Source organism: Carettochelys insculpta, chromosome 2 (assembly GCF_033958435.1).
Source record: "Carettochelys insculpta isolate YL-2023 chromosome 2, ASM3395843v1, whole genome shotgun sequence".
Lineage (NCBI taxonomy): Eukaryota > Metazoa > Chordata > Testudines > Carettochelyidae > Carettochelys > Carettochelys insculpta.
This window is the reverse complement of record NC_134138.1, coordinates 105,881,643-105,953,731: the sequence shown is the minus strand read 5'-3', so window position 1 is coordinate 105,953,731 and position 72,089 is coordinate 105,881,643. Positions and strand designations below refer to the sequence as shown.

At 42.4% G+C, this 72,089-nt stretch overlaps 1 protein-coding gene across 3 annotated transcripts; it reads right to left on the bottom strand.

Annotated features, from left to right (window-relative positions):
* Positions 1-28,440: 28,440 nt before the first annotated feature.
* SOCS6 (suppressor of cytokine signaling 6) lies at positions 28,441-65,177 on the bottom strand. 3 transcript variants are annotated; one of them, XM_074987522.1, is made up of 3 exons: positions 64,399-65,177; positions 63,783-63,944; positions 28,441-34,884 (listed from the first exon to the last, which is right to left on the bottom strand). In XM_074987522.1, the coding sequence occupies exon 3, from the start codon at positions 34,757-34,759 to the stop codon at positions 33,155-33,157; it is 1,605 nt and encodes a 534-aa protein (XP_074843623.1). In that variant the 5' UTR covers positions 34,760-34,884; positions 63,783-63,944; positions 64,399-65,177; the 3' UTR covers positions 28,441-33,154. The 3 variants fall into 3 exon arrangements, with proteins under 3 accessions (XP_074843623.1, XP_074843624.1, XP_074843622.1); XM_074987523.1 differs by having other exon boundaries at positions 64,801-65,177; XM_074987521.1 differs by lacking the exon at positions 63,783-63,944.
* Positions 65,178-72,089: the final 6,912 nt, after the last annotated feature.

Sequence of the window (72,089 nt, the reverse complement as noted above, 5' to 3'; positions counted from 1 at the left end):
CAGATGATACCAAGCTGGTAGGGGTTGCAAGTGCTTTGGAGAATAGGGTCATAATTCAAAATGATCTAGATAAATTGGAGAAATGGTCTGAGGTAAACAGGATGAAGTTTAATAAGGACAAATGCAAAGTCCTCCACTTGGGAAGGAACAATCAGTTTCACACATACAGAATGGGGAGAAACTGTCTAGGAATGACTACAGCAGAAAGGGATCTGGGGGTTATAGTGGACCACAAGCTAAATATGAGTCAACAGTGTGATGCTGTTGCAAAAAAACAGCAAACATCAAAAAAAATCAAACATGATTCTGGGATGCATTAACAGGTGGGTTGTGAACAAGACACAAGAAGTCATTCTTCCGCTCTGCTCTGCGCTAGTTAGGCCCCAGCTGGAGTTGTGTGTCCAGTTCTGGGCACCACAGTTCAAGAAAGATGTGGAGAAATTAGAGAGGGTCCAGGAAAGAGCAACAAGAATGATTAAAGGTCTTGAGAATGTGACCTATGAAGAAAGGCTGAAAGAATTGGGCTTGTTTAGTTTCGAAAAGAGAAGATTGAGGGAGGAGACATGATAGCAGTTTTCAGGTAACTAAAAGGGTGTCATAAGGAGGAGGGAGAAAACTTGTTCTTCTTGGCCTCTGAGGATAGAACAAGAGGCAATGGACTTAAACTGAAGCAAGGGAGGTTCAGGTTGGACATTAGGAAAAAGTTCCTAACTGTCAGGGTGGTCAAGCAGTGGAATAAATTGTCAAGGGAGGCTGTGGAATCTCCATGTTTGGAGATATTTAAGAACAGGTTAGATAGATGTCTATCAGGGATGGTTTAGACAGTACTTGGTCCTGCCATTGGGGCAGGGGGCTGAACTCGATGGCTTCTCGAGGTCCCTTCCAGTCCTAGTGTTCTATGATTCTAGGATTCTACATCTGCAAAAGTGATCCGTAGATATCAATATCTACACTCTTGGATGCATGTGACCACACGTATAATATAGCAGATAGCTGCAAATTTGCAGGATTCTGGATACAAAATTTGTATCTGCATCTACAGCCTCAAAAATGAGCTGTGGCCATCCACATCCACAGATAGAGACATTTATGGATATAGAGCAGATATCCATAGATTTACAGGGCTCTAATTATTGCCAATGTCTACTTGATCAGTTGGTTAAGCCATGCTCTCCTGTCACTTAGGTTAGAGTCACACAGCAAAGTTATTTTGAGATAAGAGCTGTTATTTCAAAATAACTTTATGAGCATCTGCACTATGCACACACTATTTTGAAATAAATTTGAAATGCCTAGTACATTATTTCAAATTCTGTAAACCTCATTGTAGGGTAAATAGCACCTCTTTTGAAATAGCTATTTCAAAACAGGCACTGTTAAGACATGGAATAGTGCTATTTCAGAATAAGGCATAATGGACTCCAATGGCACTATTTCAAAATAGGAGCTACAGCTATGTCTACAATTACATTCCTCTTTTGAAAGAGGCACGCAAATGAAGGAAATCAAAATGCAAATGAGGCAGTGATTTACATATCTGGCGTCTAATTTGCATATCTCCTTTCAAAAGAGAAAAAAAGCAATGTAGACAGGGCTTTTTTGAAGATGAGCCCCATATTTGAAAGAACCCTTCTTCCTATTTTATTTCGAAAGAACCCTGTCTACACTGCTTGTTTTCTTTCAAAAGAAGCTCTTTCAAAAGAAGAATACGCAAATGAGAGACGGGATATGTAAATCAGTGACTCATTTGCATTTTCAATGTCCCTCATTTGCATGCCTCTTTCGAAAGAGAATGCTAGTGTAGACACACTTTGGCTGTGTCTACATGAGCCCCCCTCCTTTCGGAAGGGGCATGTTAATGAGGAAGTTCAGAAGATGCGAATGAGGCACTACCATGAATATGCAGCACCTCATTAGCATAATGGCAGCCACAGAGATTCAAAAGTGCCACTTTTGAATCATGCGCCACCTGTGTAGCTGGGGGCCTTTTGAAATAACCCCTGTCTCTAAAAGCCCCTTCTTCCCATTTGTTCTCCTTTGAGACCTCCCCCCTCAACATGCTAAAAAACCTCCGTGGCTCACTTGTGCCACAACAATGCTTTTTTTCTGTAGGAAGGCTAGGGCCAGCATTAAGGGGTAGGAAGCAGGGCCACACACCACAAGGGGCACTGCAGAGCTAAGCTGCTCAGGTCTCAGCTGCAGTCCTAGAGCTGAGAGCCCCAGGCAGCAGCAGTCCTGCAAGGAGACGCTTCAGCTTTCTGCCATGGCCTGTAGTGAGTCTAACGTCAGCCATGCTTGATGGCCCTGCTGAAATGGGTTTGCAGCCCTCTGGGAGCCCCAGACTCCTGGTTGAGAACCACTGTGCTATAGCTCTCCCTCAATCACTCCTGCTGAAGTTATTCTACTTTAATTAAACTGGAAAATAAAATATTAGTTGGTCCAGAGAGAGAGAATCACTCTCTAGTCCAGCAGTCCCAGATCCCTGTTAAAATCTCTTCTTATGAGACTTCTCATATCTGTGATGAGTGCTTTTACTACTAGGGATAAAGGCGATAAAGGGAAGCCCTGCTCCCCTGGCTGTTTTGTGTAGAGCTAGATGGCTCCTGAACATGGCATCGGTACACCAATCCATATACATAAATTAGGCAGCTGAACGCTTGTCTTCCCCTAATTCCTGTCTCTCCCTGTGGAATAGGCAGGAAACAGGCAACTGGATATCTAAAGTGAGGCAGCAGTGCATATGTCCAGAGACAGAGACGTTGGCACTGAGAGATCTTTTACTGCAAAAGCATAGAGTGATTTTAGATGCCTACTGGGCCAGATAGCAGCTAGACAAAGGCATTGGTCAGTCACAAAGACGCCTGAAATTGTGCCTAAGTCACTTTTGAAAGGATTAACCCACCATCTTTCTGTCCCTACGTTCCCCCTCTATAAAATGGGGCTCATGCATCCCTACCTCAAAAAGGAGTTAAAAGGCTACACTAAAGTCTGTGAGGCACTTAATGAAGTACACATAAGCAATTTATGGAGATTCTGGGTAGGTGTAAATGACAACACAATGAATAAACATCTAATGAATTGCTTCTTTCTCTCATCTTCATCCACAAAAAGTATTTCTTCCCATCATTAACTGTGGGCATTTCACTATTTTATAAATGCTCTTGCCAGAGGGGCGACAACCTTTCACTCCTCTCTAAAGATTAACATTGACATTTCTGATGTGATTTAATGTTACTGTGTTTCAGTTATTTCTTTTATGCTTCTAAAATTTGCATATAATCATATCAGGCATTTTATTTCCTAAGTTACCTGTGGGAATTCTGAAAACAGTACACAAATATTATATAATCATCATAACAGTCACAGAATTTAATTAACAGATTGTGACAGGGTCATGTCATATGGCTACAAGAGCATGACAGAAAACAGGTACAATAACACCAGATTAAACACATCCCTTTTCCCTAGGTAAACTAACGGGAGCCACGCCAGAGCAATCTAATCACCTGGAGTCAATCAGGAATCTGCTAGAACCAATTAAGACAGGCCAATTAAGACACCTAGAGTCAATCAGGAACTTGCTAGAATCAGTTAAGATAGGCCAATCAGGACATCTGGAGCCAATTAAGAACCAGCTAGCATTGGTTAAAAACATTTCCCTGAGTTAATTCACAGCATGTAAGAAGCTGTGGGGAGGGTGTGGTTAAGAAGATGCTGTGCTGGAGGACCAGCAACTATGGCTGCTATCAGGTACCAGGAGGAAGATCCTGCGGTAAGGATAAAGGAGGAGCTGGGAAGGAGCTACGGAGAAGTGTCCCATAGAATCATGGCTGTCATGCAACTGGTTCAACACATGTTGCAAACAACTGCTATGCACAAGGTCCATTGGCTGAAACCTGAAGTAGAAGATGGGCCTGGGTTCCCTGCAACTTCCTGATTGCCATAGGAGAGTTGACCTGGACAGCGAGTTACCCCAGAGGGGAAGGACCACTTTGGAAAGGGGTCTGGCCTGTTTCTGATCCACTAAAAGAGACAGCAGAGACGATGAGGGTCATTCTACACCTATTCCCCATGCTGGCCAATGATGAAGATGAGTAAATCAATTGCAAATTTGTGCCTCTGGGAGAAGCATCTAAACTGCGGGCTGCCAGGAGCCTCTGAGGCGAGCAGCCTGCCCTAAAGTGTGGGACCCACCAGGCAGAAAAGGAGCTTTGTCACAAGATGTATAGCAAACTGAACATGTGCACGATAGGAGAGATTAGCCAAAATTAACCTAATGCCTGTCACAAATAATGTCAAACAGTAAGAAATCAGAATGGAGCTTCATTAGCAAGTGGAAAATTTGTCTTCAGCCTGTAGAAGGGACTAGAATACACTAATGTTTCCAGAGCCTTAGTAAGTTGTTTTGTCACCTTTATTGACCTGTGCACCTCTTCCATCGAATGTTGGCTGACTGGAGGCCATGAAGATCTCGGAGGAGTACTTATAAATATTTTAAGCTAAATAACCCCCCTGTGGAGCACTACCTGTGGTAGTGATTTCTGAACTCCATCTTCAGGGTACATGCACCCTCAGTTTCTAGACTGGACTTGTGCCAATTTACATTACTGAAGGAACTTTCTCTTTTAAAGCACATTTGTGGTATTTCAAAAGTAACAAATTCTCAGATCCCACTGAAGAGTTTCTGCCTCTCTGTATTGTGTTATAGCATTTTGGTAACTATCTTATTTCCTGATGCAAATATGGTGTCAGCTAGGTTTATTTCTCTCCTAAAAGGGAGAGCAAAGAATTGTCACATCAATGCCTCAAAACTTTGCTCAGTTTCAGTTTACTGTTGTCATTAATCCAGGACCAGAGAAGAGATCCAAGCTAGCTGGTTTGTATCCACCATAACAGTCTCTCTTTTGTTATATTGTAGAAAGGAGCTTTCATCTGTCTAAATGAAGTACATAATCCCTTGTTCCTTGTGGCTGTTTGCAATAAATTCCCAAGGAGGAGTTCAGGCTTTCCTCTTTTAAGATAGAAGATCTTCAGCACAGGTGCCACTATAATCAACAGAGATGGCAAAATTCCTAGCAGCGAGGAGTCCATGTCAGTGAGCAATGCAATGATGAGAAAATAATGTGACAAGAATTACTTTTTCACTACTGTCCTCCTATACTGAGGGAGAAGGATAGAATGGCAGTAATTGATGTAACGTGGGCAAAGATGAGGCACTGGCATCTCTGAACTCCCAAGTCAGCTAAACAAGAAAATGTAATGTTTTCTTAAATCGTGCTGCACACTGGACAGGGGATTTAATGTTGAGTTTGTCACTGCACTCAGAATTCCCTCCATCCTGTTGTTGCCTCAATACATCAGTGATGAACTGCACTGGCTCAGCTCTGAAGAAAATGTCCCTTCTACATCTAGAGATGACTAATAAAGACTAGCCTGGTCTCTCTATTTCATCTATAATTACACATTTTAAGCTAATTGTCTAATTGCTTCTTTTGCATATAACTGTATTCAACTAGCAAGGAAGCTAACATTTCCAGGCATAAAATGTTTTATGGGATACTTCCTTTCAGCCCACATTCAAAGTGCTGTTATGCTGGAGCATGTTTCAAATTGATCATGTTGCAGGTGACTTTTCCTTCAAATGTCAAAGCCTTTGCAAAAGGATAGCGTGTGAATTCTAAGTAGAAGGACATTATCCTTTATGAACTGTTTCACTGAAGTACCATCAATCACTCTACTAAATGCCTTGTGAATGTTACATGAGCAAACTGCTGAGCAGATCAATCCTTTTTGCTTTATAAGCCTCAGGATAGTGTGGAGGCACTATAGCTGAAAGAACATACATCAATGCGTTTGAAAACTCAAGACTCAGCTAATGTGAAGAAGCAAGTATGCCTGACACTTCTCATTTTAAATCAGCCAAGATCGTGAATAAGTCAAATGTGGACTCTGTTGCAATCACCTACTCACACAATGAAACAATCCCCCTGTACATCAGCAAATTTGATTAGTCTCAGTTAAGCAGATAGCATTTTTTCAGTAAAGCTCTTCCATTGTGGTTCCTTCTTAAGTGGCTATTTTACCCTAACTGACATCAGGAATGCATGCAAAGTTGTTACAATTCATAAGTACCCTGGGTAAAAAGAACATATGTTATATATAATGTTTCTTGCTGACCACTCTGGACACCACAGTTGTAAATATACAATCATATGATTGCCAAATGGCGATTATCATAGTATTGGAACAAAGAGTTTGGGTTCTAGGGGCCTACAGGGGGAGAGGTCACACAACCATACTCCCTTGGTCAATACAGATTATTATTGTCTTACATTCTCTTTAACATTTTATACTGGATTAGTGTAGCATATGAGCTGCCCTACAAAGAATAAGCCTTTATCTTTCAACTGAAGGGTCCACATCCTTTCGCTGGTTAACATGTTTTAACTGGCTTTAAATATGACCAGAATTTCTTATTGGAACATGCAAGGGTTGGTGAAGAACATGTCTGTTTAAAAAGATCATTCTTAATGGCTGTAAGTGAAGAGTCAACAGCTGGCTGATTGCCAGTCAGCCTCATTGATGTCTCCCACTAGCATGTATATGTATATCATTACAATTACTGAAACCAGCAGCACTGCTATCTATATTCTTTAATCCAAAAGTAGCACTTAAAGAGCCAGGGGTTTTGTGTCCCTGTGCATGGTGAGGGAATGAAGGATACAACTGAAATCCAGCTTTCAAACAAGGTGGAGTTTCTGAATTGTGATTAGGCTCAGAGGGAACAAAACTCTGGAAATAAATGCCAGGTTGTTCATCAGAGACTTCAAAAGGATGACTGAGAAGGCACTAAAGAATGTTTCGAGAACAATCCATGGCCAGCTGGATAATTGAAGTCCTTTGGAGTAATAATTTGCACTGTGATAGAATCTTCTGAGACCTTTAACCAGTTTATACTTGCAACTTCTTGTAAGGTGGATGCCAGCCACATTTTATAGATGGCCACACTGAGGCACCGCTAGTCTGCATGTGAAACTTCCCACTGAATTTTGAACATAGGGCAAGGTTAGGGTATAGTCCAGAGTACCTTGTCCATAACTCCGCCATGAAACCTCTATGAGCTCCATGCCAGTCCAAAGCCTGGATGAAGGAGGAGGGTTGGTCAGATGTGTGTTGATGTGCTGACTGTCAAACAACAATCCGAATGAAATCTGATGCCAGTACAACTAAATGATAAAAGATGCCGGCTCAGACGTTGCCTGGATAAACAAGGTCCGCAATACCAATTGAGTGATCGGGGTTGGGTCGATAAGTTGGCTACCGAAAGAAAATTACAACTAACACATATGCTATCTATTGGAACATGGAACATCCAAACACTGAGGGGAACCAGAAAATTAGAGCTGCTTCAGAAGGAGATGGAGAGATACAGATGCGATATACTTGGACTAGCAGAGATGCGTTGGATGGGATCAGGAGAGATATATGGTTGTGAAGTCATTTGGTCAGGAAACAAAATGAAGCATGACGCAGGAGTTGGATTCCTTCTTAGCAAAACAGCTAGAAGAGCATTATTAGGATACAAACCACTGAGTGCAAGAATGATGGTAGCGAGATTCAAAGCAAAACTGTTCAACGTCTCAGGTCATTCAGGTGTATGCGCCCACGTCGGACAGTATGGAGGAAGAGATTGGGATATTTTATAAAGACCTGACAAAGATAGTGGAGGAGATACCGAAGAAAGGTGTGTTGATCATCGGAGGAGATTGGACTGTGAAGGTTGGAATATATAATGAAGGTTGGGAGAGAGTCATGGGAAGGTTTCGATACGGAGAAAGAAATGAATGAGATGAGAAACTACTAGAGTTTGCTACAGAGCATGAGATGGTGATCTGCAACACGAGATTCCAACAAAAGGACTGGAGGAAGTGGACGTGGTGATCAAATGACGGGAAGTCCAAGAACATGATAGGTATGATTTTGATAAGAAGAAGATAGATAACATCAATACAGCAGTGCCGAACTTTCCAAGGAGCGGATATAGACTCAGACCACAGTCTAGTGATAGCAAACATCAAGATAAAACTCAAAAGAAAATGTTAAACAGAGTTTAGGAAAAGAAGAGACATGGCAAGGCTATGTGAGGAAGAAACAGGGAATGCACACAGAGCAGCACTCGAAGAGAAGATTAAGAATATCGCCACAAAGAAAGATCTAGATAAGACAGTTGCAGGGATAGCCATCGCTATAGAAGAGGCAATTGAGCGGACTGTTCCAGAAGAAGAAAAGATCAATAAGAAGTGGATGACCCAGGACACATTGAAGTTGATTCAAGAGAAGAGAGCATTGAAGATCAGAAGATATGTCTCTGAGATGGCAGAACAGCAATATAGGGTGAAATGCAATGAGGTAAGAAAAGCAGCCAGAAAGCATAAGAAGAAATGATTAGAGGAGCAATGTGAAGATATAAAGATGTATTACAGCGAATACAAGCCCAGGGAGGTGTATAAGACTATTAGGAATATTAATAGGAAATGGCAACCAAAGCAGATGGCAATCAAAGATGAGAACGAAGAAGTACTCATCAACAGGGAGAAGATTGTGCAGTGATGGACGAGATATTGCACCGACCTATACAAAGCACAGTTGGACCTGAGTGTCTCAGAGGAGACTGACTGAAGAACTGAAAGAGATATCTCCACCGAACATTGAGAGCGAGACTGATATTTCAAAGGAGGAAGTAGAAAAAGCAGTGAAATGACTAAAGAACAGCAAGAGACCTGAAAATGATAAGATCACAGGAGAGGTGATCAAATACAGTGGAGAAAGCATGAGTCAGGAAATACATCAACTAGGTAATATAGCATGGAAAGAAGGGAAGGCACCTAAGGAATAGACAAGATCTGTGCTAGTGACAATACCCAAGAAAGGAAGTACATTGGCGTGCAAGAACTACAGAACCATTGCCCTAACGAGTCATCTAGGCAAGATGCTAATGATGATACTGACTGAGAAACTAAGATTGCAGATAGAAAAACATATAGCAGATGAGCAAGTGGGGTTCAGAAAAGGTAGAAGTACCATACAACAGATATTGGCGCTAAGACTGATAGCGGAAAAAGCTTGACAAAAGAATAAGGAAGTATACACTTTGCTTTGTTGATTATTCAACAGTATAGATCAGAAAGTGATGTGGGCAGTATTGGAGTCATACGGAGTGGATTGCAGGCTGATACGGTTGTTGAAGGATATCAATGACAATGCAGAGGCAGTGGTGAGAACATGTGGGGAGCTGGGAAGTTGGTTTAAAACAAATAGAGGTATGAAACAAGGAGATCCAATATCGCAAAGTATCTTCATCGCACATCTGGAGAGAGTGATGAACAAGATCAAGGAAGAGGTAGAAGGGGTATCTTTGCATGGAAAAAGCATTAACAACTTGAGGTTCATGGATGATGTAGTTATCATCGAGGAAGATGAGGAGAAGCTAGCAAAAATGGTGCAAGTGTTAAACAAAGAAGGGAAGAAGTACGGACTAATAATGAACATCAATAAAACAAAAACAATTGTATTTGGAGATAAGGAAATAGGAAGGAAGATCAGTGTTGATGGTATTGAACTAGAAAATGTAGAGAAGTTCACATATCTGGGGAGCAACAGAATGTATGATCTAGAATGTAAGAAGGAAATAGCAACTGGAAAAGGAAAGCAAGAGCGAGGTTGAAGGCAATGGATAAGATCTGGAAAAGCAAAGCAATTAGCTTAAGAACAAAGCTGAGCACCTTGAAAATGTGTGTATTCAGCAGCATGTTATATGGATGTGAGACGGGGTGATAACGAAAGATTAGAAAAGAAGAATACTGGCATTCAAAAGGAGCTGTTATAGAAAGATTCTGAGAATAGGATGGATGCAGGAGGTCACCAATGAGGAATTATACAGAAAGATACAGCCGAAAGAGAATCTGCTGCAGGAGGTTATAAAACAGAAGCTACAACTATTTGTGCATATTTGAAGAATGAACGATCAACGAAAAATCAAGACCCTAGTACTCAGCATAATGGACCATTCGAATAGGAGAGGCAGACCCCACAGAGAATGGATAGATAATATAGTAGATGGGTGTGGAGCTAGTCTACAGAAACTAAGCCACTCCGTACTGGACAAGGCATTGGACACCAACGGGCGCTGAGCCCATGGTTATTGATGATGACGACGACGACAACTATGACAACCTTGTCCATGGGTCACACAGGATGTCTGGCAGAGCTAAAACAGAATGGTTAGGTTTCCTGGTCTCCATTTCTTAGCATTATGCACAAGAAGATCTTTTCTTTCTTGAATATTAAAATAAGAACATGCCTATGCCAAACTGAACCCAAGGCATTTTGTGTAGTCCAGCTGGTTAAACACATCTTGACATTCCCACCTGAGAAAAAGCAACACTACAAGCATGAAGACAGAAGCACAGAGGTCAGCAAAATTCTAGTTCCCAATAACTATTCTCATGGAATGAAAGTCGCACAGTGCAAAGACACTGGGATGGAAGCGGAAGTCTTTTATGTGAATAAGAGGCATTCTGCATTTGGATAGCAAATCCCAGAATCTGGTCTGCAGACCAATAACGGTTTGCATATCACTTTCTGGTGGGTCATGAAGGCATTCAGTTCCAGAGTGCTGGCTCCGGTGCCTTATTTTTCAGCTGCTAAAAATATATGCTATAAAGGATTTTCAAAGGCGCTCTCTCCTGACCTTAATCTGCTGCCCTTAAAGTCAATACTAAAACTCTTTTCACTTAAATAAGAGCAAAGTTAGACTAACACTGAAAGTTTCTCAAAATCCCAACTAAATGCATCCCTAATATTACTTTCCCAATTAAGCTGCCGCAAGGATGATATGAGATTGTCTGTATTACTATAAATCTCTTTTATTAAGAACATTGTCCTAATTTGGGACTTCTCAGAATTTGTCATAGCATGGACTGTCAATATTTCCTTTTCTTGTAGTGTTTGTTGGTCTTTGTCTGTTTCTCTTAAATTCCACTGTAATCTCCCAATAACCAGGAAAGACCAAAGGAATGGTGATATATTATTTACACCTTTAAATGAACAAATGTGGTTTGTGCCTCTCATTGTCTCCTTTTGCTTAGAGATTGCCACCAGAATAACTGACAGACCCAATTTTCTTAGATTTTTAGTCTTAGTTTTGTCTCACTCCATGTATCGTAGTAATGAAATTCACCTTAATTTATGAAACATAAAATAGAACTTTGTTTAGATCAGTGGTTCCCAATCTGCAGTCCATGGACCCCGAGGGCATTGCAGGGGTCTGTGAAAAAAAGATAAACAAAATTATTATGGAAAATATTTTTCAATAAATTGTAAAGTTACAATCCATTATTATATTTAAATTAAATATCTTCCAATAATGTTGTTAATTGCTGTTCAAGCATCTATGTTGTAATTTCCTTTTTCATTTAATGACGTATATATAGTGGCTAGGATTGGCTTTGATGGGGGTCTGTGAACACTCTGGGCATGAGGTGACTTATTGGGAGTCCACACCAGTGAACAGGTTGGGAACCACTGGTTTAGATTTCCCTTTGGATCATGCTGTAAGCTCCCATTCTATCTCCACACAGCCCCTTGTTACTTTCAAATAAATACAGACATAAATTGTATTATACATTTCAGGCAATGTTTGGAGTAACAGAGTCACGGAAATGGTAGAGATGGAAATAATATTCAGTCTGAGCAATCTGAAAGAGATGATAACTCGGAATTGGACAATTAAACTGAAAGTTGTCAGCAGTTCTAAATTCCTTAAATGTAACCAATGTTCACATGCCTGAGACTGATGTTTCTTTGATCCCGGACCACAGAGCTAAAGCAGATTCCTATACTGTCATACTTTGGCAAATTACCATTTTTGATTCAAGCCACTAATTTCAATTAATTTGGCTCATGGAAATTTCCTGTCTAAGTTTGATAACTATTCCTGATTAGATTTTGCAGTCATTAGACTCTGCAAATGAGCAGTTATCAGCATGTGCAAAATGTAATTTTCACAAAGCGCTTCAACTAAAAAGAGTCTATGAGCTGTGTTATGCCCCATCAATAGCTGACAAGCTATAATGGCTTGTTAGGACAACTAATCAGTATTTTTAACATCATTTGTCATGATTTGAAAACTACCATCCTTTAAAAGTTGTCTCATCTTCTGGCAAGTAAGGCTGAGTTAAATTTCATGTCCATATTTATAGTTCAAATTAATGTTTACAGTGATTTATTTCACAATAATACCTAATGGGCTCAATCACAGTTCAAGACCTCACTACATTGGGTATAGAACCACAGTGTAAGAAAGTGGTATTCTTGCCCCAGACTGTTTACAGTGTTATCTTAGTATCACATAACAAGAAAATAAGCAGATTAAGGATGGAGATGAGGACAAAGAGAAGGAGATGACAAGAAGGTAACTTTTTTCTCACACACACACACCCCCCCCCCGAAAAAAAAAGCAAATAAGGTAGCAAACTGTCAAATCCAAAAGGATAAAATTAGCTTATACAGGTTGAACCTCTCTCATCAGGCACCCCTGGGACCTGACTGGTGCCAAATGAGAGCATTTGCTCGACCATAGCAGGTCAGTATTGTCTAGCAGCATTACTAACACTTCCACAGTTTACTAGGCTCTTCGTATACAGTTAGGGGTGACTACAGCTGAATAACAGCACAGAACACTGAGACCCAGTGCTGGTGGCTGTAAACAAACTTGATGGGACCACAGGAAATTTGGCCACACCCCCTGATAAGCAGTTATCTGGCAAACTAAAATCATGACGGATTACAGATTTTGCCAGATGAGAAAGTTCTGGATTTGAGAGGTTTGACGTGTAGCATTAGCAAAGAAGCTAAACTTGTACATGTCCTTTGATGAATTTTGGAATAAGCACTTACAGAATGAGAATTTCATAAAACTGAACCAATCTTACTCTTAGGCTAACTTGGTTTCAGTTAGTTCTCTATCCAACTAAGATGAATGAAAAGTCCAGACTTCTGCCACCTTCTACTCTTTCAGATTCAGCTTTATTGAACTAGGGAATGCTGTTTGGAGGTAAATCAGCAAATTACTTAAATCCCAGATAATTCTTTATGGTCAAGTGGCACATCGCACAAAGAAACAGCATCTGTTCAGAAATTGATTTTTAATGCATCATGCCTTGATACAATTTTTGCAAGACCCTCTACAATATGTCTGTTTATTTCTATACTAAAACTGTCATGCCCATTCATATAAGCATTGAAAGTGCTACATGAGAAGCATTTTGAATCATTGAATGTATTATGTAATCATGAACTGAAAGGCCTCCCTTGTAAAAGTCAGAATGTGGTAGATTGGATAGCTCCAACAAAAATCTCAGTTGGCATAGATCAGGATTATAGGGGGAAATGGCAATTAAAATTGTGATTGATACAGCCTACTGACACTTCAGGGAGAGATTCCTAACAACCTCCTACTAACAGCAGAAGTACACACATGCAGGCAGATTTCAATCTAGCCAGTTGGCATGTAAGAAAAGATTATAAAGCAGTATTACAAAGTTATCCAGATTTTTTGGGAGAGGGACCTTTGAAATGTTTAGGGATATGTGAAAAAAAATAAAAAAATTAAAGACTGAATAACTAAAAATTCTGTCTCTCAGTAAAAAGGAATAGTCACACACTGTTACTGGTTCAAGGACCTAAGCCCCAGTAAATGAACTTCCAGAAGTTAGACCTGAGAGCTACAAAAATGCTAATAAAAAAGATTATTTTGTGATTACAACATCAAGCCAAAGGAATAGCCCTCCATCAACACTGCACTTTATTTGTGCAGTGCACCAAAACCTTTCCTTTCCTTTCCTTGCTATCTCATTTTTTTTCTGAAACCTTATTAGGCTATCCCCTTTCATTGCCTTACTTCACTATGCTCCTGTATCTTCTTATGTATGACTTAATCACTTAAAGTGAAACCCTGGCTCCACTGCAATCAATAGATTTCACCCTAGTTTATTATATTTGCCTCGGATAGATTGTGCACACTGTAGAAGCTTTGATTTTTCCAGATGTTCTCTAAAGTGCCATATACAAATTACTGTGCCTTACTGAGTAACAATTTAAAGTTCAAAAGGGCTCATCTTGAGTCATATGGGCATTAAGAATATCTTGATTGCCCATACACATGCACACAGAAGCTACGTCTAGAGAGTTGTGTTGACAAAGCCCTGGTTTTGTCAACAAAACTCAGAGCATCCACACTAAAAATGTGTTCTGTTGACATAATGTCAACGGATCTCAGCACTTTTGTCGATAGCCTTCCGATTCCTCCCCCATGAGGTGGAACACCTTTCTCAACAGAATCTGTCAACAAAAAAGCAGCGTGGACACTCTGGGGGGTGGCCTCCATCAACAGAGAGGGCTTCCAGGTCACCAGACAGCCGTCTTCTGGGCTTCCAGTTGGCCATTCTGTCGAGAGAGCAGCTGGGCAGTCCATCTGCTCTCTGTCAACAGAGCAGATCAACAGTGATTCACTTTCATGTGTGGTTGTGATCTGCTGACAGAAGTTTTTTTTGTCAGAAGACATCTTCTGCGAGTAACTTCTGTTGACAGATTGCTGTAGTGTAGATGTAGGCAGAGAGTATGTAGTTTACTCTTTATTCAGATAACTAAAGCAATTGAATGACTCCTGTGCAAACAATTATTCACATACATGTGTTTGCAAAACTGCTGCCTTAAACCTTGGCCCCATATTGTAGCAGGGACTCAGCATGGGCCTGTCCAACACCCAGCAAAATGAAACAGAATTCAAGCAAACAGCTACGATACATTTGATACCTGCCTCTCAAGTGAGATTTTCTGAAATTGCTGAAAAGTACCACATTTAATAATGTTTCCCCTCAAAGTATCTGTGAAACAAATTTGGATGCTCTATATATAAACCATTGTTTCTTGCAAAATGTTGAATTAAAGCATAAGGGTTAGGTTCATTTCACTTTCCATCACAGAAAAGCTATGTTCTACTGCACTATTGGTTTTTCAGAGGGCATCTGGATTTTTTTGAGGGGAGGGGGTCCAATTTGCTGCTAAGCTGATGGATGCACAAGGAAACTGTGACTTGTCCAAAGTCACACAGGAAATCCGTGGTTTGGGCCTAATTAGCATAAAAAATAGTTATGAACTTGAAAAAAAACCTTGAAATACTTAAAAGCAGCCTAAATCTCAAAGTTATTTCCAGGCCTAATCCATTTTTTAATGTGTACTTTAATTTGAATAAATTCTCTTTCCAAACAAGCCCAGTCGTTCTCCTTTGGCCTGCCTCCATCCAGTAGTGCCTTAAAGCCACAATCATCCCCTATGAATGACCTTCTTCCTGGTCTGCTGAGGCTTCCCCTCCCCTGTAACAATATTTGAGGCAGTAAGCTACTCATGTTTTGAGGCTGGGTGTTTTATTTGGGGGCAGAAGGGAAAGAACACTGGCAAAGAGACAAAGGCTAAACTGAACTCTTTTGTTATCTTGCAGTTCATAGGCCCCATTTCTTGCCTGGTGCCGCCTTCCACTTCACTGGAGTAGAGAGGAGGATGTTACTAACTGTTTCACTGTGCATATTCTCAAGAAAATGAGAATCATGGCATCTTGCGGCCTTTAATTTTTTTAAACTACCCTTAAGTTTTGTGCCAACAAATAATTGCACATGTGAGAGATCACAATGTGGAACCAATGCTAAGCCCAGCAGACAAGCACAAGAATCTTCTAGAGCACTACAGAATGATCATCCTTAGCAGTACTGTTGCAGATCAGGGGATGGAGTCCAGCAGACCAGTCTCGAGGGAAATGACCAGGGTCAATAGGAAGGGTTTTAAAGAATAATGGGCCACATCTGATAAATAGTTTGCCTCTGTAGGTAAAGAGATTGTATTAAATAATGATAGGTAATCATGTGACCAAACCAGGCCTCAAGGAGGGGAGGCAGGAGAGTGGGGCAGTGGAGTGAGAAAACTGCAGAGTGAAGTTGAAGGAAGGGAGGTACCAGATGGGAGGTGCCTGGCAATTGTCATAGGGTAAATCACCCAGATGAGAGTTTTATTTTCCTTCTAAGAAGAGGGAAAAGATGGTAAGTGTGGCTTTACATCTTCTCCAGTTGCTCAGAGACCAAGAGGACTTCTCAGGGATGAGGGATTCATCCCAATTTAAGGTAAGGCTGTGAGACCACCTTGCATTTATTTTGAACTTTATGCAAAGAAACTAGAATGAATGTGGTTTTGAATATGTATAACTCAAATATGCTTCATTCAAAATGAGGCAAGTAAACTATCACTCAAGAACTTGCAAACTCCCTCTGCCAAAAATGCGTATATTCTATTTGTGTGGATGTATTATTCTTGTATGTGAAGTTAGAAATATAAAGCGTAAATCTGTTTATTAATCTATATCTTTCAGTAAAACCATTTAGTGGTACTTAAGGAATGTAATGGCCTTGGTACTCAAAACAAGGATAGCCTTGCTATTTTTATAAGGTTAAACTGTGGTTGGCTCTACAGGGACATGTGACCATCTGCTTAGTGCTGGAGTCCATCTTGAATTTGGTATTTTTCCACAGGGGTTGTGGGAATAAGACAAATTCTCTCCTTTCCCCCTCGCCCCCGCACCTCCCCAGGGAAATTTGATTTGAAGAAAGGAAAACAAATGATGAAGGTTGTCAGCTCTCTCCAAAGACTGCTCCCTACCTCAAAAGGACACATGAAAAGGACCTGAAGAGAAAATAACTCTGAGGGAAGAAGCTGTTAGACCCAGGTCAGAAAAATTATCAGTTTTAGCTTGAAAAATTTTACCTGAAAAAAGAACCAATTGTGATGATTTGTAACAATTTCTCTTGAACCTGTCCAGTCTGGCACTGTCAGGACCTGACCAGTGCAAAATGAATTTGCTGGCAGGGGAATTCAGTGCTGTCTAGCTGCGTTACCAACACTTTGGCTACAGCCACACAGCAAAGTTATTTCAAGACTACAGATGGTATTTTGAAATAACTTTGCAAACATCTACACTATGCACATGCTATTTCAATATAAATTTGAAATAGTGGGCACCTATTTCAAAACAGTTATCGCCACCAGGGCCAGAGTGCAGGCTGGAACGCTGTAGAGTCCCTATTCTGCCATGGCAGCCCCATCTCACCATGGCATAGGGCTGGGGCCCCCACCTAAGCACAGAGTAGTATTCCTAGGAGCACGGGGCCCCAACCAGTCTTTAAAAAGTACCACCGGTACTAGGACCATACACGGAGTTGAAAAGGTCAACTCTGCCTCAGAAAGGTTGCTCTATACTGTTGGTGCATTTTACCATTAGGACTCTGTTCTAATCTCCAGTGCAGTCCACTTGTGTCAACCTACCAACAGCAAGAAAAGAAAATGAGCAACTGCACTAGCAAAATGTCTTCAGGGTCACACATGAGGACCCAACTGTCTTACAAGTCTTGCATTGACTTTACAAAACTTACATTCCTGTGATGATCTGCTAGACTTCGGAAAAAAGTCAAGGATCATGTGGGTGCTTATTTTAATTACCTCATCCTCCCTTTTTGAAAGCATGTAGTTAAATCCCTGTGCAGTGTTTACTTTCATTCCTAATCAGAAACTTAAAAGTACTAGAAATCCCCCTCAGCCTTCACACTTTTCAGCTAAAATAAATCTTCTCTTTCTTCCCCATTGAAAGCTATTTGTATATTTCCACTGGGAAATAGCTGGGACTTATAAAACAAAATTAAAAGAACTAGCACATTCATTAGCAAGGAATTTTACTTTCTCCAAGAGTATCAAGTATATAAATGTTAAGGATGCATGCTGATTGTCTTCCCTTCAGCAGTCGAATCTGTTTTAAAAGAACTGAAACTTGTGGTGCTTCTTATTTTTAAACCAAAGACCCAATAGTATCTTTGAAAAGCTACATTATATTGCAGAAACCTGCCTCTGAGTAACAACACTGGATGTCCAGATATCAGGGATGACCAGTAGTCATTGTTTACATGACTGCTTTATTAATGACAAGAAACAAATTAAGTCTAAGAAAAAGCAATTGTAATGCATTGTAATGTTCTTCCCCACACAAAAACACTCAGTACCTCTGCTACCATACTGAAAATACAAAGGTTTTTTTTCCTCTCATTTGTTCTTTTGGTATTTCATCACCTCTGTTCTACAGAGCTTGCTTCACCTTCTCCAAGGATGCAGCTGTGGGATTCTGTTGATATTGGCTAATATGCAAAGAGCCTTCCAAACATTTCTGAAGCCCACTTTAAAGAAGATTAGCAGATATCAGTGCAAAATAAATAAATAAAGCCCTCTTTACCATTTTGGACAATAGCTCAAATTTAATTTACTCCTGCATTCCCTGCCTTGCTGCACTATTGAATGGTTGCACAAAATTGTTACAGTAACCCCTTGACTTACACAAATTTGATTTGCACATTTCTTGGGCTACCTCTGCTATAGTTTGTCACATTTGTTGCTGGGAGTCAACCCAGCCCAGCGCTCTGTGGTTCCAGCCCCAGGAAAATGCTGGCCAGAGGAATCCTTGGCAGCAAAAGGGGCTGTGTTTGGCTAGCTCTGAGCCCCTTTGCTGCCTGCAATTCCCCCAGCCCCAGCAGATCCCTGGGGGCTGGAGATGGCATGCTGGCTTTCCCCTGCTGGGAGAGCAGGGCGGGGGAGAGGGACAGACCATGAGGTGGCACGGCTGCAGCCCAGCTTCTCCCAGCTGGGGAAAAGACCAGCGTGGTTGCCACCCAGCTTCTCCCAACCCTTTTGCTGCTGGCATTCCCTGGCCCCAGCAGCTCCCTGGTAGAGGGACTGTTACCCCACCCCCAACTCTACAGGTTGCCAACTTGTCCCTAAATTTACTGACAGGGTATTCTTATGATGTATGAATGACAACAATTACCTTTCACTTTTGGCCATTTATGTCCTCATCATATAGTATAAAGATGATGTCCATACAAAAAATGTGTCTGTCCGTAAATTTTTCCCATTTTGTCCGTAAATGTATTTCTGTGGTTGGCAACCTTGCCTGCCCCCACACACCTCGACTTGTGTAAAATGTAAGTTACACCAGGTTCCCCAGGAATGTAATTCATGCGCAAGTTGAGGGTCTAGTGTATTTAGATTCAGCTATAAACAGGCCAGCCAATAAGGGAGTGGGGGGAAAGAGGGCAGTTGCTCCAGGGCTTCCCACCACTGCCACTGCAGGAGTGGCAGCATCCAGAGCTCCAGGCCCTTTCAATGGTCACCAGAACACCACATAGCATGCTCTGTTCAGCTCTGAGGGCTGGTGGGAGGCAGGTGAAGAGGACCAGCACAGCGCACTTTGGGTGGTGCTAAAGGTGGGCTGCCCCAAGCCCCGCCCCTTCCGCCTGAGGCCCTGCCCCTTCCAGCACTGCAAAGCTGAACCCCCACATCTTGCCCAGGGCCCCAACAAACCTGTCAGCCTCTCCCCATACAATTAAAAACATCTATTTTGACATAGCCTGTGATGCCACAATGATTCTGGACCATTCAGTAAGTTTGAATGAATATTTACAGTTACTAGAATAATGTTGGAAAGGTAGCTGTTGACTCTGCATTCATGCACTAAAAAAACAAGTTACATAAAAAAAAAAAAGTCAGAAATTCCAGGTGGATCAGATCCCTCCTCTTGCAAATGACAGATGAACTATAGCTCTTTGTAATTCACCACTAAAAGAATTGGGAATATCTTCCTCCGTCTTAACTGCTTCCCAGCAGTCTATCACATATCTTGCAGCTGACCCAGGGTTAGACAAAGGTAGCTACAGAGAAAAGATTTAGTGACTGGTTACCTTCTGCATGTTTTTCTCAGAGGGCTCAAAGTGCTAGCTCTCCTCATGTTTCCAGAGAAGAGGGAAGAGGAGCTTAAATGAGACTGAGGGTGGTTATCCATCTGCAAAAGGAACAAACTGTATCACACCTATTTTACTATTACATGCTTATGTAACCAACTGCTGCATTTGCCACAGGGATATTTTGTTATTAACAGAGGAAGTGCTTTACACATTCATAGATGGGATGATCTAGGTGGGTGGATGGAAGGGGATGTGTGTGTGAGAGAGAGAGAGAACAAGCACGCACTCTCTCTAAAACAACTTCCTCTAAGCTTGTCATTACAGTTTTCCTGGAAGGTGGCAAAGATTTAACCCACATGCGCTATACAAAACCATTTTCATTTTACAGAAAACCTTCATGCTGCTGATGGTTTTGCGCACTAGAAATAAAACACAGAGATCAAAGAATGCAGTTTAGCTTTAAGTCTCAGTGCAGTTCTGAATAGGGAATCTTCATAAATAATGTGCATTAGAAACTGCCAGGGCAGTTTTGGGAAATGACACAAAACATGATCAAAGCACTGAAAAAGCTTAATTTTACAAATGATCAGGGATATGCAAACACCAGTGCCCACAGCCAGAAAGCTGAAGATAGTTAACAAAATTGCTGCTTAGTGCTACGTTTGTTTTTTTATAAGCAAGTGTCAGAATCACTGGGCATCATAGAATCAATTATTTATGAACTTAATAAAACAGTTTCAGTTACTTTTCAGTAGGTTTTTTCCTTCTACTAAACCATCTTATCATATGAAGGACAACAAAGCAGAACTATAACAAATACAATGAAATGAGAAAACAATTACATATTGTAGTACATTATAAAGCCATCTGTTGTTTGCGGGGTTCATCTAATGTCAGGAATAACTTTTCTAATGATTTTGTCCCATCTCCTAGCATTCAGAATTTGAAATTCATATTTATTTTTGTTTAGTTCCTTGCTTGTGTTCTAGTGTCAAACAGTGAAGTCATCATCGCTTTGGTAAAAGTGTCCCAAGTAAAATGTTATTGCAGACACAAATATTGTTGTTATGAAGGTCTTATATGAATACTACTGCTCTAAAAAGTGCTTCAATAACATACACAGGCCAGAATTCACTTCCCACATCATTTTAATTTTAAAAGAGGTTGAATTTTTATACCCAAGCTACTTGGCTTTCTCTTTACAATAGAAACTGTACTGAACATAGAACTTATATTTTTGTATACGAAGTAACAAAGACGATAATAAAATCAAGATCAAATATTTTTAAAATAATATCCACTTGTAATTAGGAGTGATGCTAATATGAATCCTGTACAAAATTAACAAATAATTAAAACTGCCAGCAATAGATACGTGCTTAAAAATTTGTGCATTGTGTCACTAAGTTTCCAGAGCCATTCATTTGAAAATTACAGATTATTTTGAAGGATAACCCTATTTATTGACACTTCATTTATAATGCATTTAATCAACAAATAGAGAGGTTCTAGTTAGATTTACTACAATAGTGGAGCCCACAACAAGCCAGTAAGGTTGCATATTTCCTTCACAGCTGTTTAATTTTAATAATGTAATCTTTTTAATTTTTCATCATTGTTATGTTAACACTAAAATTAGTAAATCCTCACCTCTGGAATCAACAATTCAAAAAAAGAGCGCCACTATGTTAATTAAATGTAAGTTTAGTCACATGTTCCAGTTACTGTTGGAAGTTCTCCCTATCAAGAAGTACTAAAGCTGCTGATGTGCAGGAAACTTCTGAGGGAACCTCATTATGGACTTATTAGCAGTCATTACTCTATTGAGTCATAAATCACTATTGCTGCAAAAGTGTTTCCATTCTGATATTTCTCCTCCCTCCCCCTTACATCTTACCACAATTATCTGTATGAAATTTTTTATGGTTGGCTTCCACCTGAAAGTGTTTTTTTTTGAAAGTTTGACCAAATTTCCTTTAGCTATTTGGAGTCACAACAGGAGTTAAAAGCAAAAACCCTGAATTGCAAAATAAAATTCACTCATTCTCCCCAATGGCATAACTTAAAAATCGTCTGATTATTGACATTTCTAATGATGTGCAAATAAGCATTAAGATATCCTTTTGGTAATATTAAAAAAAAAGTTTGTTTTCAAATAACATTTGACAACACAGGAACGAGCTGGCAGAGTAGAAAATTCTAACCACCTAGCACCTGCATGGTAAAAGACATATGGGGCGGAGATGCACATGTGTGTGAGCGAGTGCACACTCAGTTACCATAATTTGCAAGCTCAGTTGCTGAAGGACTCGACATGCTTGAAATGACTAAAAGCTATTGAAACGCTGAATGTTCATAATATGAGGAAAAGACACGTTGTCACCTACAGCTGACCAACTTAATAATGTCAGTGTGTCGCACTGAGCTTTATGCATCAGAATACACACAGAAGCATCAGCAATATACCCAGACAGCTGAAGCCATACCAATGGAAACTGCTCCCAATGATTTCCCTGGCCCTCCCTTTTACTGGGACCCCACTCTTCAAATACTCCTCTGAACCCCATGCCCGACACTCATGCATCTGATGAAGTGGGGGGTTCAGAGGAGTACTTGAATATAATACTAATCATGCACACCAACTGAGTAACTGAAGACTCTTTGGCTGCATCTACACAGGCAGCTTCTATTGACAAAACTGGGCTTTTGACAACAACACTCACGAAACGTCTACACAGTTAAAGCGCTCTGTTGAGTGTTTGTCGTCAAACCTCAGCTGTTAATTTGGCAGCATTACCCCGTTCCTGATCAGGTACAATGCCTCTATTGACAGTGTTTTGTTGACAAAGTGCCCGTGCAGACACTTCTTTTCAACACAGAGAGTCTCTGGTTCCCCGGGTAGCCCTGTTTGTAATAAAGACTGTATGCGGGAAACCTTGCCAAAAACTAACAACAAATAGCAATAATAGCCATTCTGTCAAGAGAGGGCTGGACAGTCTGGCTGCTCTCTGTCGACAGAGCAGCTTGCTCTTTTGATCTGCTTTTGTGGGTAGATGTAATCTGTCAACAGAGGTTCTGCCCAGATTTCTCTGTCAACAGTGATCTCTGTCGACAGAGGCTGCCCATGTAGAGAGTGCTAAGAATAGATGCTTGGAGCAAGTCAGTGCGTGTCTGTGAACTGTGAGCTAAATCCACTTTTCTGACCCTGCAAAGAGTGGCCCTTTATGCACTTTATCAGCCAGTACTGTCATACTCAAGTGTTCAGAAATGAGTCAGGCCCTTAAAAAAAAACAGGGGACATGGTTTCTTTACCTTCTTGGGTTTGAGTGAGTAAATTTGATCACATTGTCAAGCTTTTCTTCACATCTCTAAGGATTAGAGATGTATTTTAACAAGTTAAACATTTCACCTAATCACCTGGCTCCAGAAGCTGGGGCTTTAAGTAAATCACCCCAAATATCACAAGAATTGACAACACTACTTGGCCAAACCAGTGCAGAAAAAAAATTACTTAATTTGTTTAGTTCAGAAATCAATAAAACATTTTCCTATATACCACTTCACTTTTTTTAGGAAAAATAGAAAAGCAATTTTGTTTTATTCTTAGTTACTTTTAAAACTCCCTCAGGTAGCCAAGTACACAAGAGGCTCGTCTACGTTCTCGTAAAGCCTGATACAGAGGCAGGAAGGAAAGTGTTTTAAAGAGATTTTCCTGCAAAGAACTGAGTTCTCAGCGGTGCCTGTACAAAAGCAGTTGATCCTACAGTCCAAAAAACTCTGAAACAGAACAGGAAAAAGCAGATGCTTCTTTCTGATGGAGGGAGTGAACTGGGGCAAAGTTGGAATGCTGAATGCATGCTCTGGGGGAAAACTAGTGCCAAAAATCTCTTCAGCCCAGATGCCTCCATGATTGATGAGACATGGCCAAACACAGAAATGTCCTCCAGACTGGGTAAACTGAGCGATGTTAAGAGAGAGATATTTTTTAACTCACCAGAAGGTTTTAGCCGAAAGCAAGACAATGCCATGTCATTAGGAAAAGGAGGATGTGATAATGATAAGTGCTGGAGCTCATTCTCCAAGAATACTATGAAGTATTTCTTCATTAAACATTATTTAATTATCGCTACATTAAACAGCTAAAAACTAAAGTGGTTGCATTAAAAAACATGAATGGTTTCTGGCTCACACATTGCAGCAGACTAAGCAAACCACAAAATTGTTTCGGAGCCATACAGCTGAGGAGAGTTGCAGAGTCTATAGTAAGATAGAGAAGTCATGCATAAAGCTTTCTTCACATTGTAGGATTCATGATGTAGAATTCTATAAGCATCCTGTCATTAAATGTGTCTTGAGTCCTTCCAATCCAAGGAATTACTTCAACATTTTAGCAAGTAGACACAGAATGAAGAAAAGTAGGAAGAATACTAAATGCAGGACTAGCTTATGTCCAAGAATATGTGGATTCCCCCACAGACCCACAGTACAACGCCTAAATTTTCTGACTCAGAGCCTAACGCCATTTTTGTCATAGCCCTTCCTCTTCTCTTTTCTATCCCATTCCCTTTTGCAATGAGAACCCACTCACTTCAGTCCATGGGTGCACAGACAACACTTTGAATACTGATCACAACTGGCTCTAGTACAGGTTGAATACTTGCACAACCTGTGCACACTCTGGACTATTGTGAGATGAGACCACCAAGTTTTGTTTGTATGTCTTCCCTGATGTCAGCCAAACAAAGCTGTGTTTGCCGCCTCTTGCCAATTTTGGAAGGTAACTTATCAATGTACTGCCTTTTGCAAACAACCATAAGAAGAGGGCAAGTTAATTAGTCACATCAAGGGATAAGACTTGATCACAAATGAGGATGTTTGGACCAGAGTAGGATTAAAAACCACTTGCTGTTCAAAGCAAAAGAAAGTGGGGATGGCTAGGCCACACACTCAGAAAAAAACACCATCCGGCAAGTCTGTCAAGCTCTCACATGGAACACACAAGGAAAATGCAAAAGAGGAAGGCCTTGGACAATGTGGAGAAGGTCTACTGAGACTGAAGAACAACAACTGTGGTACTCCTGGAGTCACCTGGAAGTTGTGTCTTGAGACAGACTGAAGTGGAGGAGACTTGTAAATGACCTATGTACCAATTGGGGTACAAGAGTTTAAATAAGTCACGCTGCCATGAGGCCCTGAAGGCGCATGCATGCCCTTTCTGTTATCAGGAATGCCTGCAGTTCCAGGACTGCAGGCCTAATTACCTGGAAGTGGGATCGGGGGAGGGAGGCCTTGAGTGATAATGAGTCCAAGGTTGCGCCCACAAAGTCTATGATTGGAACAGGGACCAGGATCGATTTGGGCATGTTCAGTAGCAGGCCCAAATCCTGGAAGAGACCTTGGGCCAATATAATATGCACCCACATGTAATCAGCAGAATGCCCCCGCAGCAGCCAGTTGCCCACGTATGGGAACAGCTGGAAACACACACACCCATTTCCTGAAGGCAGTGGCTACGAGCACCATGCACTTCGTAAAAACCCAGGGAGCTGTGGAAAGTCCAAAGGGGAGGGCTGTAAGCTGGTAGTGGTTCCTGCCCATTATAAAGCAGAGGAATCACTTCCTCCTGACTAAAAAGGTATTGAGGTTCTGGCGGTTGAGGATGGGACAGAACCTTCCCTTTGCCTTGGGAACCAGGAAATAATGAGAATAAAAAGCTGTACCTACCACATCGCAGGGACCGTCTCTATTGCTCCCATGGCGAGGAGCTGATGCATCTCCTCCTGCAGGAGATTCTCGTGAAAGGCATCACTGAAGAGGGACAGAGCAGGGGGACAGCGTATCCCCTTTCCCACAGTTTCCAGGCCCTAGCGAGACTCCCAGGCCCAATGGAAAGGGAACAAGCAGTCCCGGAATGGAGGGGTGAGGCTGGTAGCCTGTCCTTGAGCACACCCTCAAAATCCCTGATGGGGCCTCGAGGATTTGCCAGACCGACCTTCCCCAGTTCTTGGCTGACCAGTGGAGATGTCTGCCATTCCTGCTGTTACCCTTCCTACTGCAGTGATGGAAGCCAGGGCATGGCTCCGGGTGGGAGGATCTGGGGGCATTTCTGCCAGAAAAGGAGCACCGCTAGGTACCAAGGGTATATTCAGCCAGGGACTTAAGGGTGGTCCGGGTATCTTTCAGCTTTTGTGGTCTGAAGTTCAGAAGGCACCCCAAAGCCCTGCAGCCAGGAGCTGCAGCACATTCATAGTGATTGCTGGAGACGCTGTGTCAGATGCACCAAGGGCGGCCTGCAATGCCACCCTAGAGATGGCCCTGCCCTCCTCCAAAAAAGCCTTAAATATTGGCCTTCACATCCCCCCAGTAGTATGTCAAAAAACCTGTCCATGGAGGCCCAGGTATTGTATGCATAATGCAACAACAGCACCTCCTGGTTGGCTCCGTGGAACTGAAGCTCTCTCCATCCTGAGGCATAAGCCTTCTGGCTCAGCAGGTCCATTTCTTAGTGTCTCTATTGTTGAGGGTCACACCCAGTTGCCCCTGCCTCCTCCCTTTGGTTCACTGCCTGGAGGATAAGGCACCACAGAGGCAGGCAGGAGAAAAAAAAAAACGGTACTCATTTCCTGCTTGAGGCACAAAGTACCAGCACTCTACCCTCTTGTCTGTCAGAGGGATGGAAGTCGAACTTTGCCCTAGAGCCTTAGAAATCTTGGCCACCATGTTGTTAATAGGGAGTGACACTCTAGAAGGGGCATCTGACTGCAGGATGTCAACTGTCGAATCAGTGTGTCCAGACACCCTCTAGGCCTGTACCCCCAGATTCTAGGTTAGGCACCACAGGAGGTCTTGGAGTGGAGGGGTGTCACGCAGGGCTTCATTGGAGGAGGAAGACAAGGACCTCTCTGGACCCATTTTCCCAAGGGCCTCAGCCTGCAACAGGGCTTGTGAGGCTGACAGAGAAGGGTCCATGAGGGGCCAGACAACATAGCCCTCAGGGTCTGAAGGATGCATGGACAGCTGGCCTGGAGGGAGTAAGTACCCTGACATGGGCAAATGGTTGGGGGGGTTCCTGACAGAGGCACCCTGGACCCTGAAACAACCGACCCTGACCTGGGCTCTTGCTTTGACAGTAGGCCCAGGGGATCTAAAAAGGCCACTGAGATGGGCCTGGGGCCTGCAGAGCCCATGACTGCTGCAATGCTGGCATGGGGGCTGGCTCTGGCCACTGATGCTGATGATGCCCAGAGGAACTCTGGTGCCAGGAATAATGGGACTGGCACCGGTGCTAGAATTTGGACTCAGACCCCATGGAAGACCACGTAGACTTCACCCCACAATCAGTGGAACGGAGGCAGACATCACTGATGTGGGAACTGGAGTATGCCGAGCCATTGCCTCCGACTTACCCCGGTGTCAACAAAGTGGTGGCGGCAGCATGGGCAGGTACAGGCCCCAAGGATGATGGGTGGTGCTGGAGACCACACTGACTGGGGTCGCACTCGGTGCCAGGCCTGACCATTCTGGTGCCGGGGTCCAGGCCAGGGTCAAGGTCACTGATGCCACCACTTTGGTTCAGGACGGTGGGGTGGTGCTTCTTCGCCCCTGGGGCCAGGGTGCCCAGTGTTTTGTTCTCCAACCAGTGCCATCATTGGTCACGATCCTTCTCCAAGACCAGTGTCAGCAGGGGGGATGGGGACAACTCAGTAAGGTCCCCAGCCACCTCAAAAGCCTCTGGCCTCAAAGACTGGGCACCTGATGGTGCACATACCCCACCTGAGGGCACATGGAGGGCCCATGTCATTGTGGCAAGTTGCTCTTCCTAACCTCCTCTGCTTCTGGGGCACCAGGGATTAGGACTAGTGCCAGGGAGGCACATGAGAGTCTAGACGTCTCCTGCAGCAAGGCTGGTGTGCTCTGCTTCACTGGGTCCAACTGCGGTGGCAGATGTAGAGCCACCTCCATGAGGATAATCTTGTAGCACTACTCCCTCTCATGTTTGGTCTGGGGTTTAAAAAGCTTTCTACATCTTGCAGGCCTTGGACAGATGAGCTTCCCCTGAGCACGAAAGGCAAGCAGAGTGCAGGTCACCAACAGAGCATATTTCTGGCAGCTCCTACAGGGTTTGAAGCCAGGCCAGGCATGCCCCACCGCACACACGGAGCACACAGCTCAAGGACCACACTGGGTCCTCAAATAAACTAACAAAACTTAACAGGTACTTAACTGAAAACTGGTACAAGTGACTGCTAAAGGGTGCATGCTAGCAAGAGTAAAAGCACTTTCCAACAACCATCATGGGGGTAAAAAGGAACTGAGGGGTTGGAGAGCCCATATACTGATGCCACTCTAGGGGACACCCCTGCTGGCTCGAAGGGTACTGCTAATTTCTGACAGTGTGCACACTGCGCGTGTACACCTACACAGACTGGACATGAGCAAGCACTCGGAAAATAACCACTCTGACTGTATACAAAGGAAAGAGATTAAGTGAGACGTATATCTTAAATGAAGACATCAGGAATAACAAAGCCAAGCTCTCTTAGAAATCTTTAATGCTTACGGGATAAACAGACTCAACATTAAAGCTTTATTCCTTTGGTACAAACACCATGTTTCGTGTAGTGAGGAACTACACCTCAGCGTAAAGCTTTCTTCATCCACCCTCCATGTGTAAAACACATGCTATATAACATGAACAAGCCTGGAAGCATCAGCATCTCAATTATAAACATTTGAATCTTATACACTCATCTTCAAATTTATAATTGTACTCCTATCAATCCCAACCCCAGCCCTCCCACATACTTACGTATATTGACAAGCTGAGGTAGCTGTGATCTTATTGGACTAAACTCACCCTGGTATATTTGGAAGTAAGTTCAATTGTGTCAGTGGAACTTGGCATGCTTATCATTAAATTTGACCTTGTATTTTTAAAAGCAAAATTTCATGGATGCAAGTTGATGTAGATAAGACAACACAACCACATACCGTGCTGTACTTTTAAAATCGACGAGAACACGTGAATAAAAACAGCAGCAGATACCAGTGGATAATCAACTAAACAACTCTTGCAGCAGCAGTGGCTAAATAGGATTTTACATTCCAAACACCTTTGACTTCAGTAAAGGGAAAGCATCTTCATCTCCCTTCCCACACCCACTCAAATAATCAGGAAAAATTGGGCCTATACTCTGATCACAAGCAAATAATAGCTCTACAGCTGACACTGATACAAGTCAGCTAGCACCATTCCCTAAAAATTCAAACATTTGCTCCAGGATTTCATTTTATTATTGAATACTCCACAGTTCTTTTGTGAATGAAATTTTTATTTACACAATGTATCTAGAAGCAGATACATAAATCCTTATACAATTATTTTTCAAAAATGTGCAAGAAATTACTAATTTTGTTTACAAACCAAAACACATTAAAATCAATGGACTTTGGATAATTTATTCTGTGGTGTGCTTAGTAAAAACAGTGCACACCTATCTTGGAACATACAGAAAAGTGTAAACTACAGCAATCTGGATTGCAAGTATTAATTTCATGGCACTCCATCACCACTATAAAACTCTTTAACCCAACATGTATTAATACAAAATTCTGTAAGATTTTTTTCATTATTCATATGTAGGGTAAACACGTTATAGATACAGCGAACTCCATAATATTTTGTGATGTTATGAGCTATTGACTATCCCAGGTCTATTAACATGTTTATTTGCAGAATTTTAAAAAGTATTAAAAGAAATAAGATTTGCAATCATTATTGTACCCATTCTTTAGCTTAGAATTTAAAAATTATGTAAATGAGAACCATTCCTTACTGGAATTACAGACAATATATTGCTGGTATTACAATTTAATCTACATATCCAGAATCCAAACAGTATGAAATTCAGAAAAGAAGAACTGTTCATAGTTTGATTAGCCCAGCTGTCAAGGTTCACATAAGCACACCTCTTAGCATGAACAAAATATGAAATGTATATACCTGAAAATAAAATGTCTAAATAAGAATAGTAGTTCCAAGGCTACTAATGGTGGAAGTCATCTTGATAAAAAAGATGTTATGTCAGCAGCATAAGGGACAGCCACTGTAAATTGACCAAAAATACAAAAACTAAAATGTTGCCATAACACTGTCATAAGAATCAGAAAAAAACTTTTAGACCAAACATCAAAATACAACCTGTAATTTTAGTCTTATGAGCTAAGCAGCCAATGTCACCAATAACTTCCATCATCATACTGTAGCTTTAGAAATTAATTTTATTTCAAAATTTCATCTTCAAATACATTTTACAACAATTCAGGTGCAACTCTGACTGTTGTGCCGAATAAAATAAGCACTGTTTCATTATAAAGGGACAGAGTCAAGTAGTTTTTATTAATCATTTATCCTCTTTTAAAGGCCTGAATATAATGTTTTCACCCCACCATTTCTATTTTCTTTCATTTGGCAAACACAGATTTTGTTACTCCATTTGTTATAGATCACAAACCAATGCAGTCTTTCTGACCACACTTGTTTCCTTTTAATAACTTGTAGCTGCCTTGTAACTAAGCATTACTGTGTCTGTCACAGTAATTGGTATAACAACAAACTAATTCAGTGTTGTCAAAACCAGGTTTCTTAATTTGTGCTCCAACCACTGGACGGAAGACTGCTTTGATAACAAAGAGATTCTGAACCCAGAGGGTTCTTTAAAAAATACATCTTACAGAGTGGTGGATTTCAAAATATTTGGAATCTTACAGCATCAGATTAAAAAAAAATCTAGGCAGATCATCTTTTAGGTTGAAATTACTTGACAGGGTCCTTTTAATCAAAGCTATGGAAAGCTCACCCCCAAAGTGTCGATTAGAACTGGACCTTTTACTCAAGTTTACAATTGAAGTAAACAGCAAGGAAGGCAACTCAAAATGGACAGTGTTAATTTAACCAACAGTAGTATTTCAGAAGTGAACCAATTACAGGTGACCATACAGAAAGAAATGAAGACATGGAAAAGAAACTTAGCAGACAAGTTCATATACGTTTTCTTAATACAGCAATGAAAGAGTGATTTTAGAGTTTCACATGTTTAAGCCCATATGCAAGGCCTTTTAAAAACTTATGCACAAAGCATATTTTAAACGCATCTTTAAGTTTGTTAAACACTGGGATATATTAAACTAATTTTATACCATTGTGTAATGTATGACACCTGTCCAGAGACTTCGCACATCTGGATTTTATGGGGAAAGAACTTTTAAAGTGAAGAAAATGTGACAGGTTTCATCCTCACAAGTATGTTTCATATTCCACAAAAATTATTTCATCTGTCCTCCTCCCCACAGACAGAATCAGAACATTGTACCATAGTGTAAGATTATTGTGCCTTTCTGAATAAAATTTGTAGCCCTGATTCAAAGAAGAAAAATACCTCCAGAAGAAAAAAAATCTGGATTCAAGCTTGCATAAATATATGTGAATGGCAGAGAACAAATTAAACATATATACTTTGCTGAGAACACTTCTTTAATTTAAAAATATTATTGGACAAAAGAAAGAAATCATCATCCTCTGTCCCTCACAACAGACAGACTTGATCTTCCTTTGATTTTTTTTTCAAACACTGTGATCCAAAAATAAATTAAAAATATATATAAATTTAGCGCATCAACTCAGGCAACCAAAGCACTTTGCAGAAATACTGTATCCAATGCTACAAACTTATTTCAAGGGACAAAAAAGCTAGATATAACAAGCAGAAGAGAATGACCCAAAAAGGATTTGATTCTACAACAGCCTTTTTTCCCTCTGTTGGTCTTTACTGAATAGCAACTCCGACATATAGCTGATGGAGAAGGTGACATGCTAAAAATATCGCACTGATTTAAAAACGAAACAGAACAAAGTTAGTCATGGTCACCTTCAAAACTGAAAGCACAAATTTAATACAGCTATACAGGGAAACACCAATATGATCAATATTGCACAAAGATAACTTTGTAATCTAGGTCCCAGTATCCCAATTCAGAAATCTCTTTTAAAAGGTCAGACATGCCATAGACTTTTCAAAATGCCACTCTCTTTGTCAGAAGTTAGAAATATTTACTAAATTGATTTGACAGCTTTATGTCAAAACAGTCAATTTTCATAACAGCGCCTGAGACTATTAGTAACAAAGCGCTTTTCTGTGGCCACTATATTAAAACAAGATCTCTTCTACTAATTTTTAATAGCCTCCAGGCTGCATTTTTTAACCTTTGTATATTAGTTTAAGACCTCCCCCAACCCTCAACCCTCCCCTCCAAAAAAAACAAAGAATCAAATCCTCTGCCTCAAAATGCAAGACTGAAAAGAGAAAAGTAAAAAAAAAAAAAAATAACTAAAACGCACAATGTAGAATTTTTTTCAGCAGTTTTGTCAAATTGGCACTTTAACTGCCAGTTTCTACAGTTCAGGAGTCTTTGTAAAATTTTTTCATTTATGCCAATTGTAAATGATGGTTACCATTCATCTCAATGCTGCAATCTCCATATTAATGCTATGTACTGTTTTTCAAAACTACTTTTAAAGACTATTTTTAACAGAACAACAACTTAAGAAAATTCCAAGGAGAAAATGCAACCCCAAGGCAAAATAACTTGAACAAACTATGAAATCACTTAGGAGAAAGGAGGTTTCCGAAGATATGCTGCATAACTATATTCCATCACACAGCTACATCAACTAGTAAGTTTTAAATTAGGGCAGTTTTGTGGAGATACTCAATTAGGATGCTGGGAAATCATATTCACTGTATGCATAACTTCTGTAATTTATCTACCTGTATGTTTTATTCAATATTATCATTATAAAATAGGCCATTTTAACAAGACAAAAATTCCATTCTACAAGTTTGATTTCACTTTTACTTATAGTTGAATATACATGAAATGCACTCTGAATGCATAAACATCACAGTGGATAGCAGCAAGGAACTTGGGAAAATTGAGAATTTGATCATTCACATTGTGATTATTTTCTGCATCTTGATGAAAGATAGCTATTTCACACTTCTATAACCCTTGAAATCATTCTTAAAAAAAAAGCCCTCCCATCAACAAACAAAAACAAACAAATGATGTATAACCCTTCTTTACACACAAAAATGAAACATTGTTATGGCAGCAAAAGATTTTGATAGCAATGAAAAATTGTAAACTGTATTTCAACCTTTTTGTTGTTGTTGTTCCCAAAGTGCAAGATGCAAGATTCCCCTAAGCCTTCAGTAGTGCTTTTCCTGTAAATAATCCTTCATTTTGTTTGGCAAAGGCAGTTTCTGGATCAGGTCTATTCTGGTATACTGACGTATAACAAAACGACACAGGTACTGTAAGGAACGCACCTGCATAAACCGAGATACAGGGTTTGTCAATCTCACTGGGTAAGTTGCAGATCCAGGCAATCGAGACCTTGAATAGCAAAAAGCTCCATTTTCAGAGTCCCTGATTGAATGTTCAATTAGATCAACAATAGAAGTATGTCCCTCCACATCTGGTTGTTCATAAAAGCTAAACCTACCATTTGAGTGTTCAATTCTAGTATGGAGAGTTTTACCGTGCGAGCGAAAACTCAGACTTAAAAGATAACGGTCATCAGAGCTATCTCGAACAAGAAATGAGCCATCCGGCACATTTGCCAGTTTTCCCTCTGCTTCCCAGCGTGTGATAGGGCCCCAGTACCATCCTTGTTTTGCAAGTTTTTTCAGTTCCTCTGTGAGGCTCGTCACAACCATAGGACCACTATTTTGTACAGAGTCATAAACTCTTCCAACTCCCGGAGCAGAGTTAGGATCAAAATTCAAATGGCAGCGCATACTTTCAGCCACATGGGCATCTGTGCCATTCAGTCCATTAAAGTTCCTTTGGATTTGATTATTCTGCAGTGGAGGTAGCAATGGTGACAGCGGAGGGACATCACCGTGGTTAACTCGTGGGCTTTGCAACATGACTCCTGTGGTACCAATCAGCAAACCATTAACTGCCTGGTCCACAAAGATATCTGGAGGAACTACTACGTCTTGATCCACTTGACCCTCATCTTCATGAAAACCATTTCCACCCACTTGAGAAGAAACAGTTGAAACTTCCATGGGTGAGGAACTATCCAGACAGTAACTACGTGATCCTTCCAAAGGATACATTCCCTCATCTAAAGGCACAGTATACTGAATGTAGTCCTGAGGCATTAGTCCAATAACTACAGGCACATGTTCATCAATATGAAGATGTAGGTCCCCATTCTGGGATTCTGTACTTTTTAATGTATTGTTTTGTTCTTGGAAAACACTATCTGACTGCAAGTCATGGAAGTCCTTCCGAACACCATTCAGTGCTGGGCTTGGATTAGAGGAGTGGACCAAGGCTTTGACTTTCATTTCCATTTTGATACAAGTCTCTTCCGAGTTTGTCGATCGAAGGGGCCATGGTGTTGGACTGTAATGGTGGTTACGGAGGGATGTGGACCTTAGAGGTCTTTGAGCTCTCACATCTTTAAAGGTTATTGGAGCAGATGAGGAAGAAAAGGTATCATCATCAGCAGAGCTCACAGATGGTGTGCTGCTTTTCCCTTTCTGCTTTTGTTTTGCTGAAAGCCTTCTTTTTAACGTACCCATTAAGCTTTCACTTTTTGATCTATTTTTACCACCTTTTTCATCTTCACTGTGAACTTCACAGCTAGCCAAATCTTTACCATAGCAGCTGCCAAACAAGGAGTCATCTTTTCCAAATTCACTTAATGATGGCTGCTGAACCACTACAAAGTCACTTTCTTCTTTGCTTTTATTTAAATTAAAGGACTTGCGAATTGTTTTGAGACTAATTTTCTTCATTATGACAATCTGCCAAGTCTGGCTGATCAAAAACTCTTCTGATATTTTAGCTTTAACACATGTAAAACAGTTTCTGCTTCATGTATGTATTTTATCCAGCCTTATTTAATTTCAAGAGCCATTTTCTGGAAATAAATAAAAAGACAGTTAATTTTTTTGTGATTTATGAGCTATTTGTAAATAAAACAAAAACAACGGTATTTAAGAGATGATCAAACGAATGAAAAGCTGTACTTAGGAAATCCAGTCAAGTTTAAGAAATTACCTAAGAATACTATATTTGCTTTTGACTTCCCTGCCAGTTGTTCTGTTTTAAAGGGCAGCTGAGATAGTCTGATAGGATGCTAGTCTTTAAAGAGAGGACTCTTTGTGGTTTTTGCTGAAACAAATTTATTTGGGCTTAAGTTGATGAAGTGGGTTCCAGCCCATGAAAGCTTATGTCCAAATAAACGTTTTAGTGTTTAAGATGCCAGACAAGTCCTTATTTTTTAATATATTTATACATACACACAGACACAGACACACACACACTCCCTCTCCTTTGCTATGTGGAAGACCAGCTTCCACTCAGGGGAAGCTAACTAATTGTTGAGAATGACAATGGGTATAATGAGCTTCTTATTCACGGGCTAGGTTGTGACTGGCCCTAGTATGGCCATGAGGAAATTTTCCTGTGTACACAAGCCTTAAGGGACCTTCACTCACACTGTGTTCCCTGCCTCTTTGGTTCCCACATCACAGGCCCAGACATGGGGAAAGGAGAGCAGGGGAAGCAAAGTATGGCTGCTCAATACTGTTCATTGCACTCTCTTACCTTTCCCACCCCAGGTATGAAAGAGAAAAGAATTGGGATTAGTTGGAGCCTTGTCTCTATCCCCTTCCTCATGAGATGAAATGGTACAAGGGGTGGTACTAGGTATAGGGCCACAATAAGTTACTTCCCCACATCCAGAGAAAGTGGGGGAAGAGGAAGAAATTGTGACTGGGGCTGGGTCTACATTCACTGTGAAAGACTGAATGCTTAGGTCTGACATTCCAGGGTGCCATTTCGTGCATGTGTGAAATGGCCCATTCTGGGGTCACTGTTCACCCTGGAACTCCTTGCAGGCTGCACGGATTAAGGAATGCTGAGAGGAGAAGCACTCTCATCAGCATTCTGTGGTGAGGACAGGGACAAATACTGAAGGCTACAAAAATCGATTTTTGGTATGCAATTGGCGTACTTAGAATTGCCTAGCAGTCATCGATATTCGAGGTAAGTGTACACAGCCTGGGTCATACAACTCTTTCTCAGAGCTCCTCCTGCAGCAGCACAGGCACCTGCCACTTCTTACCGAAGAGCCATGCAGCCTTGTAATGTACCTTCGTAATTAGTATACCATAATTTAATCATTCGGTTACTAACAACCAATGTTAAGTTTTGGCTCTGAATGATTGCAAACGGAGCTCCTCAAGTGAGTATGGGCTGCATGATCACATCCAAACATTAAATTCAGGATTTCTGTCACACTTCAAAATGCCTTTTAATTTAAAGAACACTTTAAAAATAAAAAACATGCGGCTACAGAAAGAGCTAACCATGAAAAAACATTTCCATGATACTAAGAAGCAGTGATTAAGAGTGAAATAGAGTTTCATTCACATAATTGGCCGTATAACAAGAAACTATCAATAATACCAAGATAATCTCCTTCCTATATCATTACAAGATAATATTTTTTAAAAAACATTATATAAGACAAACAAAGAAATTCACCTTTTTAACAATTATACCAACTCCCTTTTGGGTCATCATTTCTTTAAAATAGATCCATTCCGCAACATCAAACTTCCCTTCTCTGGGCAGGTTTACATTTTGGCTATGTCTAAACTAGAGGGATTACTAGGCAAAATGGCCGTTTAGTCGACAAAATCCGCAGTGTAGCCAGATTCCCAAGGGCGTTCTGTTGACAGAACGCAGCACTTTTGTCAACAGTCATACCCAGCTTGCCACAAGGAAGAATGCTGCTGTCAACAGAGATCTGTCAACAAAACACCAGTCTGGAGATTCCAAAGGGCCTTCTGTAAACATAAAAGCCTTAAGGGACATCATATAACTCTGTCGGCTGTACTTCCAGGTAGTAGTTTTGCCAACAGAGCAGATCGCTCTTTTGATCTGCTTTTTCAGTCTGGCCACGACAGAGGTTTTGTCACAAGGTATCTTCTCACACAAGTGTCTGCTGACAAATCCTTGTAATCTAGACATAGCCTTAGGGAGCAAGTCAACTTAAGATACACAACTACAGTTACATGACCAGTGCAGCTGGAGTAAATGTACCTTAAGCAGAATTTCTGCAGTGTCCCAAAAACAGGAGATAGACAGGAAAAATTCCCTCATTGACTTCCCTTACTGCTCCTGACCCTGCGGAGTACCAGAGTCAACAGGATAGCAACAAGTGGTTGATATAGTGCGTTCCTACCAGACCTGATAAATCAATCAAAACTAGATCAACCTCCAGAGTATCAATCTCCGTTTAAGAGTAGAAATACCCAATAAAGGGCAATGTTAAGTAGGAGCTTTCATGGGTTTGAGGTTGTGCATGAAGGAATTAGAGAGATATTGAAAGCTGTTGTAGTAAAAACACCTAAATAAAAAACAAACAAACAATGTGGCATGGTATAATTTTATTAAATGAATTTGACATAGCTAAATTACTGATAAGTGGCAAAAAAGGAAGTAGCTGATAGAAAACTACGAGTGGGACCCAAAAGAGCCAACATGGGGAATATAGGGAGCCAAATGAGAAGGAACGGCTTTCAAAATCATGGGGTCTTTTCGAAAGTCCCACAGCTACACAGGCGGCGTGCATTTCGAAAGCATAACTTTCAAATCGCACATGGCCACCATTATGCTAATGAGGTACTGCATATTCATGTCAGCACCTCATTAGCATCTGCCAAAGTCCCTCATTATCATGCCCCTTCCAAAAGGAGAGAGGTAGTGTGCCCACAGTCCAGATGTTTATCACTTTTCTTATCTTTGTCATAGAAAAATGCATTCATTTTCAGTCGTACAAAAATATATTTCAATTTTCAGATCATGATAATTTTAAAATCACTAATATCCTTTGTAAAATTTAAATTAATTATCCATGAAAATATTTATTGAAGAAATATTATGCATGTTCAGTGTGAAGTAAATGGACTAATGATTTAAAAACTGAGGTAAGTACCATACCATAAAGAATACAAAAGAACCGTCACAAAATGACACTTCTGTATTTTAAAATGCTGTAGCTGCCAGTATTTTCTCCCTTGTGACCCTATTGGCTTTGTTCCACCAACAATAAAGGGACACATATAAAAACAATGAACTCCTAGAGCTCCACTTTCTCTTTTATTTAGGAACAGTGGTTAAGATTCAGCACCATACAAGGGAGCAGATTTCTAATACTCATAATTTCTGAATCTATTTAGGAAATTAAAAATTTATCAGATTCATTTTAATCACATTGTCAAGAAATCCTGTCAGAGAAGCTCCTGGCCGGGTTTCGAGATGCCCCCAGCCTCTGGTATATTGCAAGGTCTCCTTGGTGACAGGTCATGCTTGATACATCAACAAAGCACAAAGTTTTACCTCAGAAATTTCTTCAGAAAGTGATTTTAACTTAAAATCAATACATAGCCACCCATTTAATCTGAGGGGGTAACTTTCGGCAGGAAAAGACTTCTGGAAAAATCTGAAGGCTCCGGACCTGTCAGGGGTAGTTCTCTGTCAGGTCTACACCCAGCCCCCAGACTCATGAATAATTCATGAGCTGGGTGTATAAAAGAAGGCTGCTCACCAAAGACGGGGCCCTTTGGGAAGGCCTTGTCTTATGACTTGGACCAGTCCCTTTTGGTAGCCCCTCGGGGTAAAGCAGCTGAAAAATCACTTCACACCACCCTGAAGGAAAGCGTGCCACCAGACAGACAAGCGGCACTGAGGGGACCTGGATCGCCGCACCAGGCGTCGTCTGCAGCTCGCAGCTATAACATCGCGGCGAAGCCCAGCAGTGACGGCAGCGTACCACATCACCTGACACCACTCCCCGGCAGGGGCCAACCGGGCCAGGGCCGGCCCTCACTCCAAAGAGACTTCTTTACCAGACTGGACAACTCATCAACTAAGCAGCTGTGAGCTGAGGCTACAAAAGAAAGGCCGCTCCAGCTGCTGTATCCTTCCAATATCGACTCTCTCTTTCCCTTTACTCGTATTCACAGTTACTGATATTATTGTTAATTATTACTGTTGTTATTGTTAAGTATCAGCTATAGTATTATTTTAGAAGTTTATTGTTTAGTGTCTCAAAGACTTTTTATTGCTGTTAACTTAGTACAATTATATATACTTACAAATTTGTTATAAGTTACTATTGGCGTCAGGGATTAGCAACCCCTGGGCCGAACACTTTATATGGGGTGCTAGGAAGCAGCAGCTCCACCCCCTCTTTAGGTAAACGCAGGGGGTAGCAGGGCCCCCAAGTGTATTATACCTGAACACAGTATTATACTATCTTATTTTTGGGTCCCTGGGGAGTAGCGCCCCCAGTGGACTTAATTGACAGCAGGGATTGTTATCTAGTTTAACACCCTGTCTGTCTTCAATACTTCTGCGGACAATCTCCCAGAAGGCATGGGAATGGCAATTGGATTCATCTTTTACGTAAGCAGATGTAATCAACTGGGTTAACTGTAACCAAAAGCGTTTTTTAGCGAACACTTATAATAAACTGCCACTTTGTTTTTTGCAACAGTTAATTACTCTCAGCCTCCATTTTCTCTGGGCCATAAAGGGAACTGCAGTGACCTAACACCAGGGGACGCCCTCTAAGGAACTTTATTAGCTGCTGCTGACACCTGTGTTTCTTTTAATCTGACCACCGTGCTAAATTGCCCTTGGGTCTTTTTAATTCAATCAGGCATCTCTGTTTCATCTTGAAAGCAAACTGTTTTTATTAAAAGAGGGAAACCCGCAAGGGGTCGTTACACCACAGACCTAGAGCCATTGTTAGAACCTAGGTCTGATAGAGCTCAGCATTTTTGGTCGGCTCTCGCTGCTCACACAGCACCCTCGTCTTGCGGTTGCTTGGCACATTCAGCATCTCCGCAGCAGCTGCAACACACATTAGTCTTCAAAGACCTGCCACTTCACACTGCAACTATGAACAATATTTTATAATACAGAAACCTTCTGGACTGCCATTCGATAAATTTGGTGGTTAATATATTAATCAGACTAAAGGGTAATATGAGTTATGAGAACTTATGTAGAACACCCCGCTACATTCCAGGATATTAGTTTATTCACTCATGAACAAGCTACATAATCAAAGTCAATGGAAGATTTCTTCAGTCAACCTACCCACCAACTTTCAGAGAGGTGAATTAACTACATCAACAGAAACAACCTTTTAATCAACACAGGAAGAATCTACATTACAGTGTGTAACCACAGCTGTTCCTCCTTAAACGCAGGCGTAGCTTTAGATTCTCTCTGTCTCAATTGTTTCAAGATGTAAACCGCTATGGAGACTTACCTCTGAGAGGTAAGCAGGACTTCTATAAAGGGCTGGTAGTAAAGAACTGTACAGACATTCATACAGATGTGCACAGAAAGTCTTTAGTAATGCACTGGGACACTTGCATGTACAGATTTTTCCCATCTAGGGATGGCAAATATTAGTATACGTCTTATTTCATGGAATGAACCTTGATATGGTGTTCATTACAAAAGTAGTGGTAATCATCAGCAGAAAACCTCATTTGGAATTCTGTTGTTATAGTACACGTTGGACTTTCCTGATACAGCCCCCTTGGGATCTGACTGGTCCCAAAGAAGGGACAAGGGGGGACGGGGGGAAGATTGATTTCCCTCCCCACTCTCCTCCCCCATTGTTGCCACCTCCAACTTCACTCTCAGCTGCTGGCCAGCCCAGCTGCTGATCCCCCAGATCAGCTCGGCTTCTAGCCCCAGGTGGTGGGTCTGCCAGCCCACTGCTGCCGGCCCTGCTCAGGCTGCCTGTCCCACCTCCAGGACACCAGCCCCACTTTGGCTGCTAGCCTCACTGTTGCCAGCCCTGGCATGGCTCCCAGGTGATGGCCAACCACCCTGCTTGGGCTGCCAGCCCGACTGTCACAAGCCCTGGCAGGGCCCCTAGCTGCCCATCCCACTGGGGCTGCCAGCCCCATGTCCATTTGCCCCTCCTGGGCTTCTCATCTCGGCCAAGCTCCCATCTGCCAAGCCCCAGCCAGGCTGCTGGCACCGCTGAGGCTGCTGTCCCCAGCAACACTCCCAACTGCAGGCCCTCCTGCCTCCCCCAGCTTCTAGGGCTCTCTGATCCAGCACCATGGATACTGCCAGATCAAAGAGTCCTCACTTTTTGGGGTTCAGACTGTATTGCTGAGCCCCTATACAGAAGTGTTTTCTCAGTGGCACCTGCTGCATAGCCAATTTTAATAAGATCTCTAGAAAGGCCTGCTGCAGATATCTGTTGCTATGAATCGAGGTGTGGTATTCCAAAGAATCTAGAGGATAATACAAATATTTTCGGAATACTCTGAGATCAAAGTACTTTGAGGTAAAGCTGAGAGTAGAGCAGAGAGAGAGGAAGAGAAAAGAAACTCTGACTGTCTTCATCTAAATTATGTTCGGTAAAAATCTGATTTTTGAAATGAAAAAAATTTATATTTAGCTTACTAAAATCTAGGCAGGCTACAAAAATTAACTGTCCTATTAGCAGACTAGCTGCCAATGAGTGTAGTTATCTTTGTGCTTGAACAAAGTATTTAAATTGGATGTTCGCACTCTACATTCAAAGAAAAACAAAAAGAGGTAAGTATTTTAGTATTAGTCATTTGCAGACATGACATAATAAAAGATCAGTGGGAAGATTTAGAAGTAAAACATTTTTCCTGTTCAGAAACCTTCTGCTACGACTGTGAATGAATAAATAAATAAAGTATAAGGCCAGAAAGAACCACTGTGATCCAGTTAGCCTGACCAGCATAAAACAGACCGTGGGAATCCCCTGACTTAATCCAGGGGAGACTTGAATCATCTGGACATTTACTGGGAGACCAATACAGCAGCACACAGACAATCCAGAAGTTTTTGGAGAATGCTGGGGATAACTTTAGTACAAGTGCTGAAGGAACTGACAAGGGGCCATGCGCAACTTGACCTGCTGCTCACAAACAGGGAAGAACTAGTGTGACACATAGAAGTGTGTAGCAACCTGGGCTGCAGCGACCATGAGCTGACAGATCTCAGGATGCTGACAAAAGGAAGAAAGGTGAGAAGTAATATACAGACCCTGATTTCAAAAGAGCAGACTTTGACTTCCTGAGACAACTAATGGGCAGGATCCCTTGGGAAACAAAGATGAATGGGAAAAGAGTTCAAGAGAACTGGCAGTATTTTAAAGAAGTCTTACTGAAGGCACAAGAACAAACCATCCCGCTGCATAGTAAGAAATGCAAATATGGTACGCAACCAGCTTGGCTTGACAGGGAAATCCTTGGTCAGCTTAAACTCAAAAAGGATGCGTATCAGAAATGGAAATGTGGACAGTTGACTATGGAGGAGTATAAATATATGACTGGAGAATGCCAGGCAGTAATCAGGAAAGAGAAAGCATAACTGGAACTGCAGCTGGCAAGGGATGTGAAGAGTAACAAGAGGTGTTTCTACAGGCATGTTAACAATAAGTGGGTTATCAAGGAAGGTGTTGGGCAGTTACTGGGTCAAAGAGGTAACCCAGTGACAGATGATGTAAGAGAAGCTGAAGTGCTCAATGCTTTTTTTGCCTCAATCGTCACGGACAAGGACAGCTCCTACACTACAGTGCTAGACAATGCAATATGGTGTGGTAGAGGGCTACCTAGAAAAATTAGATGTACACAAATCCATGGGTCTGGATTCAATGCACCCCAGGGGACCAAGGGAATTGGCAGGTATCATTGCTGAGCCTTTGGCCTTTATCTTTGAAGACTCTTGAAGATTGGGAGAGATCCCAGATGACTGGAAAAAGGCAAATTGTAGTGCCCAACTTTAAAAAAAGGAAGACAACCCAGGGAACTGTAGACCAGTCAGCCAGTCCCTGGGAAAATAATGGAGGGGACTCCTCAAGGAATCCATTTTGGAGCACTTGGAAGAGGGGAAAGTGATCAAGAATACTCAACATGGATTCACCAAGGGCAAGTCATGCCTGACCAATCGGATTAGCTTCAATGAAAAGGTAACAGGCTCTGTGGACATGGGGAAGTCAGTGAATGTGATATACCTTGACTTCAGCAAAGCTTTTGATACAGTCTCCCACAACATTTTTGCCCATAAATTAAGGAATTATGGATTGGATTTATGGACTATAAAACTGATAGAAAGCCAGCTTGATGGTCAGGCTCAATGGCACATTATCTGGATGGCAGTCGGTTTCAAGCGGAGTGCCCCAAGGCTTGGTTCTGGGGCTGGTGTTGTTCAACATCTTTTATTAATGATCTGGATGAGGGACTGGATTGCACCCTCAGCTAGTTTACAGATGACACTAAGATAGGGGGAGAGGTGGACTGGTTGGGGGATAGAGATAGGATCCAGAGTGACCTGGATAAATTGGAGGATTGGGCCAAAAGAAATCTGATGCAATTCAACAAGGAGAAGGGTAGAGTCCAACAATTGGGACAGAAGAATCCCAAGCATTGTTGTAGGCTGGGGACCGACTGGTTAAGCAGCAGTACAGCAGAAAGGGACATAGAGGTCATGGTGGATGAAAGGCTAGACATGAGTAAACAGTGTGCCCTTATAGCCAAGAAGACTAATGGCATATTGGATGCATTAGGAGGAGCATTGCGAGCAGATCTAGAAAAGTGGTTGTTCCCTCTGTTCAGCACTAGTGAGGCCATATCTGGAATACTGTGTCCAGTTTTGCCCTCCCCCCCACAGCATAAAAAGGATGTGAATGTGCTGGAGCAGGTTCAGCAGAGGGCAACAAAAATGATTAAGGGGCTGGAGCACATGACTGGTGAGGAGAGGCTGAGGAATTTGGCCTTATTTAGTTTACAGCAGAGAAGACTAAGGAGTGATTTAATAGCAGCCTTCAACTTCCTGAAGGTGTGCTCTAAAGAGAAAGGAGAGAAACTGTTCTCAGTGGTGACAGATGGCAGAACAAGGAGCAATGGTCTGAAGTTATGGAAGGAAAGTAGGTTGGATATTAGGAAAAGCTACTTCACCAGGAGGATGGTGAAGCAGTGGAATGCACTGCCTAGAGAGGCGGCAGATTCTCCATTCCTAGAGGTTGTTAACTCCTGGCTTGACTGGAGGTCCTGGCTGGGATGACTTAGCTGGGGTTGATCCTGCTTGAAGCAGGGGGCTGGACGAGATGACCTCCTGAGGTCCCTTCCAGCCCCATGATTCTAATTCCTCTTAGAACCAGATAATACATTTTAGAAAAACATCCAGTGTTGATTTAAACATTGTTGCTAAGCTGTTCCAAGCTTAATTACTATCATTGTTAAAAAACTTTTTTTTTTCAGCCTGAATTTGACTGTTTTCAACATGCATACACTGGATCTTTTATACCAAGAGCCCAAGCCTGTATTAGAGTCATTGTTTCCCAGGATACTGTTCCCATCTTGTTTAACACGGCCTACACTGTTTGTTCTTACATTTCTTTACATTTAGCTGTATTAAGAGACACACTGCTTGCATATGCAAAGTTCACCAAGTCATCCAGATCACTCTGTATCAACAACCTATCCTCTTCATTATTTACCACTCCTATAATTTTTGAGTCGTTTGCAGAAGTCATCAATGGAGATTTTTTGGCATTCTTCTAGGACACTGATAAAAAAATATTAAACACAATAGAGGCAAAAAACAATCCTTGCAGGACCCCACTAGAAGCACACTTTTTTGGTAAATGCCTGCTTACAATTTCATTTCATGACCTGACATTTAGCCACTTTTTAAACTGTTTAACATGTACCATGTTAATACTGTGTGGTTGTACTTTAAATCAAAAATGCAAGTGGTATCTAGTCAAAAGCCTTACAGATGTCTAACTATACTGTATTCACATTATTATCGTTATCAACCAGACTTGTAACCTTACAAGAAACAGACATCAGGTTAGTTTGCAGGATCTATTTTCCAGAAACACAAGTTGACTAGAGTTATGGTGATTCTGTATTTAAAATAGACCTGGAAAGCTAAAAAATTGCACATTTTAAACAACCACAACCCATACTTGCTCAGTCAAAATATTTCATAGCAGTTTCAATTATGCATCAAAATTATTTAAACAGGTCCTCTGGCACATCATTCATAATGGTTTATATTTGGGAGTGTATCAACAGAAATTTTATTTATTTGTATTTGTAGAGTCTTTAATTATTTTACCTGTTTTGCATATCTAGGTTAACTACAGCCATTTCCTGAGAGAAACATATTTACAGTAATGCTAGAAGACCTTATGATGTGATAAGTCTGTTCTAGAAATTAATTTAGGATACACAACACTTTTTTCTCCTCAGAAAAAGTTAATACAAAAAGCAGACACACCTACACACGACCACACTTGAGCAATTACAATTCAAATGATAACTCTGAAATACTGAATAGAAACAAAAATAGAATCACAAATTGACACACAGCCATTGTTTTCCATGTATTTATAGAATTTATGCCTTCCTATAATTAGGTCTGCAAGTTTGGCACACACGTGACACTCACACATACTGTAACTCTGTGTAGGAAGGCTATAGGTGGACTGACTCACCAGCCCATTGCTGAGGACAGTATCAAAGGGAGTGACTGGGACATGCTGAAGAGCCAGACTTCCCTGCATCAACTCAACAGTAGTAGCTCTTTGTGTCCCACGGGACTGGCCCCACTCCCTGTTCCTGTGTTACAATTTGGCACATGGAGTTGCCCTGCTTCCCTTCCATTATGACAGAAGGTGCAGTCTGGCCACACAGGCATTGTGACCTACTGAGTGGGCTCACTCTCAATGCTCTGGCATGGCCTCCCTGCACATAGAAGCCGCCTCATGGAGCAGGGGGCAAGCTGTCTCTCAACCCTTGGTCCCAGCCCCACTGGATGGGAGTGACTGCTATAGGGTGAGAGGGAGGCAGACTCTTCAAGTATCTCCCGTTGCCAGGGGCCTCCCTGCCTTACAAAGCTGGAATCTGAGTTTCAGTGACTGACCAGATGGTGCTGTTGCAGGTCATCAGTGTCTCCTAGGCATGGGAGGAGAAGAAAGCACTGCTAGCAGAGGACAAGAAGAATGCTGGTTTGCTACGATTTTGAAGAAACAGAGTTCAGTTTCATTCACCAGGGTATTTTTTAGACAAATTTCCCTGAAAAAAACTAATTGCCCTTCTCTACAATTAGATGTTTCAATTAATTAGTTTGTCTATTTACATAACTCACCATTGTACTACTGCTGCACTTATCGTACGCTATAGACATTAATTTAGAAATACAAAATCACAATTATAATAAATTATTAGATTTATTGTAGCTGAGGCTTAAGTATAACAAGGCTTATCTACAAATTTTACAACATAGCAAAAACACATCCTGTTTCAGAACATTCACCACAACTGTGCACAGAGATAAACTGAACAGAACAATACAGACACTACCCACAATTAACACTCAATGACTGGTTCTGGAGAATTTTTTTTAAAAGGACAAGGTTCTGAAACTTTTGGTTAAAGCCTAATACGGAAAACACCTAAGTATATAGTTAGCCTTGGATCTGGAAGCATCTTAATGCAAATGCCTAATTACTTAAAGTTGTGAGCTTAATTATCACAGGTAACATGCCACTGATTTAAATGCCAAATGTGCTATTGATTTGAAAGGGAAATTATGCTTCTAGAACAAACTGACATGACACAGCCCCAATTTATCAACCAATATGTACATATAAACTTGCACTACACATTAAAACCACAGCCACTTAACTTCTTTTCATTCTGTATGGATTCACACAAAATTTCTAATACGTATTTTACAAACTGTAAATCCTAAACAATATCTTAATAGCCTGCACCTAAGTCAAATTTCATTACTGATGAGAAACAAGCACCATAAGGTCTCACGACATGGAATTAAAGGAAACAGAGGTTAAAGGATTTTGCGTAATTCAGATTTCTTTTCAAAGAGAGTACTCAAAATTTACCTTAAAATTAATCTCTCTTTGATCTGGAAAACTAAGTAGCCTGGGGCAAAAAGGAAGTACAGTTATTTTTCTACATATCAATGGTTAAGAAATGGTTCTTCAAAAGCTAACATTTTGCATTTTACTGAACACCTCATCATAGCCATAGGTAAAATGTACCTTCAGCAAAATGATAAGAGAACACACTGTCTAATGATGAGATTTTTTCCCCACCATCTACCCTCTAACACTGTAAACACTACTTAATTTTTTTTTAATGAAGAGAGTTAATGCCCAGGTCCATAATAGATGCCACAAAATAAAAAATTCCAGGTGGGGAATATTAAAAACTGCATAGCAATCTTTCATTTTTTACTGTGTCATAAGAACTTTGGAAATGCTATGTTTTCTTTTTACTAAACTCGGACTAAATTCCAGGGTCAAAGGTGGAAAACTGTTTTACATTAATCTATTTTAATCTGAATGCTTTCTTATGTTGATGCTCTAAAGCCTTCTGAAAACAAAAAACATAACAGACCTATTTGGGACTGGCTTTGACAGTTTTAAATTACAAGTGGGATTTGTACCAATGCCCATCCTAGCTCCTTCTTGCTTTTCTCTGGAGCTTTGCAGCTCAGCATGCATCTTGTAGCTTAACATAAGAAGTCTGCATACACTCTTTCACGTGTGAGAGGGGAGGAGCCAAAGCAGTTCTGAGCCCCTTATAGATATAAATAATCCTACACCTTTTGCACTTGCACAGTTCAACTGTAATTCAGGCCCTTCCTTGTCTAACAATAAGAGCTATACCCCCGAACACCCATAATTATGCACTAAGCATTTAAAACTTTCATATAATAACTCAAAAAGTTTCATGTTTCACAAGGGTCTAACAAGAGGTATAAAACATAAATGAAAAACTGTCCATCAGTAATCATGCTTTATCACAATACACAGAAAATCTGATAACCCTCATCAATCCTAAAAATAGCAAAAGTCACGTTCACCTTTGCTCATAGACAAGTAGGAGGAAAATCACATCAGTAAAAAACCCTTGTGTATCAAAAGCTTTTGCATACCTAAGTGCAATCAGCTGTACACAAAATGACAACAGAAAGCAAAACCATTTAAGCTGATGCCAGAGTGCAGAGTTGGGACCTTAGGACTGGCAGTGGGGAGCCCGCGCTCCCCTCCCCCACAGGACTGAAGCTCCCAAACTGTGTGTTTGAGGGTGGGGGGAAGATGGTGGAACACCCTTATGGGCTGGCTCCAAGCAAGCTGGGGCAGAATCAGGGCTGCAAGCTTGGCCTGGCAGGAGGGAGGAAGCAGTTCTGCTTACTGCTGCATCCCCCAGCCCCAGCAGGGGGGAATGGCAGCACAGGGAAATAATTATCTGCTGCCCTCCCTCCCCCGCTGCTCCCTTTGGCTGGTATCATGGCCAAAGGGAGCTAGGGGTGGGACGTGCCTGAGAGCACTGGGGGGGCGGAGCCATACATGCACCAAGGAATCAGCACAAGTTAAGTGCCCTCCAGCGCCAGCCTTTTCCTGCACCCCTCTCTGGCTCAGACCTCATGCCCCCAGACCTCTCCTGCATCCTATCTCCCACCAAGATTCTGGGAATGGATGGGGGACAAAATCTGCTAGCCCCAGGCCCCCCAGAGTTTGGCCTAGGGAAGCTCTGAACCTTGGTCCTCCTCCATCCTTTCCTCACTGGCTAGAATTATTTAAAATGGCATCTATCTTCATAGCTAAGTGTAGAGGACAAATGTACTCTTTTAACATATTTTATTACAATTTAAAAAAAGGCATTCAACACGGGATAGTTTCTAAAATTATTTATTTGGGGAGTAATAAAAGTAGACTACAAATTTATGTAATAAAAAGGAAAGGGAGAATAGGAAAGATATTTGTAAAACCATAAGAGGAGCTATGTTTCTCTAAAGTAGGACAGTCTTTCCAACAGAAAACACATAGAAGTATCAACAAATGCCTTTAGTCCTGGAGAGCTAAAACACTTCATGAAAAGGGCACAACCCAATCAATCTTCCACATGAAAGCAATGCCAAAGAATTTTAGACAACAGTTTGTCTTTGAAATCCTAATGTGTTTTGAAAAATAATTTTAGAAACACAAAACAATGGTTTAAGGTGTGCGCTGAGAAGCTGGAAGTAATAAAAGAAAGCACCTTCTCACTCAGAGCAATTTCCTGGTCAGCATTAGTAGAATAATTCTTTTCCTATTATGATTCCAATAACATGACCTCCAGCAGCAGCTTTCAAGCCTTTCCCTAAAAAGGGAAAGAAAACTGACCGTAGCACAACAGCATTGAATGTTCCTACACAATTAAAACACTACTCCAATTTTCATGTTGGTGCTGCAGTTAGTTTTTAGTTTATATAGTGCTGCTTTTGATTAATATTTCTGTAACAAATAAACAATAAAAATATACATAGTTTCTGAGTTGAAAAATGCATCAAACTCAGAGAATACATGTCTTGTAGCTAATTCAACAAGACATCATCAAACTTGTGGTATCCACAAGAACAACCTCTACTCCAATGGCCACATAAGAAATTGAATATGGTCAAATTCCCACACTGATTTTCCCCCCATTATGCTGGCTATGGAACGAAAGCCAGTACCATACAAAAGAAAAAAAAAAAATCTTTGGAACACACTCTACTCAGACTTGTGTGCACCAGCAGCTTATGTCAATATAACAGTGTAGCTCAGGCATGTAAAAATCCACACCTGAGAGACACAGTTATACTAACCTAACTCCCACTAGAGACTGCTGTGTTGGTGGAACAACTTATGCCACAGACGTAGCTACAGACCCTCAGGGAGCAGGAGTACCCACCTAAATGGGAAAAGCCCTCCTGCCTGCCTAAGTAGCTTCTTCACTGAAGCTACAGAGGTATACCTGCATCAGGGCAGCTGCACTGCTGTACCATGTTAAGTACCAACAAGTCCTCAGTTAATTTGGTCTTAAGCTGAAGAGAGATTAGAAAGTTAGAAAGAAGCAAGAGAAAATAAATGTACCAAATCATTTTTATACTAACCATTACGTGTGCCTCAGATTTAGAAATGTACCATAATTTACTTAGTGAAAACAGACTAGATTTATTGTTGGTATAAAGAGATAATGTGGAAAAACTGAAGGTTACTTAGCCAAAAATATTAAGACCAACCACATAACATTTTTCCCCTCATTTTGTACAGCCAAAATGAGTTTTGATGTGTATGTATTATCTATATGGGGATACATGCACAGTTATTGCTTAATTTTTGTCATTTGTACTTTCCATTTCTTGAAGCAATAATCTAGATTCACAAAGGCTACGTCTACACTACAGAGATCTTTCAAAAGAAGCCCTTCTGGAAGATCTCTTCCAAAAGAATTTATTTTGAAAGCGTATATCCACACACAAAAAAGAAGATCAGAAGAGTGATCTGCTCTTTTGAAAGAGAGCATCCACACAGCCCCTGTTCTTTTGAAAGAGGAGGCAAGAGATCAAAAAATCAGGCACCATGAGGACTGCTCTTTTGGAAAAAAAAGGGTCTGTGGAACATCTACACACATTTTCTCTCTAAAGTCGCTTTCAAAAGGGGGCATTCTTCCTGAAACGGAAAGGAAGAGTGATTTTGAAAAGAGTGCCACATTCTTTTGATTTACTTTAGAAAGAACACTTTTTGTGTGTGGATGCTCCACGGGATCTTGCTAATGAGCCCCCTTGTTTCAAAAAATCTTTTGAAAGAACTTGCTAGTGTAGACGCAGCCAAACGGAGCTATTGTCATTTGTAATGAACAGATAACTATGTGCATTATTCCTAACCAAATACAGCTCTGAAGGAGTAGGGCAACAGAACCTCCACTTAGACAAGAAGTTGTAAGAGATGATGATGTCAAAATGAATACTAGAACAAGAAGAACTGTAACTAGACATTTTGGCACCCTGCTGGATCAAACACATTTGCAGCCCTCCCCACCAGGTTATTTTTAGATGACAGAAGCTAATACAGAGTTAATGATAATGCATTTACAATAAAGGTGGCTCTTATTCTTTCAGGTGCCATATTCCCTTCCACACAATCCTTCAGCATATGAATAGTAGCCTCCCCAAAGCTCAGTATGGAGAAAGAAGAAAATATAACGTTGTAGCTGCTTGTGAAATCAGATTATGCTGTCTCACACTTCAGTGAGTACAATGTCAGTTCTGTGGTTACAGTGGCTAGATGGAGAGATCACTGTGATGGCGGCCTTGGTCTGTCTTGTAGGGTGTCAGCAACAGCCTAGCTAGGTCACAGCCCCAAGTACTGCAAGCACAGGTTACAATGAACATCTTTGTCGCCAGTGTGTATATCACCAGCAGCCATGATCCAGAGCTATACCCATTGCAGATTTCTCTACTGGTCTCTCCACATGTAAACAGCCTGTATTTTTATCAATTTGGGCACAACCGAAAAGTGTCCCAAGCCCAACATTAGAGGCCTTTTAAAAGAAAAGCCAATGTGTGTTCACCATCCTGGGACTGTTTGCCCTGAAAGTGTCAATTTCCTGATGCACAAATGCACCTTGTGAACCCCTTAAAGGTGTATCGTATCATAACAACGGATCAGAGGAAGGCTCCTTATACAGTAAAGCCTCACAATGCACCATTTTGAGGTGTGCTTAACTCACATTAACATGAGTTAAGCCCAACTCAATCCCGCTCCCCCTGGCCCTGGCTCAAATAGCCCCAGCCCCTGCTCAAACCGCCCACGCACAGCTCCAGTTCAACCCCCTGCCCTAGCTCAAAATCCCCGACAGCTCATCACCCGAGCACGATGTCAAGTCAACCCTCCTGTGTGGCTGTGGATCACCCTCTCCCCCGCATGGCGCAGCCTGGCTCACCACACCTCGTGGGCAGCTCCTGCTCAACCCCCCCCCCACCCTCAGTTCAAACCCCCCACAGCTCTAGCTCACACCCCGTGCCTCCCTTGCAGCCCTAACGCACCCCGGGCTTATCCCCCATGGCTCCAACCCAACACCAGCCTGAACCCTCCCCAACTGCCCCTCCCCCAACCCCAGGACTTGCCTGTCAAAAGGAGCTCCAGGTGCTCCTGCTGCTTCCCCGGCTGCAGAACGTGCACTGCACCAGGGGGAAAAAACCTCCCTTGACTTACATGAAACTCAGGTTACGCGTGTGAATGCAAACCTCGCATAAATCGAGGGACTGCTGTATTCCTTTCTCTGCAATAATGAATGAATTAGGCTGTGGCAACACCTAGTAAGGACAGGTCACATGAATAAGAAAACACAGCTTAAGGAGGGAGAAGAGAACATTTTACCCCAACTGAGTGATAACTAAAAAAGCATGTTTTTCTCTTGCAATGTTTACCTTCTTTACTTCTGCCAGTCAGAGGTGCAAAAAGCCAACTCCCCTCTATGGACAGTGTGGACAGCACTATGTCCATCAAGTATAAGCAATGCTCATCCACCCACTCATGGTATGTGGGTGGTTTAATTATGATGAGAAGTGGTGTCCCAACAGCACAGAGTGGCTACATGGGATAACTTAACAGCAACACTGTAGGTCTGTAGTATTGACATAGCTTTTAATTTTATTACTGCATCTTCTAACTGTAAATTACGAACAGCCCAGGACTTGTAACACCTCCTTCTAACCCTCTGTCTCCTCAACCCTGCCCCACACACACCCCCTTCCATTTTTACACAGGACAGGTGGCTCATCCTATTGAGGTAACTGTTAATCCGCTGGCACTCCCTGTTTCCCTCTGTGCTGGGCTTTTGCCCTCTGCTGTCATCTTGCACCTCACGCCTTGACTGAATCCCAGCTCTCCTCTCCCATTTTACACTTCAGCCCATCTCCTGCTGTCTTCAGATGCTGACACATTCATAAACGCCCAGCACAGTCAGTTTCCAGACCTTACTCAGACTCTGCCCATCAACTTCCCCTCCCCCAGATTTGCTAGAGATTACAAAGGTTAAAGGAGGCAAGTCAGCAGCTTCAGCAGATTATTTACTGAGCAATGAACATGCTCAGAAAGAGCCCAGCCAGCACTTAGCACCATGACTTCCTGCCACCCTGCCAGGATCCTAATGCTAAGGAGGCTGTGATCCCTGAGCTCCAGCGAGAAACTGCCAGGCCCAGTCTTGCAAGTTGGGGATGGAGGGGATCTGATACCACTCAGCCTGATCCTGTGCGTTGCCCCCTTTTGCACCCCAATGGCTCTGTGCCCTTGGCAGTCATCTCACTCTAAGTTTGGGCCTGGAAGCAAGAGTATGGCTATGCCTACATTAGAGCATAAAGTTAATTTTAAGGCACTTAACTCCATTTTACAATGTGACTGTGTTCACTGCAAATAACATTAGGTCAATTTTACGGGGTGCTAAGATACACTTCCTCCTCTGATGAGGCATCACGCCAAGTTTGAATTTACAAGGTCTAATTATTGGTAGTGTAGAAACAGCCTTATTTTAAATTGATTTTATCAGCCTCCAGAGGTATCCCACAATGCCACAAATGTGTCCACTCTCATCACTTTCACCTCCACTTCCTACAGGAAGTAGGAAACAGGAAGCCTGGCAATTTGAATTCATTTTCTTTCTGGCCAGTGTGACAATCACATCTAGCCATGATTTCTGAGCCGCAAAAGAGCCCCAGCATGGAGCCATCAGTAGAGCCAGGATCTCATTTCTGTGTGGGTGGATAATTCTGTGCTGAGTAAACACCAGGGATGCTCAGCAGTGCCAGGTGAAAATTAAGCTCCCCCACACACGAACATGGTTGCCAGGCTGTGCAGTCCATACCTTCAGACAGTGGCATGCCCTGCCCTGCACAGCAGGAAGGCTTCTTCCCTGCACAGGATTTAGCAGGAGAGGCCAATAAACTTGTTAAATGTGTTCTGAGAGCACCCTGCTGACTGAACCCTTTCAACAGATCCCAGCCGCCATGCAGCCATTACATTTTTAAGTGGTCACTGCTGGGACTTTTCTGTCCCTTTTTAAAGAACAGTGACTTAACAAGGTTATTTTAACCAAATGTATTTCACCTCCTTTGATCAGTTCTGGGAGTGCCCTCAAGTTGCCATACAGCATGGCTCAAGAATCATTGGGACAGCAGCAGAATGTGACTGGGAGGTGGGGGGGGGGGGGACTTACAGAATGTGTGGGGCTTTGGGGAAGGATTTCATAGGAAGGGATGTAGCTTGCTTTTTAAAGAACAACGATAACCTTGTTACCCAAATGAGTTCGGGGATCACCCATATGACTGAACCATTTCAACAGGTTGCTCAACTTGTTTTCTGTGCTTCACATTCACATGGGGCAGCTCCTACCCCAAGGCACCATGCAACTGGCAGGCGAGCCCCTGCCCCATCACACCACATGGCTGTGACCACCATGCTTCCAGACAGTGGCATGTCCTGTCCTGTGCAGGATGAAGGCTTCTTCGCTGCAAGAAACTTGTTTTCTCCCCTTCACATTTTATGGGGCTGCCCCCCGCCCCCAAGGCACCACGCACCTGGCAAGCCAGCCTCCTTCCCCCCACCACATGGCTAGCCCTCATGCCACCCCACCATATGGTGGCTGGGCAGTGCGGACCATGATGCAGGCAGCACCATGCTCTGTCTTACATGGGGCTTCATTGCTTGAGGGTTTAACCTCCTTGAGACAGAAGCAGAACACGCTGGATGACATATGGAATGTTCTCCCTTTCCAAATCAAGTGGCTCAGGGGAGGACCTCCTATGATGGAATGGAGCTTGTGGGCTCTCTCTCTCCCTTTCCTCTCACACACAGGCAGCTGCTAGGGATAGGGAGCGAATACTTCTAGCAGTCTCTTCACCTCATGTTGGAGATGTCAGTGCAATAGCCTCCCTCAAGCTTTCTTCACTTCTATGTGGTGACGACTCACAGACTTGGCTCCTTCAGCCTCTCTCTCTCTCTTCATTTGTATTTAATGTCAATTTGAAGTCTCTTGGGGAAAAAAATAAAAGCTGCCTCTTTTCGTAAAGATTATTTTCCATGTTTAAAAAAAAAAAAGCTGCCTTTTTCCCTAATGCAGAGAACTCAAAAAAATCTCTCTCATTAGGGAAAGACTTCTCAAAAACGACCGTTTGTTTTAAACAGCAGAGGGGAATGAGGGCAATGTAATCTGTGAAGATGACACCACATACCCACAACCACTTGCAGGGCATTTTTTCCCATAATGCACTGGCAGTAAAACCCAGAATGCAGTGGGGCTGACAGAACTGTGAGTTAGGTGCCCACAATGCACAGCTGCACCAGTCAAACTTTGGTGATTTGGTGGGGATGCAGTAAGTTGACTTTGTGAGCAGGTTTGAACACAACTTCAACTTTATAAAATCCAGTGTTACAAAGTCAACTTTAATAAATTCAACTTTATTTTGTAGTGTAGATGAACAGTGCAGTGTCATGCCATCTGTGAAGAGAACACAAAAACTGCCAATGCTCCTCACCACCTGAAGACACCACTGGATGTCAGAGAGATGAGAAACTCTACACGTTTTATCTTGCTTCTCTCTCTCCGTTAAAAGCTGCTGAATTGTCTTTCAAAAATAATGATGCATTGCGTGACCAGAGTGTACAACCCAAAGATGAAAATGTACCTTTCATTTCTGCTTTCTCGTAACTGTCACCAAACAGCACTTGTGACTTATGTTGTACTTTGAGAGAGCACAGACATCATTAGTCATGCCTCTACCTCAAAGTACATTATGAGGTCTTGCTGGCTAAGAGGAAAGAAAGCAGAAATTTAACCATGGTACAGCTTAGGTGAGCAGTCAACAGGGGTGCTGGAACAATTTTTATAGTAGGCATTCTGAGAGCTCTTGAACCCAACTGGAAACACTATATATAAAATGGAAACCACTTTAAACCCAGGGTGCTGCAGCACCCTCTGTACCCCTAGCTCCCGCACCTATGGCTGTCACAAATATAGCATTAAACCCTTAGTGATTTTGACAAAACTATCTTTTGATTAAAACATTCCCTTTTTGCATTCAACCATCACCCTGTGTGTCCAATTTCTTTTTTGGGGGGGGGGGCAGGGGGACTTGTATGCTTAACTTGAAGCACTTGAATAGTCCCCAGGCTACTCAAATGCTTACCATTAAGCACCCGCATAAGTCTCAGCAAGATCAGGACCTAAGACTATAATTACACTGAGGGCAGTTAAACTTTGAAATGTGGTCAAGTGCTTTGTCCCTAGCAGACTTACAGCCTTACCTACTATTGTATGTATTTTGGGTTCGTATGTAAACAAAATTATATAGATCTGAGCATTCCTGATAATTTTAAAACATACAACTATAAAATAAAGAAAACTCTGGCAGCCACCCCTCTGCCAATAATCTCCCAGAAATCAAAATAAAATCTTTAAGGCCTGTACTAGATTAATACAACTACAACTACCTCACACACAAAATTTAAGTCCTTCCACAATATCTAAGAAAAACTGAGACACCTTCTAATGTGCCCCAATGCCCCCTGCCCGCCCCAGTTTAATCAGTTAACTGGTTAAACTTCACTGGTTACCTAATAAAATGGAATTTTAAATTCCTAGTTGAAACTTGTGCACTGCCACTGCTACTCTGTCTCCCCACCTCACCCCAAAATGTATGAGCATCTGCTCCCTATGCAAGTCCTCTGACTGATCAGTTTCTTGCAGCATCACATTACTTAAAATAATAAAACTACAGCTTTTTTTTTTACTGGGTAATGAGTTGGACGGCAGAAAGAAGTATTACATAGATACATAGTTTTTACAGCAATATTAGTATTAGTTTCCAGAGATTCTGTCATTTACCAATGTTTATGTTTTTGTAATAGCACTTAGAAAACATATGGCAACATTATTAAGCACACCTGCACAGTCAAAGGCAAAGTGGATCTCATGCAAAATTACTTTATTGCAGGTCGCAGTAAATAACTATCACACTGACAAGAACATAAACACTGTAATAAACCTGAAATTTTCTAAAACTGTCTGAACACTACATTTAACAGATTATAGAAGCAAAGAAAGTTAAATCAAAATACATTATCTGTATAAAGTTGTTAGGGAAGCAATCTCCAAAAGGAGAAATTTCAGCCAACATCCCACTATGAGTGATACTTGGACATTTCAGGATTGTTTTTATAGTCCTTCAGAGAATATTAAATATTGTATTTATTTAAAGGATCAAAAATCCTTACAAGATAAATTTAAAATTGAATTTTACTTGCAGGATCACTTTGTAAAAAATAAAAAAGGGGGAAAGCCAATAAGGAACAACTTTTTAGACTTTACATTACGAATGCTATGCTCATATAGCTATTACAGCAGAGCCCCCTGGTATAGACACAGCTTATGTCAACAGTCTTTCTATAGGTATAGTAATACCACCTCCCCAAATGACCTTAGTTATGCCAAAAGAAGCACACTTTTATTGACATAGTTGTATCTACCTTAGGGTTTTGGCTAGCACAGCAATGTCAAGGGGATGTGGGTTTTTTCCACAGTCCTGATTGGCACATCTACCCCAACCAAACTTCATAAGCTAACCCTGGCCTTCCATAAGATGCATATTACATCCTTTCCTGTACATCCCTTACCCAGTTGGATTGGGTAAACCCTCAGCAAATGGTGGTGGATGGTTAAGTGCCACAAGGAATTTGTACAAGTGCCGAGCACTCATGAATCGTGTTCACAGCACCTAGCGTTATAGGTCCTCAGAAGCTCTGTAGTGGATATAAAAACAACCACTTTCATTTAGGTGCTTAAACTTGAATTTAGGGGTTTAAATGCAAGCAAACAGATTTTCAAATGTTAGCCTGTTTAGGTTTCTTGGGCTGGGACAACTACCATTACAGTTTTGACCTCTGTAGTCTGGCACCCATGGGACATGACTGATACCGAAATAGAGAATTTACAGGACCACAGGAGGTCCACTTCAGCCCAGAGGCTCCAATGTCAGCCCCAGAGTTCCTGCTGCAGGTCCCTTAACTGGGGTCCCGGCTGTCAGCCCCGGCTGCCAGGCCCTCTGCTGTCACTTGGAGTCTTAACTGCTGCCCCCACCTGTTGTTCCAGCCTAGAGCAGTGAGGGAGGTTGAAGGAAACTTGGCCCACAATAAGCAGACATCTGACTCAGTAAAATCATGCCGGACCATAAAGAGTGCTGGACCAGAGGGGATGGGGGAAAGTGGTTTTAAATGGTGTGACGCCAGCTGCATATCAGAGATACTGAGGCTAAATCACAATAGTCTGTTGAGAGTTAATTCCAGAACCAGAATTGCCCATATTACTGTGCACTACAGCCCCTACAGCAGGGCTTCCAAGAACGCTAGCATATGTTGTATCTGCACAGAAAGTTTCATAACCAGCACTCTATTATCCAGCACACTCAAGTAACCAGCATTTTAACCATAAGAAAATTTTAGTTACGTTTTCCATAAGTACAGTATAAGTACAGTGATAGTAACTACAAATAAATGCAGCAAATACAGCATAAGTTACAGTATACAATACTACTGTTATGGGTAAATAAAGTATTCTGCATACTTTTTGTTTGTTTTTTTGTTTCTGGACATCTAATCTTGTTTTCCTTTAGTGTTATGCACCGCTACGGATACCTCTCTGTTATCCAGAATATTTGAATATACAACAACCTCCCAGTCCTGAGACTCCCAGATAAAGATTAGAGAACCATAGAATACTAGGACTGAAAGGGACCTTGAGAGGTCATTGAGTACAGCCCCCTACTCTCATGGCAGGGCTAAGTACTGTCTAGACCATCCCTGATAGATATTATCTAACCTGTTCTTAAATATCTCCAGACATGGAGATTCCACAACCTCCCTTGGCAATTTATTCCACTGTTTGGCCACCCGGACGTTAGGAACTTTTTCCTAACGTCCACCCTAAGCCTCCGTTGCTGCAGTTTAAGCCCACTACTTCTTGTGCTATCCTCAGAGGCCAAGAAGAACAAGTTTTCTCCCTCCTCATCACACCCTTTTAGATACCTCAAAACTATCATGTCCCCCCTCAATCTTCTTTTTTCCAAACTAAACAAGCCCAATCTTTCAGCTTTTCTTCATAGGTCATGTTATCTAAACCTTTGATCATTCTTGTTGCTCTTTTCTGGACCCTTCCCAACCTCTCCACATCTTTCTTGAACTGCGGTGCCCAGAACTGGACACAATACTCCAACTGAGGCCTAACCAGCACAGAGCAGAGCGGAAGAATGACTTCTCATGTCTTGTTCACAACACACCTGATTTCACTGCACTTCTCCTCAGGGGCCCTTGAACAGTTATATCCTCTGTATCACTACAATGACAAATAGGCATTTGATCAAAAGACATAATCTGTCCCTTTTTTATCTTCCAGAATTTAAGCCTAGTTCTCAGAATTAAACTACTAGAACAGACTGTGCATACTGTACTGTCTCATAATCCATCACATTGCACCTTCAGTATTGTTACACAGATTAGGGAAGTGATAGGACTATTTTTGCTGCACTGGTGAGTCCACACCTAAGACAGAGTGTATCTATACCCCACCAAACCAGAAAAAAAATGACAGACTGGAAAGTATGGCAAGACAAGCAATTAAAAGGGGGAAGAAAAAATACTGAAAGGACTGATTTATGAACAAAATTAAAATTACCAGAACAGAAACAGATATTAGAAAATGACTCAGTAAGAGTGAAATGTTAGCAGGTACAGATCGAACCTCTCTAGTCTGGCACCCTTGGGATCTGACTGGTGCTGAACAAGAGAATTTGCTGGACCACGAGAAGTCAATATTGTCTAGCAACATCACCAGCACTTCCATGGCTTACTGGGCCCAAGACATTTAGGGGTAGATTACAGCTAAACAACAGCACAGAACACTGAAAGCCAGAGGTAGTGACTGTAAACAAACTTTCTGGGACCACAGGAAACTTGACCACAACCATAAGTGGTCGTCTAGCTACTGAACTCATGCCAGATTACGAAAGTTGCCAGATGAGGAAGTGATGGACTGAAGAGGTTCAACCTGTACTTGAAAAACCAAGCAAGCAGATAACTAAGAATATGAAGATAAAATTAAGCCCAGGAATACATACTTTAATCATCAGGAAGATGATTCTAGCAATAAATCTGATTAAACTCTGAAGCTATCACTCAAATAAAATAGTGGAATTATCTAGTCACAATTGGGCAAAGCACTATAGAGTAAGACACAATCCTTTATTGCACAAGGTACTGACAAGGTGGTCCAACAGAATTTAAAGATGGAATTTGACATCCACCTATTCTGAAGAAAGTGAAGTCTTGAAAATACACTGCACGTACAGGTTGTAGCTCCCTGGTCTGCCACCCTCAGGACCTAAGAGATCCCAAACGAGGGGATTTGGCAGGGCTTCATACACCAGCCAGCTCCCCAACACGGGGCTGCTGTGGTCCCCCGGCTTCATCCAGACTCCACATGGTGGCAGGGCTGATGGGGTCCCCACAGCTTCAGGGCTGCTGGCGGGGCTCCCTGCCCCAGCCAGCTTCCCACTGTCAGGCTGCTAGGATTCCTGTGTTTGGAGGGCTGCCAAGGTTCTCCCAGTCCCAGCCGTGATCCCCACAGCTGCAGAGCTGCCTACAGGGCTCTGTGCCCCAGCCAGCTCCTCACCAAGGAGCTGCAAGGGTTCCCCCAGCTCTGGACAGGGTCCCCATGGTTGCAGGCAGATCTTCTGATTGGGGCTGGGCTCCTCACAGTGGGACTCCCTAACGCCAACTGGGCTCTTGGTAATGGGGCTCCCCAACCTGGCTGCCTGTCCTGGTGCTGCCGCGAGGCTCCCCAGAGCAGGCTGCCAGCAGGGCTCCGCTGTGCCCCATACAGCTGGAGTTCTCTGAGCCAGGCGCTCTCTGGTCCATCAACATCCATTGTCCTACTGAACCAGGGATGCTGCCAGAGGAGAGTTTCAACCTGTACTATGTGTTCTAGGCATTTTCAAGGTTAAGGCCCTTATCTCATGCTTAGACATGTGCAAGGTGGATCCCCATACTCACAGGCAGACCCCACTGATCTCAATCAGACTCTGTACCTTGAGGGTTTCGTTGACTGCATCCAACAACAGGATCAGAGCATAAGATACTGAAACATACAGACATAGCATCAACTTAAATAAAAAACACCACTCCAGTCCGCAAATTTTGCCTAATATTTTTTCAAATTAAAACACACTATTAGAAAAATATTCTCCTATTCTCCCCACTTTCTTCTCTTTACAGTAAACCCCCGAGTTTTGCGAGGGCTGTGCTCCTGCACACCTTTGCTTAACTCAAATTTCTCGCAGCGGCACATCTGTCTGTCCACCGAGCTTCCCCCAGCTGAAGGACCCAGGGGCTGGAGCTGGAAGCTGGTGGAGGAGCTGTGCTCCTGCCAGCCTCCAGCCCCTGGGAACCCCAGAATTTTGACTTGCACTAACTCATGTAATTTCTCACCTGAAAATACTTACATGGCATATTCCCAAGTTTTCTTTTAGAGATCTTTATCAAATGATGCAACTATAAATCCATTGAACTTTGTTACTGAAAGTTTGCACACACTAAACCTACTACAACTACATTAAAATATTTACTAGTTGCTCTACCCCTTTAATGATTATTACCCTTAAATTACTATTATAAACAATACAAACCTAGGAAATTCAAAGTTCAGGCTCAACTTTAAAGAAACCCAAACATGGTATATGGAAATGTACAGTTCAGGCTCTCAAATTAAACTCAGCTCTGCCCTGTAGTCATATCATGCCATAGCCATACAATTAGGATCAATGCATTTTGGTGTTTGTGACCCTAGCTTACATTAAACAGATTTTTAGATTCCCTCCTCCACCAAGTGGTGTCAGGCATGTTCGAACTGTTCCCTCTGGCACTGTTGCCTCAGGACCATGGTGAACCAATGCAGCATCACCAGAAGAACTGAAACAGACATCTGCGCACACAGACTGGGTGGGCACCCACTCTCCACTTCCATCCCACCAGACGACCAAAACAAGCACACTGGGGAAGACATGGAAAATGGGGTGGTTATAAACAGAGATGCCTCTGCATGCCTCCCTTGGTTTCCAAAGCAGTGACATGATGAGCCTTTCAAATATTGATAAGCAAGTTAGCATCACCATATAAACTTAAAGGATCAGTGACAGCTGAGATCAAGTCATCTAGCTACAGTAATTCTTAACATGTGTTCAATCTCTTACACCACTGTCACACCGCACAAAAAGAAGAATGATTGGTTGAGTGATCTCAGCTGCTGATCTGGTACCATCTATCATGATAACGGTTAAAAATAATAACATAGTACATATACTATGCAATTTCTTTAAATTTAGACTTTACACAAAATGTAAATAAATTAACTATATGGCAAATCTGAAAAGCGCATATTCTGCTAAAATAATTCAGGATAAAAAAAAGTTTAATGATAAGGGTTGATCTACACTCAGCATTTACATGGGCAGATTGTGAAAAATCCATGCCTCCTGGGGCATGTAGCCATCCTGTCCTAACTTCCCATATAGATAGTGCTAGGTTGAGGGAAGAATTCTTGCACTGACCTTTCGGAGAGGTGGATTAACTACAGTGAAAGGAGAACCTTTTCCATTAGTATACTGAGTGGCTACACTGAAGCACTACAGTATTGTAGCAGTGTGATTTTTTACTGTAAAAATGCCATAGTTGCCAAAATTCCTCAAGGGCTCACTTAATCTGAACTCTGAAATAACTTGTTTATTTCTCAGAAAAGTCATTGTATGGGTAGGGTATGCTGTGCCCTGCATATATAAGAGGCTGAATACCTGCTTTAAGGAAAAATTCAATTCAATTTTAACTGCAGAGCAGTGACACAAACAATTTTATTTTGAAATATGTAACAGGAAACCAGGAACCTCACCAGTGAATTAGTGCTTAAGAGAAACTGAACATTTTATGAAAGCATTTTGAAAGCTAAAGTAGATACCTTTTGCTTTAACTCATAATTTGCTTTCATTTTATCAAATATAAATGCCTATTTTCTTGTGTAATTGCTTTTCTAGAAAAAAGAACATTAAAAATTAATGACTATTTGTACTTATTCTCCACCAATCTTCCACAAAAATTTAAGACTCCTAGACAAGCAGAATAATTTTTTTTCATGGCTACCAGGAATGTTCCACGTGATCCATACAATCTGTGAACAAATGTATTAATATGAACCAACAACTCTTCAGCAGAGGTTGGCAAATAGTGCTGTACAACAACTACTTGCCTACAGCTCCCTAAGGAGGGAGGCCTGGCAGTGGGCATATTTTTACTTGGGGAAATATATACATGATTTTGGGCCATACCGGTGGAAACATACTTGGCATCTAGAAAAGAGGGGTTGAGGCAGTTATTGGAAGGATGCACAGTGGTAAGTGGAACTCTGATAGAGACGCTGCAAGGCTGAAACTGTGTTTACAGCTGCCATTCCCCTCACCCAGACAGAGGGTGGCCTGCTCTGCACCAGCGTCTGCATCTCAAAATCATGGAGACCCAATTTAATTTTGAAACCCAAAATAACGGAATCAGGGGAGCGCAGCTGGGAGCTTCCAGCTTCAACAACTTTGGCAGCTTTGATGATTGTGGCAACTTTGGTGTTTTGTTTTCATTTTTAAGTAACTTATTAAGCACAAGCAAAGGCTAGGCTTCAGCTTGTTTCTAGTGGACGAGAAAACAGTTTGGAGGGAAGAAGCTGAGGTGCATGGGTGTGTCTGTTATTAGAAATCTCTCTCCATCCTGTCTCACACCGCAGCATATTGTTTTCGCTCCCCACTTACCCCGCGGGTGAGAGAAGATCTGTCATATCACACAACAGCGGGACATTCGGATCCCGAGGCTCGGAGACAGAGGGCAAAGAGGGTGACCTGGGCGCCAGCCCCGAGCACTTGGCTTGCGGGGAACTCGGGGGAGAGACTCCGGCAGCTCCCCCTTACGCCGGCCTGTGGGGAGAGGGCTACAAGGGGGGATCCAGCCGCTGCCCTCACCCTTGGAGCGGGCGGCGGGCACAGAGACCCCCCTGCACCAGGGTTATTGTGTGTGCTCGCACTCCGCGCCGCCCCCTCGCCGGTCTGCGATTTGGAGCGCGGGTGTCCCACCCCGCGGCCCTGGCCCGGGCGCCGCGAGCTCCCCTGCAGGCCGCGCCGCGGCCCCGTTCTCTCCGCCAGGCCTGGCGCCGCCGCTGGTGCGGGGAGCGCCGCGAACAAAGGCAGAGCGGGGCCGCAGCCCGCAGCGGCCGGGCCGGAGTTGCCGCTGCCGGGGAGCTCGCCCAGCCCAGGCCGCCGCGTCCCGCCGCTCCAGGCCGCTCCGACCCCGCGAGCGGCAGCAGGGCCGGGCCGACCCCCCCCGCGCCACCCTCGCGGCTGCTCCCTGGCCGGGCCGCGCAGCGGGACTCACCCAGAAGGAGCCGCCGTCGCTGCGGGCCCGGCTCCGCCAGGCTCCCTCGCCGCCACCGCCGCCTCCGTCCCTGCTCCTGGTGCCGCCGCTTCCTCCGCCTCCGCCTTCCTCCTCCCCCGCCCCCCGGGGCCTCGGAGGGGCGCAAGGGGGCAGCCAGCCCGCAGCGCCCGCCGCAGGGACCGGACCGGCCGGGTCGGCCACGCACAGCCAGGCCGCCGCCCCCCGCTCAGTCCCGCATCGCCGCCCTGCGGGGGGGCGGGCTCCGCACCCGACCCCTTCCCCGGCCGGCCTGTCCCGCTCACTCCGTCCGCGCCCCTTGGCGGCGGCTCGCGGCCCTCGGCTTCCCTTCCCCGGTCCGCGGCGCGGCAGCACCCGCAGCGGCGCGGCCAGCGCGCCCCTCACCCAGCATGGTGGTGCCAGAGCGGCGGCGGGAGGGAGCCGGGCGGGCGGAGGCGGCGCATGGCGGCCGTGGGGCCAGGAGGCGATTCGCGGGGAGCACAGGCGCAGCGGGTACCCCCCGCCGGGACGCCCGGCCCTTCCTCTGGGTTGTGCACTCGGGTCCCGTTGGGCAGCCCGCAGCCCCTGTTCCGCCGCCTCGGGGGAGCTGATGAAAAAGCGTGTGCACGTGCCGGGTGCTCTCGGGAACCCAGCGTGGGCGCAGGTTGCCAGTTCACCTTCCCAGGAAGGCCTGGCTCCCACCCCCCTGCTGCGTGCTCGGGGAGCGGCTCAGTTCTCTTCCCTCGAACTCTTACACCGAGATGAACGGAAGCGGCAGAACACCCTTTGCCTCTGCTCTGCTCTGCTCTGCCAGATTTTACCAGGTGCTGCTGAGAACTTCCTGTGAAGTCAAGGGGCGTTAAATGTACTCAACGCTTCACGAGATCATGCATGATGACCGCTAGGATTTGCGTCTTTTCTAGTCTCTGTCTCATCTGAGCGCCTGAGCTGTATCTCTGCAGCCTTGAAATTGGCATTTTTAAAATGCTATTTTTAGCTTCAATTTTTGCTTCAAAGAGGGCCAGCAGGAGTGTGCAACCACAGCAGTGGTTAGGCTTTCTAATACAAATGAAATGCTAACCAAGAGCAATACAATTAAAAAAAATAACTTTTTTTTTGACAAAAAGTGGCTAGAAAGAATAAAACATTGAAATCTGTGGGCTGCAAACAGCCTGAAACCTACAGAAATATTATACTGAGTGGTAAAACCCTTTGACCTTTAGAATAGTATCAGTGACAGGAAATAAGTCTACCCTTCACTTCCTGATTTGATTTATAGAGTTAATAACTAATGTAAATCAAGAGCTCAGTCCTGCAAATACTTTCACAGTTATGTAATTTTATGTGTAGTTTCATCGGAGTCTGTGAGATAGTTCAGATGAAGAAGGTTATGTAGCTGCTTAACTGTTCGCCAGATAAGGGCTTAAATTGCAACTTTTGGGCCCCATGTAATTAATTTAAAACATGTTTTGCTTTCAAACACCTGAATAGTTCTGTTGAATTCATGGAGATTTCTCTCTTTAAATTCTTTTATAAATGACTGGCCTGGATTATGGTAGAATTGTATGATAAAATTTAAGTTTTTATAGCCCAGCCATGTGAGTTTCAATGACAAATGAGGACTGTGAGTATCTCTCAAGTTTGAGCCTTCTGCTTGGAACACCTTATAGTCTTTAGCTGTCTTTAAACTGTCCATTTCTATTATATCTTTAAGACTCTTCATATGTTTGCTATATTTCAGTGGATAGTGGGCCAAAATCATCCCTGAAGGCAGTGATTCCAGTTATGACAAGGATATATTGGTCTTTTTCAGGCGTGATACACCTACCATCAAAATAAGTATATATATTTTAATGTGTTTATAACACTTTTTATTATTTTATGCACAGTGAAACAACAAACAAGATTTGGATGTGGTACCTGATTCATGCTACAAAAGAGGTCACATGTAAGGTTACCATATTTGAACTTTCAAAAAAAAAGACCCTCCTTGGGATAGTTACAAGACCCCCTAAGGGCTCCTGCACTGCTAAGAGGGGATTGGATCAAGTGACTGTCTAAACTTGCTGTAGTGCCCTTTCCCTGCCACACCAGTTAACCTCAAAATTAAGGTTGCTTGTTCACCCAGGGTTGTCATGAGTTTTTGCTGTGCAGGTCATGTTTTATGGCTCTGTATCCAGATTCTCTACGCTGGAGTGGTGTTACATGCCCGTCCTGTATGGATGACCTGCTTCTTCGTTGACAGTGGTGTTCAGGGTGAAAAAGAGGTTCTCTTGCTACGTCCTAGCTCCATGTTTGTTGGGAGTGATGATTCACTGTCCAGTCTCACTCTCTGAATCCAGCAATTTACTCCTGTTCTCTAAAGACTCTAGCACATCTGCAAATTGACTGGAGCCTGGCTAGAAATGAGGTTATAGAATCATAGAATACTAGGACTGGAAGGGACCTCAAGAGGCCATTGAGTCCAGCCCCCTGCCCCAATGGCAGGACCAAGTACTATCTAAACCATCCCTGATAGACATCTATCTAACCTGTTCTTAAATATCTCCAGTGATGGAGATTCCACAACCTCCCTTGGCAATTTATTCCACTGCTTGACCACCCTGGCAGTTAAGAACTTTTTCCTAATGTCCAACCTAAACATCCCTTGCTGCAGTTTAAGTCCATTGCCTCTTGTTCTATCCTCAGAGGTCAAAAAGAACAAGTTTTCTCCTTCCTCCTTATGACTCCCTTTTAGATACCTGAAAAGTGCTATCATGGCTCCCCTCAATCTTCTCTTTTCCAAAATAAAGAAACCCAATTCTTTCAGCCTTTCTTCATAGGTCACATTCTCTAGACCTTTAATTATTCTTGTCACTCTTTTCTGGACCCTCTGTGATTTCTCCACATCTTTCTTGAACTGCGGTGCCCAGAACTGGTCACAATACTCCAGCTGAGGCCTAACCAGCACAGAGTAGAATGGAAGAATGATTTCTGGTGTCTTGTTCACAATACATCTGTTAATGCATCCCAGAATCATGTTTGCTTTTTTTGCAACAGCATCACACGGTTGACTCATATTTAGCTTGTGGTCCACTATAACCCCTAGATCCCTTTCTGCTGTAGTCATTCCTAGACAGTTTCTCCCCATTCTGTATGTGTGAAATTGATTGTTCCTTCCCAAGTGGAGCACTTTGCATTTCTCCTTATTAAACTTCATCCTGTTTACCTCAGACCATTTCTCCAATTTATCCAGATCATTTTGAATTATGACCCTATCCTCCAAAGCAGTTGCAACCCCTCCCAGCTTGGTATCATCTGCAAACTTAATAAGTGTACTTTCTATGCAAATACCTAAATTGTTGATGAAGATACTGAACAGAACCGGTCCTGACACAGACCCCTGCTGAACCCCACTTGTTATACTTTTCCAGCAGCATTGAGAACCATGAAGAACTACTCTCTGAGTACAGTTATCCAGCCAGTTATGCGCCCATCTTATAGTAGCCTCATCTAAATTGTATTTGCCTAGTTTTTTGATAAGAATATCATGTGAGACCATGTCAAATGCTTTACTAAAGTCTAGGTGTACCACATCTACCGCTTCTTCCCTATCCCCAAGGCTCGTTATCCTATCAAAGAAAGCTATCAGATTAGTTTGACATGATTTGTTCTTTACAAATCCATGCTGGCTGTCCCTTATCACCTCTCCACCTTCCAAGTGCTTGCAGATGATTTCTTTAATTACCTGCTCCATTATCTTTCCTGGCACAGAAGTTAAGCTGACTGGCCTGTAGTTTCCTGGGTTATTCTTATTCCCCTTTTTGTAGATGGGCACTATATTTGCCCTTTTCCAGTCTTCTGGGATCTCTCCTGTCTCCCATGATTTTCCAAGGATGATAGATAAAGGCTCAGATACCTCCTCTATCAGCTCCTTGAGTATTCTAGGATGAGTATTATTGGCAGAGCTTGAGTATTATAGGGAGAGCTTCTGTCATTTTGTGCTTTTTCCATTCTTTGTACCCTCTCTGAAAATGAAAATATGCTGCCCCCTGCACCCAATATGCCTCTGTCCAGTCCACCACTGCTCCCCCCTTCCTCCTGTGCCCCACCATCAGCACTACTCCCCATACAACAACGTCTTTCCCCACTGGTCTTCACCTTATGCCCCTTCTCCATCACTGCTCCCCGCGCACCCCTACTCTCAATGTCAGCCCGATACACACCTGTTCTTCTCTCACTGCACCACCACCCATGCACAACTGCCCATCCCCCATGAAGCACCCCCAGGCTCATAGCCACCCACCTACTCATGCCACAGTTGCCTCCAGTGCTGCGCTGCACCCCTTTCACCTCCACGGCTGTCCCACAGCACTGCATGCTCTGGCTGCAGTCTCCCCTCCCCAACAAGTCATGGTGCCACTGAGCCCCATGGTGCCACTGAGCCTGACTGCCTCCAACTCCCCCCACCATGCACCAGGTCAGCACTCCACCCCTTCAGATTTGGAGAGGCAGTGAAAGGGTTAGCAGTGGGGTGGCTGGGGGAGAGGGAAGAGGGAGGGTCAGGTGGGGCCAGGAAATTTATAACCCCCCATTTAAATAATGCTCCACGGTCCTGGGGTGGCCACATTCCTGCTGCATCAGCACCTTGTGATCTTTGTTTTCCTCATTGGCACGGAGAGCACCTCCCTGCCTCTGTGTGGGGAGGGGAGGGGAGGAGGTGGAGGCTGCACTCGCTCCGTGGCCCCACCCAGCAAACCCTGGCCCACTTGCCATGTGCTCCCCTGGCTCCCAGCTGCCAGTTGTACTGTGTATGTTGCACTCTCTCTTAGGTGGGTGGAGCTGCTGCGGCCCTGGGCCCCCTCCTCCAGTGTGTGGCTCGCCACACACACACCGCTGCAGCCCAGACCAATGGATTTTACCATTACCAGCTCCAGCACCTTTGTTTCCCAGCCAGGCTCTGGCTCGGCGCCTTTGCACCTCCTCTGTGTCTGGGGCCCACATGTGCTGCCTCTTGACCCCCTCCTTTCTCTGCCCTTTCTCCTACCCCCCCACCCCACCCCAGCAGTCTTCCTGCAGCCTGGGAAGGGGGAAGGGTCTGTGTGTGTCTGGACCCTGGCAGTGCCCATCTCTCGCAGGAAAGCAGCTGCTGCACTGCTCCATTGCCTCCAGCTACACAGCTGGGGGTCCAGGCACCTATCAAAATCCTGGACATTTTTAGAAAGTTAAAAAAGCTGGCCAAACAGAGATTTAAGCATCAAAAAGGAGGACCTCTCTGGGAAAAAATGGATGTATGGTAACCCTAGTCTTATGCAAATAAATAACATCAAAGAAAGTATATTGGGGACATTGTAGGGAAAAGTCTGAACTCCATAATGTAGCTAGTGGACTTTCCCCTTTATCACATAACTTGTTGGCTATTCATCAACGCAATCCAAAGGGTGCACAGGTTTGGAAGAGAGGGTAACGGAGGTGAAGGAGCACCAGGAGAAATAGCAGCAAATGACCTTCAGTTGTATTATGATAAAGTCAGCTTCTCAAGTGGGTATTTTTGTGTCTATATACCCTTCAAAGCCCTCAGTTCTGTTCAGAATGCAGTCCTTGAGTGAATAATGTTGTATTATGGAGAATATTTTGGTGTAAATATTATTTTAAAAAACCTCTAATGGCATTGCACACAACTTGATGAAGTAAGCATCTCCAAACTGCTCATCTGACAGAACCAGCTCCACTATCCTGTGCAACTGAAGTCAGTGGAAATTTTGATGCCGACTTTCATGGGAGTAGGCTCCAACCTATAATTTAGACACTTCTTGAGACTCTTTGTTTATTGTTTACAAAATGAATATTTCAGAAATCTTCATCATATGAGGAAAATGTTCAGTTCTGCTTTTTACCAGACTTTCATCCCCCTTCATCCTCCACTGCCCAATTCTTAGTTAGCAAATAACAGAATGTGAAGTTAAGACTATTGAAAGATTTTGCAAGAGCAAAATAGAGGCACTTTTAAAACTCCTGGACCATTATCAAGAATAAAATTACAGCACTAAAATTTGATTCAAGAGAGCCAAGGAAAATTTAAAAGACTTTTAAAGCACTCTGTTTTTAAAAATGAACTGCGACAATTTTTTGTTGTGATGAGTAGGGTATGTTTTTCCTGCTCACAAAATATCATCTCCCATACATTTCATTTCAGTGTTATTCTGAGTGAAAATAGGCTCCAATCTATCAAATACTTAGGTTTGTTCCACCTACATTGTTTTTTCTGATTTTCAATAGTAATTCTGCTGACATCTGAAGGAAGTCTATTGCATAAAACAGCTGTTCCCTGACACCACTACTAGTTTATATTTTATCTTTTGTGTTTGTACTTCATTTAGTGTATATTAGTAAAGTTTGATCTAATCTAATTGCTGGTGTTAGTCTAACATTCATGTTCCTTCATAATCCTGTTCAATGTGAACTTTCAATATTACAGGAGACAATTAAAATTAGAAAAGAAACTTTAAAAAGTTAACTTTTAACTTTTAAAAACCTTTTAAAATTTAAAAACTTTTTAAAACCTTTTAAAAGTTAAACTATTTTATTTAATTAAACATATTTATACTTTCTAAATTTTCATAAGATCCCTTATAAATATAGGTCTTATACTATATGAGAGTCATTTCTGGTACAGAGCTATCTCCAGATCTGAAGAAGTGGGTCTGCCCCATGAAAGCTCATCACCTAATAAATTATTTTGTTCGTCTTCAAAGTGCTACATGACTGCTGTTTTGTTTTGTTAGGATAGAGACTAACATGGCAACCTATCTATTACGGAAACTCTCTCGTTAAGACAAAAGAGCAGTCCAGTAGCACTTTAAAGATGAACAAAATAATTTATTAGCTGATGAGCTTTCGTGGGACGGATCTAGTTAAGGCACAAGTGTGAGTGTAGTACTGTCTTTTTTCTTCTTTAATTAACTTCAGTTGATGAAAGAGAAAAGCTTTCATACTACATGTAATTCTTTTTTTAAGTCTGGTAAAGGTGCTAGGAGTTTCACTGCAAAATGAAAGATCAAACAGAAATTTTAGCATAAGTATTTAGCACATATCATAAGGAACCATTCAAGGTGAAGTGGCCCATTAATATCCCTATAGGCCTCAGACAAAAAGGGGGGTTAGTGGGTTACATCTTGTTGTAATAATCTGTAATTGTACTGTTTTTATTGAATCCGTGATTTTTATTATCTACCAAACATGAATTTAGGCTCCCCAGCTCATCTTTTGAAAATGTTGTACAGTTTTCTTTTCAGAATGAGGACTCAACAGTCAGATACAGAGTCATTGCTTTATGAAAAGTGTTCACTCCCTGAAGATATCATGTTTTATCTTATTGTTCTCCTGTGTGATTTTATTGGAGAATGCAGTGATCGTCTGGTTTTACCCACATAGTTGTTACGGGGCTATTTAGTGCTCTTGTTGCCAAACAGAATTTGTTATTTACAGCCTGGCACTCAGATACCACAAAATATGCTCTGAGGAGAAAATCCAGGATATATGTCTTAACACGCTGAAAACCATGTGAGCCAAAAAACAAAACGAAAAAGAACCAGTCCACCTACCACCCCAAAGTAGAATCCATATCAGATGGTACCGAATAACTACAACACCTATTCTGTCAGCCTGAACTCCCTGTTTTGGCCTTCAAACAATCCCCATCTCTCCTCATCAGA

Coding starts and splice junctions, on each gene's coding strand:
- SOCS6 (XM_074987522.1), bottom strand. CDS start 34,759: ATGAAGAAAATTAGTCTCAAAACAATTCGCAAGTCCTTTAATTTAAAT.